Raw genomic sequence first — 72,089 nt, forward strand, 5'->3', positions numbered from 1 at the left:
ACACCTCTAGCTTTTCCCATTTTGTATAAAGATATTACTGGAAAGAAAAAAGGATCTGCAAAATTAAGGACACATCTAACAAAATAGACTGAGAAAATTATTTTATTTGAGAAGCATAGGCCAAAGACAACAATGTTCATGAGAACCCTTATATAACCTACATTTCAGTTAAGAAATTATATCAAAAACTATGTTCACATCCCAACTTCAGCAATTAAGTAGACTTCTTGAAGCTTGAGTAGTAGTAATATGATATTGAAGAGAGTGATTATATAAATATTGTGAAAGACCCAACAAAATGAACCTTTTTTCCACAAACAAATAGATTTTAACGCTCAACCGATTAAATATATATGAAGACAAAGATAAAATAAGAGAAATTTTGTACGTTAACTATTGCAAAATTAGCAACAAATGGATTTGAGATGAGAGAGTGTTGGGTGTGTTACCCTAAACTCGTAGTTTGTATTTATGTAAAAATAAATGTATATTCAATAAATTTGTTGTTGAATTCATAGTATTGCATTGTCCAAAATCCAATAAACTAAACATCCAAGGTTATTTTCATGTAACCAGGACAGTATATATACTGGGTATATATTTGATATACTAGGTATATATTTGATATACCCCTAATATACGAGGTATATATTTGATATACCCCTGATATACGAGTGGATAATATCCTGTGAATAATCTAAAGGGTCGATAGTATATGGATAAGGTTGGGTATCTTATCCTGGCAACACTATGGATACGGCTCACTTTGTAAATGTTACAAACGATTCGATCCAAGTCATTCGTATGGAGACATGCAAGTGGGGGTATCCTATATAATGAGTTTGTATAAGACCGGACTACGAAATAGACAATCTTTAGATGTAACACCATTGACTAACAGATTGCTATTTCATAGGATGACCAGACAACTCATTCTCAATCCTGAGTGAGTTATTGACTCCTACCCATGAGGGCTCGTCCTTTGATCTATATGGGTGAGAGTGACCCGAGTTGCCGACTCAATATTCCTACCATTTTGGAGACGAGACTGAGTGGGGAGCTAGGAACATAACTTCACAAGATGGCATTCACCCATCTCCGACTTTAGGAGTAGATGAGTGTTCTCTCGATTACTAACTCTAGGACTTGAACCAGGGGCCCCACCCTCTCACTGGCCCGAGAGGGACTTCCGATTATTGGTCGGGCCAGAACTGGGTTGTTCATTAGAGGAGTAGTGGTATTTAAGGAGCAAGATGTAATACAGGGGTAAAACGGTAATTTGACCCATCTATGATTACGAACACTCGTGAAGGACTGACTTTGTTGGGTGTGTTGCCATAAACTCGTAGTTTGTATTTGTGTAAAAACAAATGTATATTCAATAAAGTTTTTTCAATAAATTTGTTGTTGAATTCATAGCATTGCATTGTCCAAAATCCAATAAACTAAACATCCGAGGTTATTTTAGTATAATTGGGACAGTATATGTACTGGGTATATATTTGATATACCCTGATATACAAGTGGATAATGTCCCGTGAATAACCTAAAGGGTCCTATAGTATATGGATAAGGCTGGGTACCTTATCCTGGCAACACTATGGATACGGTTCACTCTGTAAAGGTTACAGACGACTCGATCCAAGTCGTTCGTGTGGAGACATGCGAGTGGGGGTATCCTATACAATGAGTTTGTATAAGACCGAACCACGAAATAGCCAATCTTTAGATGTAACACTGTTAACTAATAGATTGCTGTTTCTTAGGATGACCAGGCAACTTATTCTCAATCCTGGGTGAGTTATAGACTCCTTCCCGTGAGGGCTCATCCTTTGATCTGTATGGGTGAGAGTGCCCAAGTTGCCGACTCAACATTCCTACCATTTTGGGGACGAGACCGAGTGGGGAGCTGGGAACATAACTTCACAAGATGGAATTCACTTCTCTCCGACTTTAGGGGAGTAGATGAGTGTTCCCTTAAATGCTGACTCCGGGACTTGAACAAGGGGCTCCACCCTCTCATTGGCCCGAGAGAGACTTCCGGTTATTGGTCGGACCATAACCAGGTTGTTCATTAGAGAAGCAGTGGTATTTAAGGAGTAAGATGTAACTCAGGGGTAAAACGGTAATTTGACCCAACTTGAGTTACGAGCACTCGTGAAGGACTGACTCGTCATTAATGGTCGTATATCCGTGGACACGAAAACATTCTGCAGTGAGAAGAGTGCAACTGCGGGTCTTTAGTGGAATGACCCGTAGTTAACGAATCTTGATTAACTCAGTCAATGAGTTTGATCGATTAATCTTGCATCGTTGGAACTTTTGATGTGTAGGTTCATTAGGTCCCCTTATTAGCTCATAACGGGTAAAATGAGGATCAAGTTTTTGGAAGAATTTGAATTGTTCAAATTACTTAAGGGATTATATATATATTGATACATTATAATATATAGTTAATTATAAATTAAAACTCTATATTATGAGAGAAATTATTTGAATGGGATTCAAATAAAATTAATATGAATAAAATTCATATTAAAACTATAGGTTAAAAATAATGTGCATAATATGTACATTAGAACTATAGGTTATACGAGAGAAATGTTTTAGAATATGATTCTATTCATGTGATAAATAATTAAGGGTTAATTATTTATTTGATATATATATATATATATATATATTAATTAATTAACATTTATTAATTAATATGATTAATTAATATGATTAATTAATTAATTAATTTTATATTAATTATTATATATATATATTATATATATATATTAATTATTAATATTAATATTAATATTAATATACAACTCCCCTGCATTATTGCAGGTGAGTGGGGGAGTTATGTGACGTGGGGTAACTCCCCACGTCACTGGTTTTCTGCAAAATTCTGCAATTTTTACAGAACGAAAAAAAAAAAGAAAACAAAAACAGAACTCCCATTCTCTCTCACTCAAGCTCTCAATCAAACTCTCCCTCTCCTTCCAAAGAAACGCTCCCACAAGCGTGTTCTCGAAACCCAAGAGGATAGCAAAGAAGGTCGTTTGGTGGTGTTCGTTGGGAAATCTTTGAAGAAACGTTCTTCAAAGGTAATGGTTTTCCTCTGTATTTTCATCTTTAACGGTTTTGATTTTGTTTCCCAAATGTCACGAACAACGGTCCGCTTCCGCTCCGGGATTCACATCCCTTCAGACTTGTCATTTATGGTCGTATATCCGTGGACATGAAAACATTCTGTAGTGAGAATAGTGCAACTGTGGGTCTTTAGTGGAGTGACCCGTAGTTAACAAATATTGATTAACTCGGTCAATGAGTTTGACCGATTAATCTCATATCGTTGGAGCTTCTTATCTGTATGTCCATTATGTCCCCTTGCTAGCTGATAACGGGTAAAACGAGGATGAAGTTTTTAGAAAAATTTGAAATGTTCAAATTACTCAAGGGATTATATGTATATTGATACATTATAATATATAGTTAATTTTAAATTGAAACTATATATTATGAGAGAAATTATTTGAATGAGATTCAAATAAAGTTAATATGAATCATATTCATATTAAAACTATAGGTTAAAAATAATGTATATAAGATGTACATTACAACTATAGTTTCTATGAGAGAAATGTTTTAGAATATGATTCTATTTTGATAATAAATAATTAAGTGTTAATTATTTATATAGTTAATATATATATATATATATATATATATATATATATATATATTTAAGTAATTATTAATTAGATTAATAATTAATTAACTAATATTAATTAATAAGATTAATTACTTAAATATAATATATATATATATTAGTTATTATTAATTAATAATAGTATTTTATAATATTATTATATTAATAATAAAACATTCCCTTGCAAAAATGCAAGAGGGTGGGAAGTTACTTATGACATGGGGTAATTAATTATATTATTTTCTGGCTTTTTGCAGTTTGTTCTGCAATACAGAAAAGTGATTCCCAGCATCTCTCTCAAGCTCTCACTTTGATCACTCCCTTTCATTCCAAACGAATTGCTCCCACAAGCCCTGTAACGCCCTGCGTTACTCAGGTAAGTTTAGCCTCAAGTCTCGAGGTTTTTATTTTTGTCGAAATATATATATATATATATATATATATATATATGTATATATTTAATTAAATTGTTCCACCTTATTTTATTTTGGGATGTTGTGGTGTTATTGTTGAGCTTTTATGTTTCTATTAATGAAATATTTGTTTTCCGTTTTGTTCTGGGCTGTCGGACTTGTTTGGTTATTTTTGTTAACTGGGACGCGTGAGCTTAGTATTGTCGGGAACCTAAAAAAAAATCTAACTTTTAACCCATGGGCCCTCTTTAAAAAAAAAAAGAAATAAAAAATTTTGGTGAGTGGCCTTTTAGTTCAAAACCTAGAAAAATAATAAAATAAGCCCTAGGGACCCTTTCTCCTCCATTACACGTGAGTCACCAGCCCCCCCCCCCCCCCCCCCCCCCCCGTCTACTTCTTCTCCTCATCACCCAGCCGCACCATGTCTCCATCAATGACCGGCATTCTCTCCCACTGCAGAGCATCCCAGTTTCCGGCAGCAGCGTCAGTCGGCGGCGTTTCGGCTTGTGGCGGCGGCGAGCGGTGTCCTTGCGGCGTTTTTCGACATCCAGCGGCATCGCTCCAACAGAACGGTCCTTAACAGTGGCGTTCGGCATTCACGGCGGCCGACGACCTCAGGTACGATTTCCCCCAACGCGCACATCATCCTCGTTTTCGGCTGGTGTAAATCCCTTATTGCAGAAACGCTTACAACAGTTTTTTGTGGCATTCGGCACTTACCCATTGCAGTTTGAAGCCCAATTTACACGACCCACACCCATTCGAGCGTTATCCAAGTTACCCGCACCTAAACGAAGTTGATTTTGTGGTAAAGGGCCTTTCAAACCCTCTTAGAACCGATTTCTATTGTTGAGATCTTGTTTTAATTTGCTGTCTTTTATCTCTTGATGCCTAGGTGTTGAATCGATGCAAGGTTAAAGAGTGTAGTAGTGAGTAAGTAGCACCAAGGGGCGGGTGTGTATGTTAATAGGTGTATTTGACATGGTTTCTTATCGAATTATCTTATTCTTGCATCTCTCATGTATATAAAAATTGTTGGTCATGGTTAAGGTTTTTGTTTTTATGCTATTGATGTGTTACGTTCTTGTTGAAAGTTTGTTTTGAGAATAAATGTGTGTTTTCCCATGATATTAGGTGCTGGAAAATAATTGTTATGTGATGTTGAGATACTCTTGAAGTGGCTTTTCATGTTGTTATGTGTTGGAAAATTCTATTGTTATATGTTTGAACCCTCATGACGTAGTCCTTCAGGATATAAAGTGCTGGAACTTATTTTTCAGATATGTTTGACACTCATTGTGATCGTATATACTAGAAGGTGTGGGAATAATTTGTACGGATTAGTTGGTCGTTATTTTCATAGTTTCTAAGTATAAGAACATCCTAAATCACGAGAATTATTACCATTGTATTGCATATGGTGTAGAAAATGCTAAGATCTTGTTGTTGCAACTTGTGACTATGTAACTCATGTTATCTCTTGGCTTGGACGATTTTCTTGGAGTACTTATTGTGGAAATGAGCTGAACGAGGTCAAATTGTGTGTCATTGTGTTCTGTAATGCATTACTATCCTGTTGGATGACTTTGATGCAGAAACATGCTATGTGGGAATTGGAATGGTATGATAGGAATTTAACAGAGGACCATGACTCGACTGTAGGGGTCTGTCGTGTAATGAGGGGTGGATACACATGAGTGGACCAGCTTTGGGGCAAGTGGTCGAGAATGTTACGTCACTATTGGGTGTCGAGGCCCGGGTACAAAAGGTCGAGAGTCGACAAGAAGGAGGCTTGACCGAGGAATGACCATTTAGGCTGAGTTAACCTTACCTAGGATCATTGAATTGTAGATCGATTGATGTGGCGTTGGTATTTATTGTTAGTAGTGGATTCGTTATTGTTGTTTCTGACGCACTAAAGAATTTTGTTCCTTTCCGTTGAACCTATGTTGTCACTTGTTTGGATTTTCCCATTTATCCTAGATTTATTGGTCAAATAGAATTTACTTATCTTTTTAATAGATTAGCCCACGGAGGGCAAACTTTTTACGTATGAGGTTGAATTGAAATATGGGTCTTCCCTGTGGTTTATCTTTTACTTTTTGGCTTATGCATTCCTTCTAGGAGGGGTTGAACTGAGAAATTTGTTAAGGTTACCTCGGGAGTATCGTTGAAATTTGGGGGTGTTATAAGCTCGATCTCGGTACCCAGAGGATAGCACGGAAGACCATTTGGTGTTGTTCGGAAGATTGAACCATTGAAGAAGAGTTCTTCAAAGGTAAAAGAAAAGTTATTTCCCCTGTATTTTCGTTATTAGATGTTTGATTTTGTTTTCTCAAAAATTGATGAACAAAGATCCGCTTCCGCTCTGTGATTCACATCCCATCAGAGAGACCTTTTGAGGGTGAGTGAGAAACCTTCCAACAGCGCTAGCGAACAAACCTCCGGCTAAGGTATTTGAAAGGAGAAAGACCTTTGAAAGCTGGTAAAGAAACCTTTGGATGCAGCAATATCAAATCTTCGACAAAGCCAGAGGTGGAGAGCAAGAGTAAAGCGTAAACCTTCAGACAAAGTTGTGGAAGAAAGTCGTGAATCTTCGTCGAAGACGGTGCCACCACCACCAATAGTAGATCTAATCTCACGTCATATGAAGGTTCATGGGTCGCCGGAGTCGTGCCACCGGTGGAGAAACTAGGGAACATGATTGGGTTGCCCTTGGATCAGTTGCCAACCGTCGTTGTGGGTCCGTTAATGGGCCACCATGCTCCCTACTCGTTGTTTTGTACACGGTTCTACTTTTTTGTTGGATTCGTTTGCACTCATCGGAGAAGAAATAGATGTGGGAAGGGGTCAGCGGCTAGAGAGGAAAAACACGAATTGAATGACTTATGAGAGAGGGAGAGGGAAACCAATGGAAGAACTGATTTTGGGAGAATTCCATATGTGAGAGAGTTTGGGGAAACCTAAATCTCTTTCTGTAATGAAGCAGGCTCCCAATTTTTAGTTCCTGCATTTTTTTTAAGTAGCTCCGCTTTTCTTTTTTTTTTTTATAGCGTATTTAACCCTTATGCTATAATTAAATGCTATGAAAAGTATTATTTGTTGTAGTGTCAGAGGCTCTAGGCTGAGTTTACCTTAGATATCTTCTCAAATTTGTAACTTGGATGATGATGTAGATGAGAAAACCATTGCTAGATTCGCTCATGCCTATACTATGCAGCTTATCGGTGGTAGCCTCTTCGCCGATAAGTCTAACAACTTGGTGCACACTTGATGTTCCTCCCACTACTATCAGATTTGAGGTAGCTAGACGTTTTAGTTGAGGTGGAGCATGCTTAGCATGATTGTATCGAAATTTGTGCAAAGTGTATCGCTCTGATTCATGTGATATTGTTGGTCAAATTATACTTCTTCAAGTATGAGCTTGGGATCAATTTCCAACAATGGCTCCACAACGTGGCTAAGCTGGTGGGTCGACCATTAGCTATGTAGTATGTCGATATAACTATTGAATTGTTTTACATAATTAATTATTGTGCTGACATCATAAACCATACATTGTTAACCTATAAGATGGAGGATCAATTTTATGTCACAAAAGTATATACAAATATTTTGATTCAATATAGATACATGTTGGACCTCTTGTCACCAAACTCAGTACGTGATATGACAGTCATATAATAAGGAATTTGCAAGCCTACCTGACTACTGTACCAATAGACATGACATATGGTGTACAGTAAGTCCACTTATATGCTTTCATGTAGTTGAGTAACGTCAGCTAGATAAAGTTACAAGACAATTTGGTATGAACCACACAATTCCAAAAGTGCCCAACTAGGAACCAATGATACATGATCTAGACATTCTGGATAACACATGACAGGACCAGATTGCACCTTATGTGGCGAGGTGCCGCATGCGTAGAGATTTTATTATTGTCAATCCTCGAGTGGACAATGATGGTGCTTGCGATCCCGAATACATGAGTTGATATTTATCAATTACTAGGCAATATATCACTAAAAAATGAGCAACGTTTGGTGCTATGGTACGATTATTAATTTGGTTACAGACTATTTGAATTTACATATATATATTTAGTTAATTATTTTTTGCATGTATGATACGTGTTTCGAACAAATAAGTATTCCCTCATCATTAGAAGATATTAATAAGTTGTGAAACAGTAGTGAGAGACATCTTCAAATGCTTTATTATATGTATAGAGTGCCTACGTCTGCTGACGGTCCTCGGCATAGAGGATGTCATCAAGTAGAACATGATGCTCCAATCGAGCTTGACGTTCCTGTACGAACTCCTGGTTCAAACCAGTTTCACACACCACCTTTATCACCATAGTATGGTTATGGAGCCAGCCATAGACATGGACATAGAGCATGGATAATACCTCAACCTTACATAACATGGTTTAATTTTATTTAAACTAACGTTATTTGAAAATAAGTTAAAAAAAAGCATTATTTAAAAAAAGGCCTAAATAATTTCAAAACTACTTGTTTTTTTTTTCTTCTAATTTTTTTTTTAAAATACTCTACTAAAAAAAATTCTCAATTATACGTGATGATGTGGATGGATTACGGCGGGTCCCACGCAGAGAAGAAAGTAGAGTGAGGGTGTATGAGAAAACCCGTGGGGTGCGAAGCATAGGGCAGCCGTAGCAGCCGATCTCAGTCTCTGATTCCCTCTTCTTCCATTTTCCGGCTTTGTTTCTCTATCCTCCCCTGTTTCCTCTCTCTCTAAGGTAAGCTTCTCTCTGATTTTTTATCATTTTTCTTCCTACTTTCAACATACTTGGAGCAGAACAACCAAGTGTTTCTTTTCATCCACTTTTTTGTTCTCTGTGATTGCCTCAGCAGATACTCAGTCTAGGGTTTTTTGACCTTTTGATGCTCCTTTTTTGGAAATTCGTTTTCTTTTTCATTGGTCGAATTATGAGCTCTTGTGGTACTCTAATTTTGAGCTTTAATTTGGGTGTTTTGGGCCTTCTGGTTCTCGATTGGTCGATTTTTTCTATTTTAAGCGTGCATTGCGGCAGAATATGCACTGTTTTTGCTTCAGTTAAATCTCAGTTAATTCTTTTCTTTGAAATACTGGGAATGCCGATCCTCGTTGTCATTCAAGTTTAAATTCTTTGGGTTTTTTTTTTTCCTTGCATTTAGAATGGCAAGAAGTTTCGGGCGAGTTGCTCTTTTAAGTCTCTGGAAATGTTGACTTGAATTATATATATATTTATTTGGGTTATTTTGCTGCAAGCAGTGTAGAATGACAGAACCATCAAAAGTTATCCACGTCCGAAATGTTGGCCATGAAGTATCGGAGGTCCATTCTGTCTCTCTCTCTCTCTCTCTCTCTCTCTCTCAAGCTGGAATTCAATTGATAACTTTGTAATTCAGAATAAACTCTGCAAATGTATATTGGTAATTGAGCTATTGCCACAAACATGTTATTCTGTATGGTTTAAGAATATTTATTTGCATTTTAGTGGGTGAGAGAGTAGTGATAACAAAGAAAATGGCTGGTCCATGCGACAAAATTATGCTGTTGATGTAATTAACACCCATTTGCGGAGGGAATCAAATTATTAGTCTCCATTTTGTCCAACCATCACCATATCAACTATTTGATCATTGTCTGTTTGTTTTTTCTAGCTATCTCTGATGATAAGATTAACGAATATGTATGATTTGGCTTTCCCTCTATAAGTTCCAAAGAAAAGCTCTGATCAGTTGTACCCAACGGATTTCTTCCTCCTTAAAAGGGTGCCCCGACAACAGAGAATGAAGAAATAAATTTAAGTTGGGGCTAGTGTGAAGTGGGGTTTGCCAACCAGAAGTTGAGAGGGCCTTGTTCCAAAAACTAGTAGCATATTTGCAGGAGATGAAAAGATTGCCTTGAGTTTGAGCTTCCTTTAAATAAATATGGTAGCAGCTAGGGAAAAGAGGAATGTGAAGAAGCTTTTTTTGCAGCCAGTCTTGTGTCAATGGCATTGTGATTGAGATGCTAGCAAAAAAAAATTCAATCTTTTTAGGATATTTATCCTTCCAGATTCTGTTGTAGGGAGGTAGTAGCTGTTGGTTATCACTTGTGGTCAGATTGGTGAACACAGATTTGATAGTGTAACCTTTGGATAACCACCTATCCGCTATGGGAAGGAGCGACACTTTGGGGAGCTTTTGTGACTGAAGCAACCAATATTTGATTTCAACATCCATTAAGGGCCTCCTGAAGCTGTAACCCCAAGAGTGACTAAATTTGGACCAAAAATCTGATATTTTGGAGGATTTGTTGGTGGATAGTGTATATATTAAAGAAGAGAGCTGCAAAGGTGTTGGACTCATGCCACTTGTCGTGCCAGAAGATGATGACATTGGCTTTGATAATGTTGATCTGGGAAAGGGTTGATAAATAAGGCTGATTTTTTGTTTTTTTGCTAAGCAAAGCCTTTGACTGGCTTTGGGTCTCAACATCAACTACAACAAATTTGAAGTCTTAGGGATTCTTCTCGACACATATACCATGACCATCATCGCCAAAGCTTGGGGAATAAAATTGGCTCTTGGCCATCCACTTATTTGGAGATTCCTCGAAATGATAACTAAAGAAAAGAGGTTTTTGGCTGCCCATCACTTGAAATATTGGAGAACAAACTTCCAAATGGAGCAATCTCTTCATTAGACTCACCATCATCCAATCCATTCTCTCTAACCTCTCAACGTACTAATTATCCATCTTTCATCTCTCGGGGAAGGCAGCAAAAAGAATCGCAAAGATCCATCTCGACTTTCTCTGGTAAGGCCTAAGCGCAAAAGGTAAGCAACATCTCGTCAAAAGCTTCCCATTCTCTAATGGGGTCTCGATATTGGAAATATTAAGAAGAAAAGTTAGCTCTGTAATCCAAGTGGATTTGTAAGTGATTGACCTTAATAGAGCCATACCTAGAAGAGTATCCGATTACGAGGCCTTTGTTATTCCTTGTAAAAGCAGCCAACTTAGGACATTGATGATCATGATGAAAAGAAAAGAAAAGTTTTTTAATAGATTTATCGAGGACTGTAATAAAAAAAGGGCATACAAAAACAACCCAATAAAAGGAGGAAAAAAAAACTAGCTAACAGAAAGGGCCCAATCAGAATCAAATCTGAAGGATAGTTTCAAAATTCTTTAAAAACATAGATTTAGGTCTGTCGCTTCAATTCGTTCCATATATATATATATATATGATTTATTTGAACAAAGTATCCATTGGAGTATTGGTATGGCTAATGAACTTTTGCCAAACACGAATGGCACAAACCCAATTATTCACGGGAAGCTAATGGCCATGGGAAACTTCTATCTACATTTATAGCAATGTAGTATTGTTACAACCTAGGATGATTCACGAATATATTGTCATTCTTACAAAACAAATGTTCCCTCAATATATATATATATATATATATATATATATTTTGTATCTTTAATTCGTCGACTAGATGGAGTATTTCAAAAGATGCTATTTATTGGAGGGTGGCATTCTTTTGTGATGTTTGCAGTTCCAGTGTTCCAACATTTATTTGTATTATTAACTAGTTAATTTGTATCTTTGTACGTTCTCTCATCTCCCCTAATTTTTAAAAATCTGTATACTTCTTTTACATAATTGCAGAATGATTTACTTCAGCTATTCCAGCCATTTGGTGTCATAACTAAGCTTGTGATGCTTCGTGCTAAAAATCAGGTTCAATTTTACTACGATACAATGACTTGTCTAAGTTTGTCCTATATTTGAGCTAAAGTGGAATCTTCATTGTTTTGTCTTTGTATCATGAATTCAGGCTCTTATGCAGCTGCAAGATGTTCCCTCAGCAGTTAATGCTTTGCAGTTCTTTGCAAATGTTCAGCCAAGCATTAGGTACTATTATGCTATTCAAATTTATCCTTGCATATCTGATTGGTCTTCTTTTTGTAACAGTATAACCTGCAGTGGTATGAAATAATGAAAGTGTATAGTAGGAAGAGTGGAGGGTGCATCTGTTAACTAATTAGGATGCTGTAATATGTGGAGCCCATTGTACTTGACAGTGCTCAAGTAATAGTGTGATCTCAACTAGTACTTGGGGAGGGGGACTATGGGAGGGAGAGGAGTTACTAACTTGTTATTACAATCCCTAAATAGGATTTGTTCTATACGTTGTACTATGGTGGCCTTGAGTTCCAACTTCTAAAGGAGTTAGAGGAGTTGCCTAAATTGTGAGTTAGGAGAGGGGTGAATCATTGCTTGGCTGTGCATCTTTCTTGCTTTGGTAAATAAAGAAAGTTCAATATTGTGGTAATAGAGTTGTACAAGCCTAGGAAATGGTTGGAATTAAAAAGATTGAAGCGAGACTAGATGCACTCAAGGAAAAGATAGTAGGTGTACAAGAATCAATGGAAAAGGAGTTTGTGCATGTTGGAGGAATGAACAAGTTGTTTAAAAAGAAGAGGTGTTGGCTCATTGTAGGAACAGGGTAATAGGGGAAGGCACTTATGCAGCAGTAGCACTTATGTAATTGAAGTGGTGTTGCACTTATGTAGTCTTTCTCTTTCATTTTTTCCTCGATGAAAGTTGGTTTTTCATTAAAAAGAGGGGAAGGCACAGTTTGAAGTGTGCAGACGAAAATGGTGGATGTTGAACTACCAAAGTTTTGTTGCCAAATGATGTGAAATTGAAGAAACTTGAGGTGCTTAAATTTAAAAGGGAATATCTTTAGTATTTGGCTACTTATGAGAATTGAACTAAGGACCTAGAGGCTGGATAGGGCTTACCGGTGTATGCCTACACCAACAGAGCTAAGGATCCATTCTTTGGTGGTTCCATGATGAGAGGGAGAGTCTTTAGTAATAAGGAAAGTTCTTGGGAGGAGGTTTGGGACTTGGCTAAGTTCAATGCCTCCCTTTGGCCTTCTGTCACCCAATTTTAAACCAAAAGTTGCGTTTTACACCGATAATTGAATTGAGTTTTTCAATAAATTTTTTGCTGATTTTTTTGGAAGAAAAATGTATTATTCATCAGTCTACTTGTCTGGATACTTCTAAATAGAATGAGATTGTTGAAAGAAAAAAATAGGCATTTACTTGAAATATCACGTGCTATATAATATTTTCCATGCATGATATGGAATATTTATAGAGGGAAGTTAAAAACTAAGGATAGAGACACCAGAGAGACATACACGAGAAAAGAGAGAAGAAATAAATTCTCAAATTGATTGATCAAAGATGAGGAATAGAGGCACTATTTATAGGTTACAAGAGGAAACAAAATCTAGGAATAACCTCCTAACTTCCCTAACAAAAAAGGAGATTTATTTGCTAAATTTAAACAAAAAATCTAAACAACTTTAAAACAACTTCTAACTAAGTCCACATAATCTTAACTTCTAACTAATTCAACACTCCCCCTCTAGCTGGACTATACAGATTGAACAGTTTCAGCTTGATCAACAACCTTTCAAATACGGGTCTCAAGAGTCCTTTTGTTAGGATATCTGCAACTTGATCTGATGATGGAACATACATCAGATTTATAATTTTCTCTTCAATCTTCTCTTTGATAAAATGCCTGTCAACCTCAACATGTTTAGTACGATCATGATGCACTGGATTGTGTGCAATAGCAATTGCAGCCTTGTTGTCACAATAGACTTCCATTGAACTATCAAACCTGATCTTGAGTTCTTCGAGGAGGAGTTTCAGCCACATTATCTCACAAATACCATGAGATAATGCCCTGAATTCAGCCTCAGCACTACTTCTTGCAACAACTGATTGTTTCTTACTCCTCCATGTAACAAGATTGCCCCATACGAAGGTACAATATCCTGTCGTAGATCTCCTATCTTGAATAGAACCTGCCCAATCAGCATCTGTAAACACCTTAATCTTTCTGTCATCATCCTTTCCGAAAAATAATCCAAGCCCTGGAGTTCCTTTAAGATATCTAAGAATATGGTACACGGCTTCCATGTGTTCTTCAGTAGGAGCATGCATGTATTGACTTACAACACTCACTGCAAATGCAATATCCGACCTAGTGTGGGATAAATAGATTAATCTTCCAACAAGACGCTAATATCTCCCTTTATCAACGGGTACCCCATCTAGGCTCTCTCCCAACTTATGATTGGGATTTATTGGAGTATCAGATGGTTTACATCCAAGCATTCCGGTTTCCTTCAAGAGGTCTAGTACATATTTTCTTTGACACACAGATATACCAGTTCTGCTCCTAGCAACTTCCATCCCTAGAAAATACCGAAGTGTTCCCAGGTCCTTTATTTCGAACTCCTTTCCAAGTGCCTGTTTTAGTCTCTCTATTTCTTCATGATGGTCACCTGTGACAATAATATCATCGACATAAACAATGAGGATGGTGATCTTACCTTGAGAGTGCCTATAGAACATTGTATGGTCAGTTTGAGCTTGGGTATATCCTTGTTTACAAACAGCCTTTGAAAATCGCCCGAACCATGCACGTGGGGATTGTTTTAAACCATAGAGAGATTTCTTCAGCTTACACACCATTCCATCATACTTATCAATGTCAAATCCAGGAGGAAGGTCCATGTACACCTCTTCTTCCAAATCTCCATTGAGGAATGCATTCTTGACATCCAGTTGTTGTAGTTTCCAATCCAGATTTGCAGCAAGAGACAAGAGGACACGGATTGTGTTTAATTTTGCAACGGGTGCAAATGTCTCCTGATAGTCTACCCAAAAAGTCTGAGAGTATCCTTTGGCCACCAATCTTGCTTTATACCTTTCAATGGACCCATCAGCCTAAATGACAGTAAAGATCCATCGGCATCCTACCGTTGGTTTATCTTGAGGACGATCAACTACTGTCCACGTATCATTAAGCTTCAAAGCCTTCATTTCATCATCTACCGCAGTTTTCCACTGTGGATTGCTCATAGCCTCTTGAATGGATTTTTGGTACCTTATTGGCTTCCAGATTGAGAGCCAAGGTCTGAACTGCTGAAGATAAATGACTATAACCAATACATCGAGCAATTGGATGTTGAGTACACGATCTCACACCCTTCCTAAGTGCAATAGGAAGATCAAGATCATTAGCATTGTCTTGAGGCACAAGGGTAGATTGTTCAGTACCTAAGGACGAGATGGATTCATGACTTTGCTGTTGAGGCTGTGGTGGCTCCACTCCTCTTTGAACCGTTTGTCGCCGAGAATAAACAAGAGTCTCAGGTTGCTTGTCACTTCGATTTGGGTTGACTTGATCATCTTCATTATTAGAGGAAATAATAGGAACTGACTCTTCTATCTGAGTAATTGGGACGATCGGGATAGGTATTTTTGGCTGAGGTGACTCGGTATTTAGACCATCAATCTCAGGTATTTTTGACTGAGGGGACTCAATTCTGGTATTTAGATCGTCAATCTCCCAAATATTTCCATCAAGACTACTTGTAATAGGCTCAGTCTCCCCCTGAGGGGAATTTAGGGAGAAAAAAGATTGAGACTCAAAAAATGTGACATCCATGGTAGTGTAAAATTTATTGGTGAATGGACAATAGCATTTATAGCCTTTTTGAGTAGGAGAGTAACCAAGGAAGACACTTTCTGGCTTTTGGCTCCAATTTGTGACGTTCATGATCATAAACATGAGTGAATGCAGTACATCCAAATATTCTGAGGGGAATTGTGAGGACAGATCGGATTTGCGGATAGATAGTGAGTAAGATTTCTAGTAGAGTGTTAAATTTCAGAACACGAGAGGGCATCCGATTAATGAGATAACAAGCAGTAAGGACAACATCACCCCAAAAACAGTTAGGAACAGAATTGGTGAACATGAGAGCACGAGCAGTTTCTAAAAGATGCCTATTTTTCCTTTCAGCTATACCATTTTGTTGGGGGGTAATGACACAGGAACTTTGGTGAATGATTCCATTTTGAGACAGGAAAGTTCCCAATATTTGATTAAAATATTCTGTCCCCTTATCTGTGCGAAGAATTTTGATTCTCGTATTAAATTGATTATGAATGAGAGAATGAAACTGTTGAAAGATTGATGCAGTTTCTGATTTTTCTTTAAGTAAATAGACCCAACAAACCCTAGTGTGGTCATCAGTGAAGGTAAGGAACCAACGTTTACCGGACATAGTTTTGATGCGAGACGGCCCCCATAAATCACTATGAATCATTGTGAATGGACTGGATGGTATATACTCAACAGAAGGATAAGATGTACGAGAGTGTTTTGCAAGTTGACACACTTCGCAAGTAAAAAGGTCATCTTTATGAAAAAGTGAAGGGTACAAATGTTTAAGATACTGAAAACTCGGGTGCCCTAAACGGCGATGTAAAAGTAGAATTTGTTGTTCCCTAGAATTCGACTCACTACCAACCTGGAGAACTTGTTTATTTCTTAGACTTGGTCCTCCGAAGTAGTAGAGCCCTTCAAAGCCAATCGTCGTTCTCGTTATCAAGTCCTGAAACAAACACTTAGAGTCAGTGAACAGGGCTTGACACTTTAAATCATGAGTCAACTTCTGAACAGAAATTAGATTGCAACATAATTTAGGCACATGGAGCACTGAGTGCAATGTAATGTTTGGGCTAAGAATAACAGAACCAAAGCCCTTAATAATGGCCGATGACCCATCTGCAAGCTTGACATGTGTCTGAATTAGGTTGGGTGAGTACATGGTAAACATATCATGAAAAGCGGTCATATGATCAGTTGCACCCGAATCTAAGATCCACTGATCGGAATGCTGCTGACTTGTTAAAGCTGCATTAAAAATACCTCGTTGTGCCACAAAACTTGACGAAGGAGTAGACTCAACCGGCGGTGTTAAGAGGCGATAGAGCTGTTCAAGTTGTGCCTTCGAAAATGGAGGGAGAGAGATGGCCAAATCTTGGGAGTTTGACACACTAGGGCCCACTTGATAGTCGGAGGAGCTGGTTCGAGAAGATGAAGTATTTGTAGGTGGAGGTGGCTGATAATCCCCTGATAAATTCTTCCGTTGAGGACGACCATGGAGTTCCCAACACCGATCTTTTGTATGGTTTGTGCGCTTACAATGATCACACCATAGGTTGTTCCGACGAGTAGATCGGGATGAAGGTGGTGGTGGACCTCGTGCCGCCAGAGCTGATGATTCCAGTGAGAGGGACAGAGGTTTTTTGTGTGTATCACCCATCATCACACGTTTACGGCTTGACTCCCAGCGAACTTCTGCGAAGATTTCGTCAATGGCTGGGATTGGCTTTGTGGCAAGTAAGCGGCCACGCACATCATCTAATTCCGGACGAAGACCTGCAAGAAAATCATAAATTCGTTCCTTCTCGACGTGTTTGCGGAAGCGTTCAGCATCCTTCGAGTTCTCCCATTCGAGATTGAGACATAAATCAAGTTCAGCCCACAACCTACGTAATGAGCTGTAGTATTGGGTGACATCGGATTCACCTTGTCGTAAGGAACGTGCCTTATTGCGTAATTCAAACAATTGAGCCGAGTTATCAAAATCAGAAAAAGCCATAGTGAGCGCATTCCAAAGATCCTTTGCTGTTGAGTAGAAGATGAAGGATTCTTTAATGTCCTCCTCCATCGAGTTAATGAGCCATGCCATGACCATTGAGTTTTGTGCATCCCACACGGAAAAAGAAGGGTCAGCTTCATCTGGTTCTGCTATCGTGCCATTGATGTACCCGAGTCGACTGCGGCCACAAATAACTAGGAGGGCCGATTGAGACCATTGCAGAAAATTTTTTCCGTTGAGTTTTGGAGAGGTAATTTGGAGCGAAGTGTTTTCAGAGATAGAGATGTGAGGTGTCGTGGATGTGCTTTTAGGGAGAGAAATTGAGGTCGTATTCGATCCGTCGGTACTCTCATCCTTGCGCACATCAGTCATCATGGCTGTTTTAATCATTCTGGTGTCAATCTAAACCTAGCTCTGATACCATAAAAACTAAGGATAGAGACACCAGAGAGACATACACGAGAAAAGAGAGAAGAAATAAATTCTCAAATTGATTGATCAAAGATGAGGAATAGAGGCACTATTTATAGGTTACAAGAGGAAACAAAATCTAGGAATAACCTCCTAACTTCCCTGACAAAAAAAGATTTATTTGCTAAATTTAAACACAAAATCTAAACAACTTTAAAACAACTTCTAACTAAGTCCACATAATCTTAACTTCTAACTAATTCAACAGAAGTCATTCTCATTGCTGCCTACCTAATAAATAGGATGCTTTAAATTTCAAAACTCCCCTTTGAGTAACACCCTCCCCAATGTTCTCTCCGTACTCTCCTCCCTCCCAAATCACCAACCGGCCTGCCACCTTCCTCCTCCCCTCCTCTGCTGTCGGTAGAGATGGTCCTTTCTCCTTCTAACCGCCTTCTCCCTTCCCCTACTCACCCTTCCCAACACCCTTCCCAACCCCCTACTGTACATGATGTGCACCTGGAACTACCCTGCTCGCAAAGCTAGGATCGAGCGAAAAACCTTGATCAAAGTCGATGAACACTTTAGAGGGAGTCGCGCCCGGTTATCTGAGGTTGGAAAGGATGTCACCTACTCCCTTTCCCTTACCTGGTCGTCCATCAATCTGATGTTGGACACTCCACTTACCCACAAATTCTTTAAAGAGCACCGAAGTGATGACTACACCCTATGGATCGAAAAGTTAAGCAATAAGAAAGGATACTGGCTTGAGATAAACAAGCTTGACTGCAATGGTGGTAAAGATAGACTTATGCTTCCTTCTGGTGTAGGCAAGGAAGGATTCTTTTTTTTTTTTTGATAAGAAACTAAGAGGGAATTAATAAATCGAAGCCCAAAGGAGCAAAAACAACCTAAAGGCGAAGGGTAGAGAAAACCCTCCCCAAAGATCTATGTAGGCAAGGAAGGATGGAAGGCTTTTTACAACCTCATCCTTAACTATCCCACGACCGACAAACCAAAGACATCCAGCCTTTTTGCTAGGGATCTATCAGACCACTCCCCCCCTCAACGAGACTCTATCTTGGCTAAGCAGTCACCCACCCATTACTACCAAATCACAGACTCGATCCCAAAAACCTTTGCTTGGAGCCGTTGGATGATAGTACAACGTCAATGATTCCATGATGACTGGTACTCCATCCTTCGGGCCATACAAGAGACAGTGAGTGATTTATGCTCCATCAACCCTTTTCACCCTGATAAAGCTCTCCTCAGATGCAAAGATGACAAACAAGCAACCACACACCAACACTGGTGGATGGCAACCCATAGGCTCATTCAAACTACGTTTTCTTAAATGGAGCACGAAGAATATTAACTCAAACCATAAGGTTCCTTCCTACGGTTGCTGGATCATAATCCGAGACCTTCCCCTTCATCTATGGAATGATTCCATCATCCCCTACATTGGAGACAAGTGCAGGGGGTTCTTAGAAATCTCGAAGGCAGCTGTGAATCTCCGAGATATTATGGAGCTGGAGATTAAGATTATGAATAATGACTGTGGTTTCATCCTGACTACTGTGGTGGAGATCCCATCAGACATTACCCAAGAAGATGATCTCCTCATCCTTATTGATCCTTTCTTCAATGCCAGCAACCTGATTGAAAATCGCAGGCCTGACGATAAAGTCCCGCGACAACCATACACGACCACAGTCAGAACTGGCATTCCAAGACGTCGGAACCCAATCGACGCCGCCCCTTCACGGGCCGTTGAGAAAGGATCCGAAAACCAAGAAGCTGGGCAAGATGTCTCTACAACAAATGAGGTTCTGACAGGTGATATTGACCCTACACGAAAATCCTTGTCCTCGACAAAAGGAAAAGCAAAAGTCATTGACCAACCTGCAGCCTCTGTCTCGCATCCCACTGTCATGGTACAAAAGCCATTCATTATCTATGAAGGTAGAGAACACGTGACTGTATGGGTGAAGCACCACCCACCCTCTCTCTTCGAAAAACAAAAACCTCGGTTTATCCAAGACAGTCCCATCCCTGATGATCCCCACGACTTGGATTACTTTTCTAGCCCTCTTTCCGAGGATAGCCTAATCCTACCATTATGCAATAGCCCAAACACACCTATTATACCCACCACCCTCTTTGGCGATTTGCCATCCCCCGAGGCCACTGACACTCAACCTGTTACCAAACCCACATCTGCTCTAGCCACCACCCCAAACTTTCCCTTGCCAAACATAGCCATCACAGAAACTACTATCCTACAACCACTGACTGTAGAACCTATCAGCCTATCAGCATCGATTATGAGGATAAGGCATTGGAAAAAGGCTTATTTTCACCAAATAGGTGCCATCTGGAAAATTACCTAAAGGAATTGGGCCTTTGCATAATGGAGATTCCACAAACAAGTTCCAAAACAAAGAAGCCATCCAAAACGGGTAAAACAAAAACAGGAACCCGTGAGCTCAAGAACCTCTCCTCATCTATCAACTATGAGAAACGGAAGCTTCTCCAGGGGGGGCCATCATGCGTTAAATGAAATTCCTATCATGGAATGTAAGAGGATTGGGCTCTTGGAAGAAAAGAGCCCTCATAAAGCAATCTATTTCTCGACTAAATCCAAATGTGGTGATTCTTCAAGAAACTAAGCTCTCGATTATGGACTCTCTCATCGTAAAGTCCCTGTGGAGTGCTCATAGGATTACTTGGGCTGCTCTTGATGCATCTGGTACAGCTGGTAGAGTCCTCATCCTCTGGAATAACCCAGATTTCACTGCCACATAAATTTTAGGTGTTTTCTCCTTCACTATAAATTTTTGTCTTTCTGATGGCTTCTCCTTTTGGGTCTCAGGCATCTATGGCCCCTCTACTACAAAATTTCGCCACCTTTTTATGGCAGGAACTCCGTGATCTTTCTTATCTGTGCGAGAACCATTGGATTCTAGCCGGAGACTTCAATGTTTCAAGATGGTCTTGGGAGAAATCACATGGCAGACCTCTGACAAGGAGTATGCGGCTTTTCAACTCTTTTATTAAGGAGTCCAGCCTTATCGATATACCCCTTTGTAACGGGCAGCACACGTGGTCTCGCAACTTAGGGGTGAGCATAGAAGACCGAAAAACCGATCCGACCGATCAAAACCGACCGAACCGACGTCGGTCGGTCGGTTTAAAAGATGAATCGGTCGGTGTCGGTTTTTCACTATGAAAAACCGACAAGTCGGTCGGTCGGCTCTTCCAATATCAAAGGAATCGACCGACCGACCGATTTATTAAAAAAAAAGAAAAAAATATAATAAAATTTCATTCCAACCTTCCACGAGAGAGATGCAGGAGAGGAATTAGAGAAAAAATGATAACTGAGAGCAGATGGAATGAAAAAAAAAAGAAGGGCTAAGAGTTGACGAGAAGAAACGAGAGAAACTGAGAAAGAGAAGGTTGGAGAAAGAAAAAGAGAGGGAAAAAAGAGGGGGAAAAAAGAATTGAAAAGAAAGAGGGAATGGCTAATAAAAAGCCACGTGGGTGAAAAATGTAAAAGAAAAAAAATGCTATTTCACACGATTCAGGTGGAATATATAATTATATATTAATATTTACCTTTATTTGTTTATTATTATATTTTACTTTTTAACCCATTTTTCTTCTCCAACCTACGTGGCTCTTTTACTGTCATTCCTTCTTTTTCAATCTCTCTTTCTTTTCTCATTTCTTCTTTTCATTCATGTTTTCTCTCTCCACCTATCTTCTCTTTCTTTCTCACCATTCTTCTTCTTCCTCTCTTCGACTCTTCCCTTTCTTCTCTTTTTTCTTCCTCTCTTCCCTTTCTTATCTTTCTTCCCTGCATTCCAATCACACAGCACTGAACAACTCTTATTTCTTTTAAGAACCGACCAAACCGACCGACCGAACGGTTGGTTAAACGGTCGGTTTGTACAGAGAGGTAAAAAAAAAAAAGTTTCCGACCGACCGAAACCGACTATGTCGGTTTTCGGTGTCGGGGTTAGCCAAAAACCGACCCCGACCGACCAATGCTCACCCCTATCGCAACTCTTCGTTTTCCCTTATCAATCGGTTTCTCCTCGCAAGTGGTTGCATAGACAAGCTGGGGATGCCTATAGCTAAAAGGATGATCAGAACCATCTCTGATCACTTTCATATTTTACTTGACTTTGGTCAGAATAATTGGGGGCCATCTCCTTTCAGGTTCGAAAATATGTGGTTGACACATAAATCTTTCCTCCCTTTCCTTGAAACATGGTGGAGAAACAATCCTATCCTAGGTTGGCCAGGTCACGACTTGATGATGAAACTCAAATCCCTTAAGCTTGCCATCAAACAGTGGAACACCCAGACTTTTGGATGTATCCACTCACAGAAGGATGACCTCACCAACCACATAAATTATTTGGACAAGCTTGAGGGATCCCATCACCTTACACCGGTTCAAATCCAAGCCAGAAATCAAGCTAGAGAGGACCTTTTATCCATCACCGCCAAGGAGGAAATCTTTTGGAGGCAAAAGTGCAAACAGAAATGGCTTTGCAAGGGGGATGAAAATACCAAATTCTTCCATAGATTTCTTGCTAACAAGAGGAGGAGTACTGTCACTGAAATTCTCTCACGGAAGGGGACTAGCTTGACACAAATCAAATACATTGAAGAGGAATTCATTGATTTTTACAAGACACTCTACACTCGGAAGGATGGCCAAAGATGCTACCCCACAAACCTATCTTGGGATCCAATTTCCACAGATGAATCTACCTTGCTAGAACAGCCTTTTTCGGAGGAAGAAATCATCAAGGCAGTACATAATCTTCGCATAGATAAGGCACCGGGCTCGGACGGATTTACAGCTGAATTTTATAAAAAGTCATGGAAACATTATTAAAGATGACATAATGATAATGTTCCAAGACTTTTTCAAAAATGGAATTATCAATGCTGCCCTAAATGAGACCTACATTTGTCTCATCCCTAAATGGAAAGCAGCCAAAATCGTGCATGATTACAGACCCATCAGCCTCATCCCATGTGCCTACAAAATTCTTGCAAGGGTTCTCTCCGAACGCCTAAAAAAGGTACTGCCTTTTACTATTACTGACCAACAATCGGCGTCTGTAGAAGGAAGACAAATTCTGGACTCCGCTCTTATTGCCAATGAAATTATCAATGATTGGAAATTTGGAAAGCACGAAAATCTGATGCGGTGGTGATCCAACTCGTCCTTGAGAAGGCCTTTGACATGGTTGATTGGGATTTTCTGGATATGGTCCTGTAACACAAAGGCTTCGGGAAGGAACGGAGGGAATGGATAAGGGCATGTATCTCCACTACAAGTTTCTCCATCATCATGAATGGGAAGCGGAGAGGAAAATTCACTGCCACTAGGGGATTGAGACAAGGGGACCCCCTTTCCCCTTTTCTTTTCATCCTCATTACAGATGTTCTCAGCCGGTTGCTTCACCATGGACAACAACATGACCAACTCCAAGGTTATGCCTCTAGATATAGTTTAATTAAGATTAACCATCTCCTTTATGCAGATGATACCCTCCTCTTCTCCAACAAGGTTCCATTCTACATCAAAAACCTACACAAGATCATTAAGTTTTTTGAGATAGCATCGGGTCTCAACATCAACTACAACAAATCTAGTGTCTTTGGCACCTCTATCGATACACAGACCATCAACAAAATTGCCAGAACATGGGGTTGTTAATCAGGGACTTGGCCGAGCATTTATTTGGGATTACCCCTCAACGGTAACCCAATAAAGGAATCATTCTGACTGCCTATCATCGAGAAACTTCAAAGTCGCCTTTGTAATTGGAGCAGTTTCTACATCTCGGGGGGGGGGGGGGGGGGGGGGGGGGGGACATACCATCCTTCAATCCGTCCTCACCCATCTTCCCACCTACTACCTATCACTCTTCAAATTATCGGGCCAAACAGTAGAGAAGTTGGAAAATATCTTTAGGGATTTTTTATGGGAAGGCCCAAACAACAATGGCATCTCATTAATTGGAAAAGCACACAGCTTCCAATCAATGAGGGAGGCCTCAACACTGGAAACATAAAGACTGAGAAATTGTGCTCTCCTATCCAAATGGGCGTGGCGTTACATAACTGAACCTAACCATCTTTGGAGAAGACTCATTTCAGCAAAATACTATGGATCCCGCTCCATTTTTTGGCCTACCGGCTACCATCCTAATCATAAAGGACCTTGGACTGCGATCACCCTACAAACAAACTTTATAAAGGACAACGTCGTCTGCAGGGTGGGGGATAGGAGCAGAATCAGTTTTTGGAAAGATAAATGGTTAGCACAGGGGACCTTAGCCTCTCTCTTCCTGAATCTATATACACTAGCGACAAATAAGGAAGCCACTATTGGTGATCAATGGTCAAGAACCACTTCCTCATGGAATCACAACTTTCGCAGACCTCTCAAGGAGGAGGAGATTGATGAATGGATGAGATTGACAACTTTGATAAACCCGATTGCGCCCCCCCGAAGATCTTTGGAGTTGGCTCCCTGAACCTTTGGGTACATACACTATTAAATCTACTTTCAAACTCCTCAGCTCTCAAATCGATTATCCAACCTCCACCCTTTACCCTAGCCTGTGGCATGGGAAATGCCCCAAGAAAATCAAGTTCTTTTGCTGGGAGCTTAGTCACGGGGCCTTGAACACACATGACAGGATACAGAGAAAGCTCTCATACATGTCCCTCTCCCCACACTGCTGCCATCTATGTTTGGAAGCATCAGAAACTCAAAGTCATCTCTTTATTCATTGTCACGTTGCCACATGCTTTTGGAACAATATGCTCTTGGAATTTGGATGGAAAATGGCTCTCCACTCACAACCAGCTACCTTGCTTGATTGCATCTTGGTGGGTCATCCCTTCAGCAACGGCAAAGCTATTCTTTGGGTTCAAATAGTCCGGGCATTCTTACGATCTTTGTGGTTAGAAAGGAACCATCAGGTTTTCAATGATAAAGCCCTCTCTTTTGAAAACTTTTTTGATAGAGTTATTGTTCTAGCTTTGAGTTGGTGTCAATGTTCCTACCCCCTTCAACAATTACTCTCTAAATGATCTTATTACAAGTTGGAGAGCTTTCTTGTAATCGCCTATGAGGCATTTTGTATATTTCATACCATCAATGGTGTAAATGTTTCCTTTTTCTCTTAGTGGTGGATATTCTTAGTAGGTTAATCTTCGTTGGAGTGAAGAAAGGGGCTCTGGAAGCTTGGGAAGAGGGAAGGGAGAAAGTGTGCCTCTCTCATCTTCAATTTGCAGATGACACCATCTTTTTCTGCTCTGGTAAGGATAGGGCTTTCAATAACCTTAACTACCTCCTAGGTTTTTTCGAAGTGATATCGGGTCTTAAGATCAATAGAGGCAAAAGTTCTCTTTTGGGGTCAATTGTGACACGAGTAAGCTTAGCGAATGGGCGACCTTGGTTGGGTGTGAAATGGGTGAGTTCCCTCCCTCTTATCTTGGTCTTCCTTTAGGTCATAAACCTAGAACTGTCTTTTTGGACACCGGTTTTTGAAAAATTTTAGAAGCGCCTTTCCTCTTGGAAGAAAGCCTTTTTCTCTAAAGGAGGGAGAGTCGCTTTAATCCAGGCTGTTCTAAGGGGTATTCCGACTTACTTTCTCTCCCTCTTCAAGATCCCGGTGGCTGTCAGCAAGGGGTTTGAAAAGATTACGAGGGACTTTCTTTGGGAAGGTGTGGAGAGGGGGGTGGTGCTCATTTAGTTAGTTGGAAAGAGGTTACCAAACCCTTGGAAGTGAGGGGCTTGGGGATTGGGAACTTGAGGCTTAGGAACGAGGCTTCTTTGGCTAAGTGGTTGTGGAGGTTCTTCCATGCACCTAGCGCCCTGTGGCGAAGGATTATTGTGAGCAAGTATGGGCCGCACCCGTTCGATTGGCTCTCGACAGGTGGGTGTAAGGTGAACAATAAAAATTCTTGGAAGGCTATTGCTTTGTGTCTCCCCATTTTTTCTCAATCTCTTCGTTCTATTGTGGGGGATGGTCGTAACACTTATTTCTAGGAGGATTCTTGGGTAGGAGATAAACCTATATGCTTAGCGTTTCCTCGGCTCTATCATCTTTCTGATAAAAGACTTTTTTCAGTGGCTGAAGTTTTAAATAATAGGGGGTGGGTCCTTCCGTTTCCTTGGGTCCTTCTCGTTCTTTGATGGATTGAGAAGCTTTAGAGGTTTCTGCTTTACTTGCTTTGTTGTCTGAGGCCCCCTCCTATTCTGAGAGGGAGGATGTGAGGGTGTGGACCCCCAACCCTTCAAAAGGTTTTTCTTGTAGTTCCTTTTTTCATGTCTTGAATTCCTCGTCCTCTTTTTCCCTGTCGTCCCCTTGGTAAACCTCCCTTTGGAAGGTTAAAATTTCAAAGAAGATTAAGTTTTTCGGGTTGCAAGTCTTACTTGGTAAAGGCAATACCTTGGATCGTATCCAGAGGGTGTCTTCCTCTTGTCTGGGCCCGCAATGGTGTATTCTCTGCAGGAGTGCCTCGGAAGACCTTGAGCATTTGTTGTGGACTTGCCAGTTTGCTCAAGAACTTTGGCTTCGTTTCTTTAGGTGTTTTGGGATGACATGGGTCCGCGCGAGGGATTGTAGGTCGATGATGGAGGATGTGCTGTTACACCCTCCTTTTCGGGATAGGGGCGTTTCTTGTGGCAAGCTTGTTTTTTGGCTACTCTTTGGGGCATTTGGCTGGAGAGGAATCACAGATTGTTTAGGGAGTGGAGAAATCTGTGGATTATGTTTAGGAGTTCATTAGATTTAATACTCCGTTATGGGGCTCTGTTTCCAAGGCCTTTTGTAATTATCCGTTAGGATTCATTCTTTTGGATTGTAGCCCTTTTCTTTAGAGGGTCCCTTCTTTTGGGTTGTCTTTTTGTAGGCCCTTTTTGTATTTCTTGTTCCTTGTTTCATTTTTCTGTCAAAAAAAAAAAAAAATTTAATACCATCGATGAAATATTTGTTTCATATAAAAAAAAAACCTCCCCTTTGAGTGCTTTATATTTTGATCTACCTCTCAAAGCTGTTAGGTATACCACATTTTTTTAATAGTATGCCTAATAACGTTTTAAATTTCAAAACTCCCCTTAGGTGCTTTATATTTTGGTACACTCAAAAAAGTCAAAATTTTCTTATGGATTTTTTGTTAGAGAGGATTCAGTCAGGATCCAGACGTGCAGCAGACTTCAGAGAATTAGTCTGAATTAATGCTTATCCCCAAATTGGTGCTGCCTGTGCAAAAATAGTGGAGGGGATTAAATGCACCTCTTTTTCAAATGTCCTTTCAGTGAGGTTTGCTAGAGGAATCTCTTGAAAATTTTCAAACTTAGTTGGGTCTTTCCAAAAAGTGCCTCGGAAGCTCTAATACAGATATCTTTGGGGACTTCTTTCAAAGGCCAAGTGCTTATTTTGTGGTCGAATACGGTGGTGGGTACCTACCCTTTGGCGCCTACCATAAGGTCTTTCATGACAAAGCGACCGATCTACCTATTTTATGGGATCTAATCAAAATTTTTCTTCTTCATGGACTCGTTATCTAAACCATTTTGTAACAATGGAGTAACTCATATTTTCACCAATTGAGAGGTTTTTTTGTAACTTTCTTTGGCCTGTGGTGGGGATATCTCATACACTTTCTATTGTACATCCCTCTTTTGATAATGAAAGTTAAGTTTCATATGAAAAAGAAAAAAAAATTGTGAGTTTCCAGGCCAGTTTGTGCCTACCTCGACTAATCTCATGGGATAACAGTTTGATCTTACTACATTTAGTTGCTAGGGAATCTCGTAGGATATTAAATCCTAGGCAAGTGGCCACCCACAGTTTGAGCCCATTCCCTCTAAGCCCTCTACTCTTTGCATTGGCCCTTATTGATTACTGAGTCAATCCATGATGGTTTGTTGAGTGTACCACATATGTTCACATAACTAGTTAATTTCGGTCCAAACTTGATTTTAGAGTTGTTAATGTATATTCTTTGGGTTAGTCTTCAAGTCAAAAGAGTTATAAATGTTTTGATCTTTGGACCAAAAATTTTTTTTGTGACTTTGGATGTGTCTTTTTTACAAAATCAGCCATATTTGACCCAAAATTTCATTTAACGGGAGAAACTAAATTTGGAAGATAATTTTTAGGATATCTATGTTCCTCTTCCTAGAACCTATTTGTCTTGATTTTACTAGTCCTTTGATGCCCAAGGTAGAAACTTCTCATTTAGGGGGAGAGAAATACTATGTAATGATTCTACCAATCAAGTTTCTTAGTTTAAGTTTTATACTAGAAGGAAATTCAATTTAGGGGGAGAGAAATACTATGTAATGATTCTACCAATCAAGTTTCTTAGTTTAAGTTTTATACTAGAAGGAAATTCAATTTGAAGCCAAGACGCGTATTGTTGATCCTTCACATGGCCAGATTGGTAACTAAGGACTTCACTCAAAACTTATGGAATTGATATTAGGAATCGTTTACTCCTTGCTAAAATTAACTCTATTAGAGTTCTTTTGTCTCTGGTAGTTAATTAAAATTGGCATCAATATCAGCTTGATGTGAAAAATGCATTTCTTAATGACGATCTTGAGGAAGAGGTTTTTATAAACTTACCAGTGAACTTGGATGTAATAAATTCTGCAAATTAATAAAATCACTCTATGGCCTCCGACAGTTTGAAAAAATCTATCTAGGTATGAATTTCTTTAAAGTCAAGCTAACCATACTATATTTAATACACTTTGAGAATAATAAAATCTCAATTTTGATTGTTTAAGTAGATGATATTATTCTCAGATCACCATGTCTAACAAATCTCAAGAAAAATCTTGCAAGTGAGTTTCTAATCAAGGACATGGGGACATTGAAATATTTCACAGCAATGGAGTTTGCAAGATTGAAGAAAGAGATCTTTGTTAATCAAAGCATATTTTCTTACTTAGAGAAACAAGACTACTTGGTTGCAAGGTTGCAGAAACTCCTACTGAACCTAACCTAAAATTACAAGCAGCAAATGTAGAAGAAATAAAAGACAAGGAACGATACTAGAGATTTGGGGGAAGATTAATCTACCTGTCTCATATGTGACCTAATATTGCAGTTTCTATAAGTATGACAAGTCAATTTATGCCTGCACTAGGATCGATTCATTTTGAAACTGCTCATAGAATCTTGAGATATTTGAAAGGAACTATTGGAAAAGGTATTTTATTCAAAAGGAATAGTTACTTCAAAGTAGAAGTTTATACTGATCCAGACTGGGTTGAACTTGAAGTGCTATCGATAGAAGATCTATTTTTGGTTACTGTTCCTTTATTGGAGGAAATCTGGTTACACGACGAAGCAAAAAACAAAATGTGGTGGCCAGGGGTGGTGATGAAGTAGAGTTTAGAGCTTTAGTCCATGGAATTTGTGAAGGTATATGGATCAAAAAGATACTTGAAGAATTGAAGTTTCCTTGAGCAACACCTATACAAATTTATTGTGACAATAAGGTTGTCGTATCTATAGGTCATGACTCAGTTTTACATGACGGAACAAAACATATTGAGGTTAACAAACATTTTATTAAAGAGAAATATATAGGTGCAATATGTATTCTAACGACGGAATAAGTTTTTGATATACTAAGGACTTATTTATACATATTCATGTAAATATTAGTTTTCAATATTTAGCCTTTTTGGTCTTTATTTCTCTCTTTTTTGTAGTAGGTATTTCTCCTACATAAGAAGATTTAAGTTGCACATATTTGAGCATATAAAAATAATTTTACTCTCTCAAAATTTAAGAATAACTTTTACCTTCACAACAAGGTGGCTGTTTAGGGCAGGATAGTGATAGGCCTTGATTGGAAGGGGAAGAGGGAAGGGGTGCATCAATTAAGTAGTTAAGATGCTGATGTATGTGGGGCTCATTGTAACTAAGAGTGCTCGAGTAAGAGCTTGATCTCAGATAAAGCTTGGGGGACTACGCAGGAGTGAGGGTGTACTGTTTTGGTAGACTGTTTTGTCTTTAGGGGGTGTACTTCCTTGGAAATGTCTATTTCGCACTAATATATATAGTGAGTTCTGTAATATTTCTTTTTCCAAACTAGTTTTATATCAAGCATGTGATGTTTGAATGCTTTTCTGTTTTTTCTTTAGGGGAAGGAATGTTTATGTCCAGTTTTCATCACATCAAGAGCTAACTACAGCTGATCAGAATGCCCAAGGACGAGGAGACGAGGTTTGTAACTTTTTACCCGGCTTAAAAAGGAAAATGCTTAAATATCTTGATCGAAACTCAGAAATAACTGGGGCAGAAATGGACCTCTATAAATATGTAATGAGTAGCATAGTTTTTGTATTGAATGACTTGGACACGAAATGCTATAAAAGTTTGCAGATTTGTTAAAGCATGACGGATAACCTCCCTTGCTTCTAAGTATGGCATGCTGAATCTATTTTAGGACCATGCTTTTGCCTTTTTTTCCCTTCCCTACTGTAATTGATTGTTAACGTGTAGGATGTGGTGAGGATTTTGTTTTGATGAATTGAGATTTGACTTGCACCAACTATTCTCTATCCTTGATCTGAGATACGTGATATTCTAATGATTTTTATTTTACCATTGAAATATTCTAAATATCTTTTTCTTTTCTTTTTTTTTTCAAAAAAAACCTTTGAATTAATTGTCAACATGTTAGGCTAGTTAATAAGCCCACGTGTGGAAATAGTGGAAATGGTGGGCTAGTTAATAAGCCCACGTGTGGAAATAGTGGAAATAGTGGGCTAGTTAATAAGCCCACGTGTGGAAATAGTGGAAATAGTGGGCTAGTTAATAAGCCCACGTGTGGAAATAGTGGAATAAAGGAATGAATTGATTAAGTTAATTATAATTAAACAGCTAAAGCTTTTGGTATCAGTGGTAATATATTTGCTATACTACTAATCAGTAATCTTTACCCAACACCTAGAAGCTCTTCATCTTAGCAAGATTGCCGATACTCTATAATTTTACGAAAACATATATATAATATTTTTGGATTTTTTTCTTCTCAATTTATTTCCTTCTCTCTCATCCTTCTTCATGTGATTACACTCTTGGTCACTCTCTGGAGCAGCCAAATCGAATACTCTTAGTCACAATCCATCACATGCTATATCCCATAACAGTGGAAGTGCTGCATCAAGTATTTTTTCCACATGGATTTGTGGAGAAGATCGTCACATTTCAGAAGTCAGCTGGTTAGATTGAGTTCTCTCTTCTTCCCCCTCTCATATCATCTCTTAATGCATGGATTTATTAAAATTCTATTCTATTGGAATTGTTCTTTCTTTCCTTTTCCCCTTAGGTGTTTTTTCGCACAAGCAGGAGTGGGTCCTCAAATAAAAATTGAGCCTTTCATCTAGAACTTGTTGCTAAATCTGTTGTTGCTTTCTACTGGTATTTTTGCTTTTTAAGTGAATCTTCAGAGTTGTGCATGAACATATTAATTGCATGTTTGTAGGGTTTCAGGCTCTCATTCAGTATCAATCACGCCAGTGTGCTGTTTCTGCTAGGACTGCACTACAAGTAATACCAGTTTTTTGTTGGACCCATCATTTCGACTTTGATCCTTTCTTTAAGAGGTTTTCATCTTGGTCTATTTACATAAAGGATGGACACTTGTGCCACTCTTGTAGGGACGCAATATATATGATGGTTGCTGTCAACTAGACATTCAGTTCTCCAAGTAGGTTTCATAACTAATCATGAAATGCTCGTGATTTTTCCATCTTGACTTGATGAATTACAGATTTATCGGTTTTATTGTGCAGTCTTGACGAGTTACAGGTGAACTACAATAACGAACGTTCAAGGTTTGTTGCATAACTTATCCTCACTTAATTTACTCATTTGCATCATGTATTGTATCAATATGGATATTTCCTCTCGATATTGTTTCAGGGATTTCACAAATCCTAGCCTGCCTTCTGAACCAAAAGGCCGGTCGTCCCAAGTATGTACCACCACATTTTAAATTTCTTATAACATTTGTCACTTTGGGTTGAAGCTTTCTGTTTTGTTTTCATTCTTCTCAACGAAAAGTTCGGTTTCTTAACAAAAAAAATTAAAAAAAAATTAATAATTAAAAAAAAATTCTTATAACATTTGTCACTTTCCTTCTGAAATCTTTTTTTCTCTCTTTTTGTATGGATGTGCAACAGCCTGGATATGGGGATGCAGGAGGCATGTATGCACTTCAAGCATCTGGTGCAAGACCAGGTGCTGGAGTTTTCTATCCAATAATGAATATTTTTGTCATACACTGATGCTCTATCATGATATTTGAATTTTTTTTCTCCTCGGAAAAATCATATACTTACCATCGTCTCTTTTTTTTTGCTTTTTGGTCCCAGTTGCATTTCCACAGGTGTGTATTGCTCCTGTCAAATCATGGTTGAGATGGTTGAAGAATATTAGCAACTATTTGATCATTCATTAATTATGAGGGGTTTTCTTCCCTTTTATAATAATATATCAATCCTACTCTATAATGATTGTACTTAACGTGCAATTCTTTAGTTTTGAATTAGTGACATTCTTTGAAAGATAAGTTTTACAGGTTTTTCATAAGATGAATATGGTTGACCATATCACGAACTCTTGAATAATTTAAGATCTAAAGATGTGTACAAAATTGGCTGTTACTATTGATGTCCATTAATGTGTCTTTTTTTACTTGTTTAGATGGCCAATGCAGCTGCTGTTGCTGCTGCATTTGGTGGAGGTCTGCCACCTGGTGTCAGTGGGACGAACGACAGGTGTACGGTCCTTGTTTCCAATCTGAATCCTGATGTGAGTAATATTTTATTCTTCTTTGTTAGAATCCTTCCGCTCAAGCTTTTGTTTTGCTGGTTGACACCACCATTAATTTGTTACAGAGAATAGATGAAGACAAGCTTTTTAACCTTTTCTCCATCTACGGTAACATTGTAAGAATTAAGCTTCTCCGGAATAAACCCGATCATGCACTAGTTCAGATGGGAGATGGATTCCAGGCAGAATTAGCTGTGCACTTTTTGAAGGTTTGTTGATTTAAATTTCTTTATATGCATGGGGGTTTATTTTCTATGTCTTGTACGAGTTGTTTTTATCTATTTCTTTTAACAAAAAGCGTTGTAACAATGTTTAAATTACTATATTTAGTTATGATTTCTTTTGCAAAAGGTGTTTGGATTAAGAGAAACAAATGTGTCTTCGAAGGTGTCGAGAGGTATTAAGAGGCTTTAGAAGGTTCGTTTCTTGTCAGGTTTAATGTCTGTTAGGATTTTTGTAATTATCTTCTGGGCCTTATTTTTCTGGATTGAAGTTTTTTCTTTCCCCTTCTTTTTGTGTCTATGTTTTTGTTTGACTCCTCCTTGGGCTTCTATTTCTATAGGTTCTTTTGTATTCTTTAACGGTTGACAATAGCTCAGTTTTTCTATCAAAAGAAAAATTAGCTTAACAGATAAGCAGAAATAGGTGTATTGTTTATTGTGTTGCATTTTTATTATTGTACAGGTATTATTAAATTTCAATTTCGTGGCAGAAGGATATCTATGGCTCCAGATTTTCAATAATATCTCATTATTTGTTTGTATTGAAGCTTTAATTTTGTTAGAAGTTTTTGGTTTCATGGGTGTAAATGTTCTCACATTACTTTTGAATTTTGTATAGGGAGCGATGTTGTTTGACAAGAGATTGGAGGTGAACTTCTCAAAGCATCCTAATATTACACAAGGGGCTGACACTCATGAATATGCTAACTCAAATCTTAATCGTTTTAACCGAAATGCTGCGAAAAACTACCGCTACTGCTGCTCCCCAACAAAGATGATCCACATTTCATCTCTATCTCAGGAAGTAACTGAAGAAGAAATCGTGACTCTCCTCGAGGAACATGGGCCGATTGTCAACACCAAGCTCTTTGAGATGAATGGGAAAAAGCAGGCACTCGTCATGTTCGACACTGAGGAGCAGGCCACTGAAGCTCTTGTTTGCAAGCATGCTATTTCTCTTGGCGGGTCGATCATTCGAATTTCATTTTCCCAGTTGCAGACAATATGATGAAGTTAACAAGGGCGTTAAACAAGTAAGAAGTGATGGATTCTTAATGCTTAATTGGGGTTGAGGATTCATATTTTACAAGGATTTTTAAAAATGGAGATGATGGCGCATACTGTCCTAATTCTTGTAACAATTATTTCTCTTTGGATTTCTCTCGTGGGATTGTACTTCTGCTTTAGTGTTGTCTCAATTCTTCTCGTCTTCTCCTCTCGTCTCTTCTCGTCTTCTCTTCTCTTCTCTTATATTTTCTCCTCTTCGTGCTTATCGAAATCATTCGCAAGATTTGTCGACTGAGTTAGATTTTCTTTCATGTTATCAGTTTTGAAGAATAGGAAGAAAGAAGAAAAGCTAACTTTTTTCTTTTCTTTTTTGAGGGTCTCTTTGTTAGGTAGTTTGTACATGTCTTGTAATTTGAAGCTAATGGGGCCATTGGCTGTTGTAATTTCAGTTCATAATGCTCAACTCTCTTCTACCTCATTTATTGATGAGCATATCTTTTGGCAAAATTTCTCCTTAGCCTTCACAGATGAAAGATTAGCTGTTAAATGTATGCATTCTCTCTCTCCTCTCTCTCTCCTCTCTCTCTCCTTAGCCTTGCCAAATGAAAGATTAGCTGTTAAATGTATGCATTCTCTCTCTCCTCTCTCTCTCCTTAGCCTTGCCAAATGAAAGATTAGCTGTTAAATGTATGTATTCTCTCTCCTTAGCCTTGACAGATGAAAGATTAGCTGTTAAATGTATGTATTCTCTCTCTCCTCTCTCTCTCCTCTCTCTCTCCTTAGCCTTGACAAATGAAAGATTAGCTGTTAAATGTATGTATTCTCTCCCCCCCCCCCCCCTATTTCTCTCCTTTCTTCACGATGTGTATCATTGATTGATTCTCGTTTTTGGGTTTTTCGTTACCATTGATTTCGTTTGAGTTTTTTGTTCCTATTGAGTTTATTTGCATGCCCTTTCGTTCGCTTTTTTGTCATTCACTACCCTATGATTGATTTTGGTTTTTGGATGTTTCGTTCATTCTAAATCTAGCGGTACTTGTACTCTATTTTCATTGTTGTCACTAAGTTTATTTTAACCAAATTAAACCGATTGATTTTTGTTTTCGGGTTTTTCGTTTCTCCTAAATCTAGGTCGAGGTGTTCGTTATGTTATGATGATGTACGGTACATATCACCTTGGGCAAGAGAGATATATCACTTAGAACGAAAGTATTGTATCACCTAGAGCGAGAGTAAGAGTAAAATAAATTTCTTAGTATTACCATCTTCGAGAGAAAGATGCAAATGGCAAGCTAGTTGATCTTGGTACATTGAATGAACATCGTCCAATAAGAAAAAAAAATGAGGGCTCAAGATAAAATAAAAAAGTTTTATATCAATAAACGTATACTCGCATAAATATTGTTTTTATATGTATTTAAGATTTTATTTGTTTTAAAGTTTCTTTATAAATTTAATAAAATTGAAAATGATTTTGTGTTAAAGATTTAACCAGATATAATCTGTACAATTTGTAGTTATAATTTGATAACAATAATTTATGTAATTAATATGGATACAAGTTAATCTTACAACAATAAATAGTTATAGGTTAAAAATCACATTTGTATTTTTTGGTTCCTGCACTTTTAAAAGTATCGATTTAGTGCATATACTTTAAATTTGATTACAATTTAGTTCCTGTTATTAAAAATTAGGTTAGATTTAACGAAAATATGACTGGTGTATGTGTACAAATCAAAGGCCAACTATGCTCTTCTTCACCTGCATTCTGGACTCATTTGAAGCTCCGAATGGGTGTGTCCGCCATTCGTGTTCAAACAAACGGGAGGGGAGGATCGACCCGTTCAGTAGAATTCCGAAGAAAGACTGTTGGCAGCTGGTGGAGACATTTCTTTGGCCCCCTTCAAAAGGAAATGCGGGCTGGGTGAAGCTCGGCGGAGAGTTCGAGAATAGGGTAGGGTCCTGTCCTTAAGATGAAGATAAGATTCGAGTTCCAAACCTTTATGCATGCACCCCCGTACAAGTGCTGCGTACAAGTTCCGGCCAGGATAATTGGGAAAGATCAAACCAATTTGAACCGCTCTTCACAATGAGTTCTCAAACTCTCAAATCGTCGGGACCTGAAAACTCTCCGACCAATCGCCACCACATAGAGATACTCCACCTCCTCCTTCTCCTCCCACCTCGCCATGGTCGAATTGAAGCAAAGGATTCTGGCAAGTTTCTCCCTCGTCGCTGCCATGTTCCTGCTTTCATTTTATGTTTTTTGTAAGTCGATGAAGCCTAAAATCACAATGAAAGTTCCATTTCACTATTGTTATTTCATTTCCAATTTCCTTCAATTGCAGAGCATTACTGTTCCGATTTCATCACCGTCGCCACTAACCTGGCCTCTGTAAATTCCACTATGAAACTCACATTTTGGAACACCGATCATTCTTCAGCGTCGATGTCACATCAATTCCCGTCGATTTGACATACTATGAAATCTCAGTCTCATCAGGAAGCCCACAAATTACTCGCAATTGCCCTCTTCTTCTACTCTGGCCGAGAAAGCCAACCGAAGGATCCTCTGCTCAGTTCGACCATGGCGAGGAGAGATGATGTGCAAGATCTCAATGTCGGTGGCGATTTGGTTGGGGGAACAACACTAATGGCGGACACACCCAGCTTCAAATGGGTCAAGAACAAGAATGCATGGGAAGAAGATGACCATTCATTTTTCTTTTTTATGCCCTAATCCGGACTAAGATTCAACCAATATGAAGTTGTACACATAGATCAGCCATGTCATACTTCCGTTAAATTGTACATGTAGTTACTTTTGAAAGCACAAGGATCAAATCGTTACTTTAAGGGACCCAATGTGATTTTTAACCATTATTATATTAAATGATAGTTTATGTAAACACATTAAATACTTGGACAAAATTAAACAACAAAAATAAATAACATCAAATAAAATATAATAGATATAAATTAAAAACATGACTTGTAGGGTTGTCCAGACCTTCCAAAATAATTACTGATGTAGTGAGACCAAGTCGAATTTCAATAGAAAGTAAAAGGAAAACAAAAGTTAATCCTTACCAAACTTCCAATTCCAATCAAAATGTGTGATTTTTATCCAATTGTAATCTTGATCATAGGCTATTGATTTCTTAATTCAAGAACTTAGTCTACCTACTCGGAACCATGGTAAGTTTTAGTTCTCTTAATTTAATTAATTTAGACCAAGCATCAAAATTAAATCTTATTAATTAATCAATTGGGCGTGATAGCATTTCATATTAATCAAATAATAGCATCAAGATAATAGGAATGTCTAAACCAAAATTAATTAATTTGAGATAGCCGCAAGTTAATTAATTTTTTCCCTTTGTTTTCCTAGATTATATTATGCAAACTATGTAACATGGAAAAGTCATAAATACACACGCATAAGTCAAGTCCTTATTACTTATTTGATCACAAACTCATGGGTTGAGTAACAGTAGAACAATTAATATGAGTTAAGGAGTCAATTTAATTAATATAAACTATTCATAAACAATAAGAACAAGAAACAAAGATTTTATTTTTATTTTTATTTTGTACTAAAAAACAAACAAACAAACAAAAAATACTTAAAAAAGAAGAAATCTCAATCTAACTCGAGCCTCCCAAACTTACAATCGAACTTGAATCACCCTTGAATTTGAAGAATTAAATCCTAGCCAATCATGGTAGATGAAGAAGCTTTGAGTTTACGAGAAAAACTTTTGTTGTAACTGGGATGATATATGTTCCAACAAGGCTCCTCTAGATATTAATTTTGTCCTCTTTTAAAAAAAATTATCTGTAATTCCTAATTAATTGGAAAAATTATATTTAAAAGAAAATAAATTAAATAAAAAAGTTTCTAGTCAATTTAGGATTATATTTCCTAATTTGATTATATCTATTTATTTACAAAATATCCTAAAATTCCATTATTCTCAATTTGAGCGTCTCGCCATAATAATTACGTCTATTTTTTATCTGTTGAGCTCTCCCAAATTTTGTGAAACACACATTATCCTCTAAAATTGCACTTTTAAATTCTTATTTTTGAATATCTTCAATTTGTCATAAAATGTAAAATTATAATTAAATTCAAATATTTAAACATAATAAATTAATAAAATGTAAAATAATTATATAAAACATGAGTGTATTTTTCATCTTATCAATAACAAATTAAACAACAATCAAATATACCCTCCCTCTCGGGTCCACAAAAATATTATGTCCACCAACTTTTCGAGTGATCCTATTATTGCAACCAACTATGATACACTTTTCGACAAAATCTGACCCTAAGAAGCAGAAACAAGCAGTGAAAGATGATCTTGTCTCTTCCCTTTCGATATTGGCAAAGGCTGCTCAACAGTCTCGTCAGGAGCCATGAAAACACTATGTTGGAATGTCGTGGATTGAGGGATCCCAGGACACGTGTTAGCTGTAGGAAGTATGGTTCCGAAAGTGACTTCGATTCGCCACCTCCATTCCTAGAGGAGCCGTATGAGGCGGAAGCTCCACGTACTGTTTTGAAGCCGAGCCTTTTAGCAATGGGGCCTAGGGACCGATATGATGATTGACTTAGGTAGGGCGGTAGATCCGCCCCTGACTATTAAAAGCTCGAGGGCGAACTCGACCTCCGATCGAGCTACGAGCACGAGTAGGTAGGTGGCTAGGAGGATGAGACATTTAGAGTTATATGTGACTTTATTCGTCACAAAAACCTCAAATTGTTTTTCTTGTTGAAACGAAATGTAATAGTTGGCAAACTAATAAATTGAAGTTCTCTCTAAATTTCAGCGGTTGTTTTTGTTGGGTTTTATGCCCTAAACTCGTGGTTTGTAAACATAAAACAAATATCATTCAATAAAGTTGTTATTGATAAAATTGCATTAACCCAAATGCAATAAACTAACATCCGAGGTTATGTCATGTAACTGGAATAGTATATAACAGATATACAGTATATATTTAATATACAGCATATATATTTGATATACAGTGTGTATATATACAGTATATATTTGATATACAGGTGAATAATGTTCCAATAGTAATCTAAAGGGTCTATAGTATATGGATAAGGTCGGATACCTTATCCTGGTAACACTATGGATTCGACCCACTTTGTAATAGTTACAAATGACTTGATCCAGGTCGTTCGAGTGGAGACATGCGAGTGGGGGTATCCTATACAATGAGTTTGTATAAGACCGGACCATGAAATAGGCAATCTTTAAATAGGTCACATAAATCTCAATAGGATTGAGAGATTGATTAAGAGTGGACTTCTAAGTGAGTTAGAAGATCACTCCTTACCTCCATGTGATTTTGTCTTGAAGGCAAGATGACTAAAAGACCTTTTACTGGAAAAGGTTATAGAGCCAAAGAACCCTTAGAGCTTGTACATTCAGACCTTTGTGGTCCGATGAATGTTAAAACCAGGGGAGGATATGAATATTTCATCTCTTTCATAGATGATTATTCAAGGTATGAATATCTCGACCTAATGCAACATAAGTTTGAAGCTCTTGAAAAGTTTAAGGAGTACAAGACTGAAGTTGAGAACCAATTAGGTAAGACGATAAAGACACTTCGATCTGATCGGGGTGGACAGTATATGGACTTAAAATTCCAGGACTATATGATATAATATGAAATTATATCCTAACTCTCATCACCTGGTACACCTCAACAGAACGGTGTATCGGAAAGGAGAAATAGAACCCTGTTAGACATGGTTTGATCTATGATGAGTTATGCTCAATTGCCTGCCTCATTTTCGGGTTATGCAGTGGATGTTGGGTGTGTTGCCCTAAACTCGTAGTTTGTATTTTGTAAAAACAAATGTCTATTTAATAAAGTTTTATTCAATAAAGTTGTTGTTGAATCATAGCTTTGCATTGTCCAAAATCCAATAAACTAAACATTCAACGTTATTTTTGATGTAATCGGGACAGTATATATACTGGGTATATAGTTGATATACGATGTATATATTTGATATACCCTTGATATATGAATGGATAATGTCCCGTGAATAACTTAAAGGGTCTATAATATATTGATAAGGCTGGGTACCTTATCCTGGCAACACTATGGATACGACCCGCTCTGTAAAGGTTACAGACGACTCGATCCAGGTCGTTCATGTGGAAACATGAGAGTGGGGGTATCCTATACAATGAGCTTGTATAAGACCGGACCGCGAAATAGGCAATCTTTAGATGTAACACTGTTAACTAATAAATTGCCATTTCTTAGGATGACCAGACAACTCATTCTCAATCCTGAGTGAGTTATGGACTCCTGCCCGTGAGGGCTCGTTCTTTGATCTGTATGGGTGAGAGTGGCCTGAGTCGCCGACTCAACATTCCTACCATTTTGGGGACGAGACCGAGTGGGGAGCTGGGAACATAACTTCACAAGATGGAATTCACTCCTCCCCGACTTTAGGGAAGTAGGTGAGTGTTCCCTTAAATGCTGACTCCGGGACTTGAACAAGGGGCCCCACCCTCTCATTAGCCGAGAGGGACTTCCGGTTATTGGTTGGACCATAACCGGGTTACGAACTTGAGTTACGAACACTCGTGAAGGATTGACTCGTCATCAATGGTCTTATATCCATGGACACGAAAACATTTTGCAGTGAGAAGAGTGCAACTGCGGGTCTGTAGTGGAATGACCCGTAGTTAACGAATCTAGATTAACTCGGTCAATGAGTTTGACCGATTAATCTTGCATCGTTGGAGCTTCGGATCTGTAGGTCCATTAGGTCCCCTTGCTAGCTCATAACAGGTAATACGAGGATCAAGTTTTTGGAAGAATTTGAATTGTTCAAATTATTTAAGGGATTATATGTATATTGATACATTATAATATATAGTTAATTGTGAATTAAAACTATATATTATGAGAGAGATTATTTGAATGAAATTCAAATAAAATTAATATGAATAAGATTCATATTAAAACTATAGGTTAAAAATAATGTGCATAAGAAGTACATTAAAACTATAGCTTATACGAGAGTAATGTTTTAGAATATGATTCTAATTTTATAATAAATAATTAAGTGTTAATTATTTATGTATATATATATTTATTAATTATTAATTGGATTAATAATTAATTATATTAATTAATTTGATTAATTAATTTTGTATATATATTAATTATTATATATATATTATTATATATATATTTTAATTATTATTATATATTATAAAAATATATATATATATATATATTAATATTAATATTAATATTCTTATTAATAACTCCCCTGCAAAATTGCAGGGGAGTGGGGGGGTTGTTGTGACGTGGGGAGTTACCCCACGTCATTGTTCTTCTTCTTCAATGGTTGAAGAAAACAGAACACAACAGTGAGAAAAAAAAAAGAATCCCCAGATCTCTCTCAAGAAGCTCAATCTCTCCCTCTCGTTCCAAAGGATTGCTCCCACCAGCACGATCCCGAGACCCAAGAGGATAGCGAGGAAGACATAGTGGTGGTGTTCGAGGAAAACTCGTTGAAGAAACGTTCTTCAAAGGTAAAGTTTCCTCTGTATTTTCCTACTTTGTAATTCGATTTTGTATCCCGAAAATCAGCAACGAAAATCCGTTTCTGCTCCGGGAATCACATCCCTTCAGTGGAGACTGCTGTATACATTTTGAACGCAGTTCCATCAAAAAGTGTTTTTGAAACATCTTTTGAACTATGAAGAGGACGTAAATCTAGTTTACGTCACTTTAGAATTTGGGGATGTCCAACACGTGTTAGTGACAAACCCGAAGAAGCTGGAATCTCGTTCAAAAGTGTGCCTATTCGTAGGGTACCCCAAAGAAACGAGAGGTGGACTCTTCTTCGACTCATAAGAAAACAAAGTGTTTGTATCGACAAATGCTACATTCTTGGAAGAAGACAACATTGGAGATCATAAACCACGAAGCAAGGTTGTGTTAAATGAGATTTCTGATGAAGCTACAAATACATCAACATTAGTTGTTGATAAAGCTAGCACTTCAACAATAGTTGTTGATGGCGCTAGTAAATCATGTCGGTCACATCCATCTCAAGAGTTGAGAGTGCCTCGACGTAGTGGAAGGATTTTGACACAACCTGGTCGTTACGTGGGTTTAATAGAAATCCAGGTCGTCATACCTGATGATGGCGTTGAAGATCCATTGACCTACAAAAAGGCAATGGAAGATGTTGATAAGGACAAATGGGTCAAAGTTATGCACCTTGAAATGATGTTTATGTACTTCAATTCTGTCTGGGACCTTGTAGATCAACCTGATGGGGTCAAACCTATAGGTTGTAAGTGGATCTACAAGAGAAAACGAGACGCCGAAGGAAAGGTACAGACCTTTAAGGCTAGATTCGTGGCAAAAGGTTACACCCAAGGAAAGGGGTGGACTATGAGGAAACATTCTCTCCCGTTGCCATGCTAAAGTCTATAAGAATACTTTTGTCCATTGCCACGTTTTATGACTATGAAATTTAGCAAATGGATGTCAAGACTGCTTTTTTGAATGGCAATCTTGAATAGAGTATTTATATGTCTCAACCAGAAGGGTTCATTAAGCAAGGTCAAGAGCAAAATGTTTGCAAGCTTAAATGATCCATTTATGGATAAAAACAAGCATCTCGATCTTGGAATATAAGATTTGATACTGCAATCAAGTCTTATGGTGCTGACCAGAATGTTAATGAGCCTTGTGTATACAAAAAGGTCATCAACAATATTGTAGCTTTCTTGGTGTTGATGTGGATGATATCATACCCATTAGGAATGATGTAGGTTTCCTAACTGACATTAAGAAGTGGCTATTAACTGAATTCCAAATGAAAGATTTGGGAGACGCTCAGTTTGTTATGGGGATTCAAATCATAAGTAATTGAAATAACAGATCGCTAGCCCTGTCTCGGGAAACTTATATCGACAAAATGCTTGTCAGATATTCGATCCAGAATTCCAAGAAAGGTTTACTACCTTTCAGACACGGAATCTCTCTGTCTAAGGAACAATGTCCTAAGACACCTCAAGAAGTTGAGGATATGAGACGCATTCACTATGCTTCAGTAGTGGGCAGCTTGATGTATTCCATGTTGTGTACTAGGCCTGACATTTGCTATGCAGTAGGGATTGTCAGTAGGTATCAATCAAATCCAGGATATGATCAGTGGACTGCCGTTAAGGGTATCCTCAAGTATCTTAGGAGAACGAGGAACTATATGCTTGTGTATGGCGCTAAGGATTTGATCCTTACAAGATACACTAACTCTGACTTCCAAAGTGATAAGGATTCAAGAAAATCCACTTCGGGTTCAGCGTTCACTCTTAATGGAGGAGCTGTAGTATGGCGGAGCAACAAACAAGGATGCATCGCAGACTCCACAATGGAGGCCAAATATGTTGTAGCTTGTGAAGCAGTAAAAGAGGCGGTGTAGCTTAGAAAGTTCTTAACTGATTTGGAAGTTGTTCCAAACATGACTTTGTCCATCACACTCTATTGTGATAACAGTGGTGCAGTGGCAAATTCTAAAGAACCTCGAAGTCATAAAAGAAGCAAGCACATCGAGAGGAAGTATCACTTGATACGAGAAATAGTGCAACGAGGGGATGTGATCGTCACGAAGATCGCTTTAGAGCATAACATTGCTGATCCGTTTACAAAGGCTCAGGGCCATCTAGATAGTCTAGGCCTACGAGATATGTACAATATAGTCTAGAGCAAGTGGGAGACTTGTAAAGGGTATAGTGTATGATTGATCATAATTGGTCTCAAGTCCTTAGAATCAAGTCAAGCCAAGAGAAGAGCTCGACCGCACGCACAATACCCACAACGCGCACGCCTACGGCACCAACGATGGGCTAACCTCACAAGACGCTGCCACGCGCGCACCCGCCAGCGTCTAACTCGCGCGCGCCTACGCTTGCACCCCCATCTGTCGATACCGCCCACGCGCGCCCTTGTCCCGCCAGCGCCCGAGCGCTCCTATCGTGCTAACCTCACAAGAGGCCAGTGGCCTCGCCAGCATGCGCGTCTGCCTGATGCCAGCGGCCAACGCCCTAGTGCGCGCACCAACCACCCATGGGGCTACCCGCTTGCAGCGCTAACCTCGTAAGCGCGCGCTTCTACCGCGCTAACCTCACAGCGCCCCACCGTGCGCCAACCTTTGCGCACACCGCCTGCCCATGCGTACCCCACTTACCGCCTACGCCTGCACACCACGACCTGTCGCCTGCACGCGCCGCACGCCTGCCAGCACCCCTGTCGCCATGCCGCTCGCCCTGCCGCCCTCTGCACGCCCAGGTGCCTGCATGCCTTGCCGCCACAAGCGCCCATGCGCGCCCCACGCCCGCCAGCGCCTTGCCGCCACGCCCCTACCGCTCGTGCCATGCCACCCACCAAGCGCCTTGCGTGCATGCCCAGCATGCCGCCCAGCCCCGCGCGCCCCGCTTGTCCGCCTAGCCCATTCCGTGGCATGCTCTACCTTGCCGCCCACTCCTCCCAACTAAGGAAAATATTTCCTTAACAATTTGGTTTATTCTTGGGAGATTGTTTCAGATTTTATCTTTGATTTCTTTGTTTTATTAATCATTTTTAAAATTCACTTTTAGGCAAGTTTTAGACTTTTTAGGAATTTATCATTTTTAATTTTCCTTTTAAAGTTGTTATTTTCCTTAAAAGGCCAAAGGCCTTGGCCTATAAATAGGCTTGTTCCCCTCCATTGTAAGGGACCCTTAGATTATTGAAGTTGAATAGAATTGAGAGTGTTCTCACCCCTTGCCTCGTGCAAACCTTTCTCAAATTTCAAATCCCTTTGTGTGGTTAAACTTAGGCCTTCGTATTGGAACCCCTCGGAGCATGTTTGTTTGATTGGTCATCAAACTCGTGGAGTGTTTCCGGCCTCGAGCATAGTGAGTAATCTGTCTGCTCAAGGTAACGACTGCAAAGGTAATCCCTCTAATTCTGGCCTTTCGGGTTGAACCATCTCTACTATTGTTTTCAAGTGACGTGTGGCTCGAGTAGCTCAATACGCTTGGGCTGTCGCGTATCAGTGTATGCCCTAGTTTATTGTATCTATACTTTATTGTACAACCCACTGTTGCTTTTAGCTTTTGTACACCTCACTATAGTTTAGTTCAAGTGGGAGTTTGTTTGGTTTTATGCCCTAAACTCGTGGTTTGTAAACATAAGAGAAATATTCATTCAATAAAGTTGTTATTGATATAATTGCATTAACCCAAATCCAATAAACTAATATCCGAGGTTATGTCATGTAACTGGAATAGTATATAACAGATATACAATATATATTTAATATACAGTGTATATCTTTGATATACAGTGTATATATATACAATATATATTTAATATACAGGTGGATAATATTCCAGTAGTAACATAAAAGGTCTATAGTATATGGATAAGGTTGGGTACCTTATCCTGGTAACACTATGGATATGGCTCATATTGTAATAGTTACAAATGACTTGATCCAGGTCGTTCGTGTGGAGACATGCGATTGGAGGTATCCTATACAATGAGTTTGTATAAGACCGGACCATGAAATAATTAATCTTTAGCTATAACACCGTTAGCTAATAGATTATATTTCAATAGGATGACCAGGTAACTCGATCTCAATCCTGAGTGAGTTATGAACTCCTGCCTGTTAGGACTCGTCCTTTGATTGGTATGGATGAGAGTGGCTCAAGTCGCCGATTCAATATGCCTACCATTTTGGGGACGAGACCGAGTGGGTACCTGGAAACATAACTACACAAGATGAAATTCACTCATTCCCGACTTTAGGGTAAATAGATGAGTGTTCTCTTGAGTGCTAACTCTGGGACTTGAACAAGGGGCCCCACCCTCTCACTGGCCCGAGAGGGACTTCCGGTTATTGATTGGACCATAACCGGGATGTTCATTAGATGATCAACGGTACTTCAGGTACAAGATGTAACACAAGGGTAAAACGGTAATTTGACCCAACTGTGGTTACGAACACTCGTGAATGATTGATTTACCGTTAATGGTAAAAATCCATGGACGCAAAATATTCTACAGTGAGAAGAGTGCAACTGTGGGTCTTTAGTGGAGTGACCGACAGCTAACAAATGTTGATTAATATGGTTAATGGGTTTAATCAATTAATCTCATACCGTTGGAGCTTCCGATCTATAGGTCCATTAGGTTCCCTTGCTAGCTCGTAAAGGATAGTTAAGAACATTTAATCTTGAAAAGAATTTGAATTGTTCAGATTTGTTAACGGGAATTAAAGTTAATTGTATGAGATGCAATTAATATAATGTATATTGATATATTAGAATATAAAGTTAATTTTTGAATTTGATTCAAAATTATGAGAGAGATGGATATTGGAATTTGATTCTAATATGGTTAATTAATTTAAGTTTAATTTGATTAAATATGATTTAATTAAATTAATTAAATTAATGGGATATGTTGATTAATTTAATTAAATATGATTTAATTAAATTAATGACTTAGATTAATTTGGTTAAGTTAAATTTGATTTAATTTAATTAAATTAATAATTCTTTTTTTGTAATTAATTAAATATGATTTAATTAATTATTAATTTAATTAAAATAGTTTTAATTAAATAAAAATACAAAGAAAAAAATGGAAAATGAAAATGGGAGGAAAAAGCTCCCACTTTTGCACCATTAATGGTGGAAAGTGGAGAGGTTTTCCCACTCCCCACGAAGTCGGGAAGTGGTGAGTGGGGAACTTGTGACTTCCCACCACTCTTCCTCTCTTATAAAAGGGAGGCTCTCCCCTTCCGTTTTGGCCCACAGTTCCCGAGAAAATCTTTCTCGCTCTCTCGATTTCCCTTGCAATTATAAGACAGTTCCCAGAAACCGAGTTCTTAACGTCCACAGGATAGCGAGGAAGACTTTGTGGTGGCGTTGATATCTACATTGAAGAGGTGTCTTCAAAGGTATGTATCACTAACTTATTGTTATTCATGATTATGTGTCTTTTCTTTGTTGCAATTCTAAAACAAGATCGAAGCACACGCGTTCGCGTGCTTCGCTACGGGATTCGATCCCTTCAGTTTTACTGTCAATAGCACAGAGCTTTATGGTGGGCTTTGTCTACTTTGGAAGAACTCGATTCATATTACAATTCGATCATTTATTCCCATCACATTGACTCGAGGTGGTCAACTTTCAATTGGCTCTTTCCGTGCTTTATGGACACTCTATTACTCACAAAAGAGTACAAACTTGGGAACTTCTAAAGCAAATATATAATATGGATGACACACTGTGGCTAGTTGGAGGCGATCTGAATGCGATTCTCTGACATCATGAGAAATCTAGCCCTCGCCACACAAATGATTATTTGATCTCTAATTTTCAAGCGGCTATGGATTATTCATCACTTTTGACATGGGCTATATGGGGGACAAGTACACTTGGTACAATAATAGATATGTAGATGCTTAACAGTGGAAACGACTTGATAGATTCCTTTGTAATAACTCCTTCTCCACAGCTTTTCAGCATGCGATGGTTAAAAGCCTTCCAAAGTCAAAATCTAACCACATAGCTATCTCTTTTGTTGTATCTGATCCCAAAAGAAATGCTTCTATAGGTGGTCTTTCAAATTTTAAGAATGTTGGACCCATCACGAAAATTTCAGGAACATCATGCAGTCAAGCATTGGGCTTCTAAGGCTCTTATAAGGTAGGGTTCTTCTACAATTAAAGCCTTATTTTTTCCAAATCAAGAAGACAACGACTTTCCTTGTTGATGCATACAACCAACCCCTCCAATTGATTCTAACATTATTCATACTCTGGAAAATGATTGGGTGGGGTTGTTAGAGCAAGAATAGATACCGAAAGGTTTTGAAATTAATGACTCATCTCTTCTGGGGACCACTACTCACTCCCAGTCTTCTTATTTATGTAAGAGCCTTCTATAGGGTTGTGACCTCCTTGTTCATGGAATTCAAAAACTAGTGGGAAATGAAGATACTATCAAGGTATTTAAGACCCTTGGCTACCCACGGAGAGGTCTTTTAAGCCTCTCTCTCTCTTCCCCTTGCAAATGGGGATATCTAGATCTCCCATTTAATTGATCCCCTAGGCGTTTGGAACATTCAAAGGTTGTCTAAGCTCTTTATGCCAATATGATATAGATTTGATTCTAAGAATTCCTTTAACTTCTGCTAATTTATCAGATTACTGGTTGTGGCATTATGATAAGAAATGATTTTTCAGTGTCAAAAGTGCTTATAAGCTTTACATGAATATCAAGAACATTTCAGAAACCAGTAGTTGAATTATCATAGGTAAGTTTTTGTAGGATATTTGGAAGCTTAGTGTATAAACAAAAATTCCGACTTTCTTTGAAAATCAATACATAGTTTTCTATCTACAACGTACAATCTACGAAGAAAGGGATGAATATTTCACCTTTCTGGCCTTGTTGTAAATCCAAGGTGGAAACCACAACTCATGCTCTATTGAGTTGTTCGCGAGCGTAGAAAATTTGGCACACCATTCTCCCCTTTGAATCCAAGTGTGTCTCCTTTCCTAACTATTGGGAGTAGTTGCAAAATTTTCTATGCAGATTTGAGATGGAAATAACAGCAATCACATGCTGGGCTATTTGGAATGATCAAAATCAGTTCAATCAGCAGATGCCAATTCTTTATGTTCACATAAAGAGATAATGGATTACCTCTTATTGGACTTCATTTCGAAATGCCAATGATCTTCCTCGGCTCAACCTCCCTCGGCGTACATCGGCGACCTCTTGTATTTCACCTGTTGGGTGTGTTGCCCTAAACTCGTAGTTTGTATTTTTGTAAAAACAAATGTCTATTTAATAAAGTTTTATTCAATAAATTTGTTGTTGAATCATAGCTTTGCATTGTCCAAAATCCAATAAACTAAACATCCAAGGTTATTTTTGATGTAATCGGGCAGTATATATACTGGGTATATAGTTGATATACGAGGTATATATTTGATATACCCCTGATATATGAATGGATAATATCCCGTGAATAACCTAAACGGTCTATAGTATATGGATAAGGCTGGGTACCTTATCCTGGCAACACTATGGATACGACCCACTATGTAAAGGTTATAGACGACTCTATCCAGGTCGTTTGTGTGGAGACATGCGAGTGGGGGTATCCTGTACAATGAGTTTGTATAAGACCGGACCGCGAAATAGGCAATCTTTAGGTGTAACACCATTAACTAATAGATTGCTATTTCTTAGGATGACTAGGCAACTCATTCTCAATCCTGAGTGAGTTATGGACTCCTGCCCATGTGGGCTCGTCCTTTGATCTGTATGGGTGAGAGTGGCCCGAGTCGCCGACTCAACATTCCTACCATTTTGGGGACGAGACCGAGTGGGGAGCTGGGAACATAACTTCACAAGATGGAATTCACTCCTCCCCGACTTTAGGGGAGTAGATGAGTGTTCCCTTAAATGCTGACTCCGGGACTTGAACAAGGGGCCCCACCCTCTCATTAGCCGAGAGGGACTTCCGGTTATTGGTTGGACCATAACCGGGTTGTTCATTAGAGGAGCAGTGGTGTTTAAGGAGTAAGATGTAACTCAGGGGTAAAACGGTAATTTGACCCAACTTGAGTTACGAACACTCGTGAAGGATTGACTCGTCACCAATGTTCTTATATCCATGGTCACGAAAACATTTTGCAGTGAGAAGAGTGCAACTGCGGGTCTGTAGTGGAATGACCCGTAGTTAATGAATCTAGATTAACTCGGTCAATGAGTTTGACCGATTAATCTTGCATCGTTGGAGCTTCGGATCTGTAGGTCCATTAGGTCCCCTTGCTAGCTCATAACAGGTAATACGAGGATCAAGTTTTTGGAAGAATTTGAATTGTTCAAATTATTTAAGGGATTATATGTATATTGATACATTATAATATATAGTTAATTGTGAATTAAAACTATATATTATGAGAGATATTATTTGAATGATATTCAAATAAAATTAATATAAATAAGATTCATACTAAAACTATAGGTTAAAAATAATGTGCATAAGATGTACATTAAAACTATAGTTTATACGAGAGTAATGTTTTAGAATATGATTCTAATTTTATAATAAATAATTAAGTGTTGATTATTTATGTATATATATATTTATTAATTATTAATTGGATTAATAATTAATTATATTAATTAATTTGATTAATTAATTTTATATATATATTAATTATTATATATATATATTATTATTAATATTAACTCCCCTGCAAAATTGCAAGGGAGTGGGGGGGTTGCTATGACGTGGGGAGTTACCCCACGTCATTGTTCTTATTCTTCAATGGTTGAAGAAAACAGAACATAACAGTGAAAAAAAATAGAATCCTCAGATCTCTCAAGAAGCTCAATCTCTCCCTCTCGTTCCAAAGGATTGCTCCCACCAGCACGATCCCGAGACCTAAGAGGATAGCGAGGAAGACATAGTGGTGGTGTTCGAGGAAAACTCGTTGAAGAAACGTTCATCAAAGGTAAAGTTTCCTCTGTATTTTCCTACTTTGTAATTCGATTTTGTATCCCGAAAATCAGCAACAAAAATCCGTTTCCGCTCCGGGGAATCACATCCCTTCATCACCTAGGGATGGTTTGAAACTGAATACAAATGTAGCTTGTGGTGGGCGAAATCATTCAATCGGTTTTGGCATCCTCCTTCGTGATTGTTCAGGTGCAATTTCCGCAACTCGATGTCAGTTGCTCCCAATTTCTCACCCGTCCTTGTTCGTTGAGCTCTTAGCCATCCGTGAAGGTCTTCAATTTGCAATTTCTCTTGGCTCTTCTCGGCTAGCTGTGGAATCTGACTCTCTTTCGACTATTTCTCTCATTAAAGGAGAAATGGAAACTCTTGGGACTGAACGTGTTTGGCTCAACGACATACAATCAGTAGCCCTAAATCTTCAAGCATGCTCTTTCCTGCATGTTCATAGAGAGAATAATAGATCTGCAGATCTCTCGGTAAAACATGATCTCCGTTTCTGTAATTTATCTTCTTCGACTAACAACTTTCCCATCTGGCTTTTGCGAAATGCTGAAGGGGAAAGTTCCTCATCTATTGCCCCTATGGTAGTTTCCTCATAATAAAAGTTATTTTCTCAATATATATATATATATATATATATATATATATATATATATATATACCCTTCCTCTCCAGCGACATATATGGCGATGCGGCAACTCCTAGACAAGAAAATTCGAGCGACATTCCTCTATTTATAGCAGACACACGATTATGACATAGAAGTATGACGTTCGACGAGTCCTTGTAGTGATGCAACCACGGATGGGTCACTCTTGACGATGACTTGAGCAAATAGTAGCCCCGCTGCTCGCGACGCATTCTGGTGACGGTGTGCATGATGAGCAGATCTGTGGCGGGTTTCCTTCTTATACGATAGTTCATGAGCGGCTTAAGGAAAAAAAGAGAGAGAAATTTCAATTTTGCGTTAAAAAAGGGGTTGGAAATAGGTGTATGTGTGTGAGATGTGTAAGAGGACACGTGGTGAGGAAAATAAAAGAATAGGAAAATAAAGAAAAGAAAGGAAACGAAAATGAAGGAAAAGAAAGGAAAAGAAAGGGGATTCATGACAGAGGAAGAGGAAGAAACCGAAGGTGTTGGGCAAAGAAGGAAGGGAAGAATTTACGAAAAGTTTGGGAAATTGATTTTGGTAAGTTTTGAAGTTTTAAACCAAGAGTTTCTAGGATATAGACTCCTCAGTAAATTTAATTTGTGGGTTTTGTTAATCACAAGTTTATTTGAGGTTATGAGTATTTTAGGATTTTAAAAATTGAGAATAATCGTGACCTTTGTTGGAGTTGGTGAATGGCGCCTTGTGTTAATGGTGGATTTGTGAATCTATACCTTGGATTCTTGTAAAGAAAAAGAGTGTAATGTTAGCAAATTAAAGGAGGTTGGAACTACAGTAGAAAGGAGGCAAAGAAATTATATGCGTTCTCGCTGTGATCGCTGAAAAAAAAAAAGATTTGTTTGGGTAGCACAGTGAAGGTTTTTGTGGGGTGATGAGGAAAAGATGAATGGGTTGAGGAAGAAGATGATGAATAGTTTTGGGGGAGAGAGAAATTGATATGTTAAATTAAATAAGAAAGAAAAAAAGAAATTGTTGGGAAATTGGGCCAATTACGTGAGAGAGAGGATTTGAAAAATAAAGAAATTGAGTTGTGGGTCACACTTGTAAGGAAGATGAGAGAGAAAGAAATATAATTGGATTGTAGAGAGAGAATGAGGTTGTTGATTATTTCTGCTGAGAAACTGAGTTTTTTGAGAATTTAGAAATGCTTTACGATTTTAGAGAAATGTTTGAAATGATTTTAGAATTTCATGAAATGTCCGTAGATAGAAGAATATGAGAAATTTAGAAAAGTTCTTAGAAGGAAGAATTTTAGAACTAATTTCGAGATTGAGAATAGTTTTCAAGCCACCATGTTATTGTATCCAGGTGATTACATGTATGCCATGTGAATGTGTTTCTATAGTATACCCAGAAATAGAATATCTTTGGGACCATTTTACTCTGCGAATTGAGAGAATTATTCTACTGTATGTATTGAGAATACTCTATGCCAGTAGACCAGAAATAGAATTATTCTGTTGTGCGTATTAAGATTACTCTGTGCCAGTAGACCAGAACAATAACAGAATATGGATATATATGTGGTGTTGAGTTTTCTCAACCTATTTATTGTTTGAAATGAGATATTTTATATGTGTTTAGAAAGTGATTTTAGAAATTGTGTGTTGTTGCTAATTATTATTTGGAATCTCTTTGAGTTTTAGTTGCTCAAGTTTTATGAAGTTTTTATGAGAAAATTTATTACTTCTGTTCCATAATGTTCGAAATATTGAGAATTTCAGTTGTTTATAAAGAAGTTTTACGAAACTATTTTCTTATTAAATTGTCACTCACTAAGCTTCACAGCTTACCGTTTATCATTGTTTTCTCCACCAAGCTGTACTTGAGTTTCAAAGAGATAGCTGACCAGTTTCTGCTACTCAGCGTCTCAGAACTTGCATATCATTTTGTATGTACATTTAGAATGAACTCTAATAGATTAGTTGCACATTTTGTAGTTGTACAACATGTTTAGAAATCGTGAGAGAATAGTTATTTCGAAATTAAATTATGTTACACTTTGTGTTGTATATATTAAAGAATAATCTTAATTAGTTTTAGAAATTTAGAAAGAAATTGACTATAGATAATATAGTTGGTTGAGGTCTGTGGTCGGCGCGGCTTGTCCTAGAATTAGTAGGTGTTTTGGGGAGGGTCGTGTCAATGTTGATGCCAAAATCAGCCCAGGTGTTATAGATCGACGTGTGTTGGAGCTAGTGAGTTGTTAGTGATTGAGCTCGGAAACGAGAGGCCTGCAAAAACAGGTAGAACACTCTAATGCTCAAGTTAGCTCTAGGTATGAGCTAGACAGATAAGTTTCAGACATATTTTTATATATGATTGAGTGGATTGAAGGTGTATTTTGGGGATTGAATCCCCAGTGGAAGCGCGTGAACTCGTTGCTTGAATTTTCCGATTGAATTAAATCACATAGAGAACTAAAAAATAAAGGACAAATGGTTACCTTTGAAGAACCTTTCCTTCACAGTAGACAAATCGAACATCGACACCACTACAAGGACTTCCTCGCTATCCTCGCTATCCTCGAGATAGAGCTAAAATGCTCTATCTTGTGCTTTGCACAAAATTTATTGAACTTGGAGTTGTCGAACTACTTCCAATTGTCCGATATGATGGCGTGGCGTATGCCGAACTGGTAGATGAGATTGGTCCACAAAAAGTTCGTGATCTTAGCTTTAGTGATCGTGGCTAACGGCTCGACCTCTACCCACTTAGTGAAATAATCAACAACACTGCAAACTTGGCCTGTCCTTTCTCGGTCGGCATAGCTCGACATTAATAATGTAGAATTAATTTAGACTAGCTCAGAAGGCGGACGTGTGTACTCGGACGCATGCACACGTCCGAATGGTGCCACGTGGGCGACCAGACTCAGGGCAACCTTGGAACTTTGAGTGTTCCTAAGAAGGCAGGAATACAACCGAGTGTGAGGCCTATTCAGATCCTCTACTCGGTGAGAGACCTTGGAACATCAGTTCTCCAGAGGCTTGCACACGTCCGAGTGGTGCCACATAGACAATTCGGACTCGGGGACAACCTTGGAACTTTGAGTGTTCCTGAGAAGGTAGGAATACGTCCGAGTGGGAGCCCTATTCGGATCCTCCACTCGACGTTTCAATGCTAGTTGGAGGTCCACATTGGTCGCTATGTGCCTGGAGCGACTTCCATTGAGCTTATCCCGAAGGTCCTTTGACTCTTCAGGGAGCTCAAGCGACCCAAAAGCATCTTCATTTCTGAGCCGTCCATGGGTCGGGCACCGAGGCTCCCCTTCAGTCACTCCCCCTTCGACCGCGCTCCCATTGGGGAGGGGAAGGTTCCGTGGGTTTGGTCGCTTAGGACCACCTCGATCAGTCTTCCCATTTGGGAGGCCATTTGGGAATTAGCTACCCGCATCTCGCTGCGAAACCCAGCACTTCCCACCTTCCACTTGTCTAGATGGCCGATTGGGCGAAAGGTGTTGATAGCGTCCCAGGTTCCCCTTGCTTTTCGTGGCATAGGGAGAGTCGGGGAGGCTTATCAACGACCTTGTTACGCCAACACTCCTCATTGATGGTATTCTCATAGGATGACTCCTTGTCGGAGGTCATTCCGATGATATCTTAGTGCGGAGAACTAGTTTTTGTTCTAGCTTGAAAACATCGTTCCCACAGACGGCGTCAACTATTGACGGCGAATTCTGGTCGAGTGCCACATGTCCCTCGAACGAACAGCCCGACCGAAGAACAAAGGAACCTGCAACCAAAGAACTCGATGCTGGTGCAGTGTTCCGCCTAAAACACTCCGACAATGAAGTTAGTAATCAGAATAAAAATAGGAAAAATACACCTTAATTGTGAGTGACAGGTTTTTTCACTTACTTGGTGAAGGTAAGGGTCCTTTCTTTTATAGCCTTGGACGACCGACCAGGAAGGATGACGGTTAGAGTGTCAAGGACACGCTGCACAGTACGAGGAGCATCGTGGAGCACGTTCCTGACAGCCGCGGGGTGGCACCTCCTCCTGTAGCTGAGAGCTTGTCGCCTACAGCTGCGGGGCGTGCCCGCCGTACCGGTGATGTGTGACTCTTGCTACGGTTACATACAGTGTCTAGCTGTTCGTGGTCCTTCATCCCCTAATGAGCGGGCATGTGTCCTGCTCGGCACTACTAGCTTGCGGGGGGCATCCGTATGTGGTCCTATGCTTCGTAGGCAGACACGCGTCTTGCTCGGGTTTTTACCCCCAACAGTATATATATATGTATTGACCGTCGATATCAACATACTTTAATACTTGTATTGAGTTGCATTTTGATTATTGAGTTGCATTTTGGTATATACATGTATTGACCTCTTAATACAAAGATTCTCCCTCTTAATGTAAAACGATGAGCTGGTAGACTCAAAACATACCTTTTAATTTTGATAATTCTTCAATTGGTATATACATGTAATGACCTTTTAATTTTAGTAATTGAGCTACATAGTGATATATCATGTATTTGCCCTTCTAATTTAATTAGAAAATCACACAAATGACACTAGAATCAGTGAGATGGGAGACGTTGACAAATCATTTAAATTAATTCAAATTTAAAACAAAATAATGTAATTGGTGGTAATATATTTAGGAAACAACTTAAAATCCTTGAATATAGGAAAAAAAATTGATTTCAAATCAAGTTTGTTAGATGGTTGAATATGAAGAGTAAAAAAAACATGGTCAAAGGTAAAGTTGGAAAATCACCTTATTTTTTTAATTTCTCAAATATGATTTAGCTATTTGTGCAAAATTAATAACGAATTACCATTTTTTAGAATGAGCGTTAAAATTTAGCCACCCATCAAATTGTCATTGGAAATATATATGTGGATTTGTACATGGTAATACACCAATATTATTTTATAAAATTATGACAATCATTCAAATTTTTCTAATAGTTATTTATTCACGTATTTAATCACCTTTTATTATTATTATTATTATTTAATATTTTTCTTTAAGGATCCCCAGTATAGTTTTTTCAATGAAATTTCAGAAACGTTTCTTAAGGATGAGAAACGTGAAATAAAAATAGTTATCAAAAGTTTATATTTCTCAAAAAAACAAAAAAATCGGAACGGATCCTACAAAGATTGGAAAAATATCAATTTTATACTAGAACTTCGTAAGGTATATCGATTTTCATCTTATAATTGGATAATGTTGTAAAAATTGTTGAAAAAATAATTTAACATGTCAAATGAATTAGAAAACACATATGTTTTGATATAAAAATAATTGATATGATTTAGATAAAATCGACATTAGAGTTGTTCTAAGTTTGAAACTTTTGGTTGAATTATCTGATATTAGATTTTGTGCATTAATCAAACTTAATTTAAGAAACTTGATTTCTGTTAAATTAGAAAGTTTTTGTAAAGTTTTAAACTTAATTGATGAACTAATATAAATTTAACAAAGAGATGAAATTATAACATTTATCTAGCTTTTTGGTTATAAACTTAAATTTATTAAAAGAAATACAATCACGATGTAAATTTAACTATTTGGTCAAAAAAAATTTTAAGTACTTTTTGTGAAATGAAAAGGATTAAATATATTTTGTAGAAAAAATATACTTATTATAAAAAATGCAAACGGTAGGATTCGATCACAGTACTTCAGGTAAAGTTAAGATATATTTTGTCAAGAAATAGAAAAGAAAGAAAAAAAAAAAGCTGACCGGAACTGTCAGAAAACAAAAGGAAAAAAACGAAAAATGAAAACAAGAAACAGAAGGAAAAAAGAAAAAAGGAAAAAAAACAAAAAAAAAAAAACAAAGGGCTGACCGGAACTGCCAGAAAACAAAAGGAAAAAAAAAAGGAACAGAAGAAAAAAAGGAGAAAAAAATAAAGGCGCGACGGAAACAAAAAAAGATTTTTTTTAAATAATATTTTTTAAAAATAAATGACACAAGTAATATAGGTTTAAAAGTATTTTAAAAAATAGGATAGTGAAATTGTAATTATTATGTACCAGGTGAAATCATAATTTTATATTGTAAAGGTTAACAATCAAACATATTGCCACTGTGCCAACACTTAAAGATGTAACTTAAGTTTCCATCCTAAAATAAAACCTTTTAGTTTTAAACTTTGTTTAAAGAAAAAACTTCTTTATTTTTTTAAAATTTATCTTGATTTATCAAATAAAATATTTTGTTTTAAACCAATTATATTTATTAAAACATTTTATTTTCTTTTCAAAATCTTATTTAAAACAATTTGTTTCTTTTAAAATCTTCATTTTTATTTGCTTTCACTTTTAAAACAAACCCTTTTATTTTAAAAAACAAGTTTATTTTAAAAAAAAATTATATATATATCATTTTATTTTTTAAACAAAATTTAATACTTTCCAAAAATTTAAAAAAAAACCCTGAACTAAAATGTTTCCTTTTTATTTAATAAAAAAAAATCCCTTTTAAAAAGATAAAGTTTTTCTTTTTTATTAAAAGAAAATTTTTTTTTTCTCGTAAACTCACCCACCTATGGCTTTAATGGTATGAATGAGAGAGCTTGTCGGAGTTCGTGTTACCATTGCCGGCCTACTATCCATTGGAGTGGTGGTCGCCGGAGATGTCGTGGAGGTCGAATATGCACCGTTCGTCGAAGTGGTGGTTGCCAGAGCTCATGGGTTATCCCAAATCTGAGTCCTTGTCGCTGCCTGATCAGTTGGAGCTACAGTGCTACTGGTTCGTGAAGGTCGTCGGAGGTGAGTCTACCATGCCGCCGTCGGCTTACTGCCCATCGGAGTGGTGGTTGTCGAAGCTCGTGTGTAATACCATATTCGAGTCCTTGCCTCTGTCAGAGTGCTCGTCGGAGTTGATCGTGGTCGCTGGAGGTCGGAGGATGCTACTGGTGGTCGCCTTCGGAGTTGTGGGAGCCACCGGAAATCGCCACTGCACTTACGTGGTTGTGTTGGATGTTGGTCTCAAAGTTTGTGAGGTAGTCACCGAAGGTCGCCAGAATGTTGTGCCGGAACTCTGGCCGTCGTCGCCCGCGTGTCGTCGAAGGTCTATGGCCATCGGAGGTGTGTGAATATTGTAAGTGAGTTTGCTTGGAAGTGAGAAGGGAGAAGGAGAAAAGATGGAAGAAGAAGATGGATTGTGTTTGGGGGTAAAAATACCCAGGACACGTGGAGGACCCTTATTGGTGTTTGAAGAATTGAATAAAAGAAATTGCCTAGGTCCACCTCGGCCCTGCCGAGGAGACTGGGTTCGCCCATTATAAAAGGCTAAGTATAGACGTCAAGGTTCGACCTGGCTGGGGCCCGATCTGCTTGGAACCCGACAGGTTAGACATGAGAAAAGACATATAACCGCCGGTCGTGAGTACTGTCGGATTCGCCACCTATTAATAGAGGGACTCATTTCACGCTCAGGTACCGAATCTCACCTCGAACTAAATATGGAGTCCGACCTATACTGACTTGAGCGTCGGAGTGTTTACCCTCTTGTCCAGGTCCACTCTAAGTGTTCAGGTCGAGACCCGAGACCGGGTTCGAGCTTTGTTCGTGAAGAACCGTTGTGCAAACTCCTGCATAAACATTTGGCGTCGTCTGTGGGAAAAGGACGATCTAAGTCGTCCTGATTTAAGAACGCGAACAAAAATGGTTCAGCCAGCAAACTCAACCAATACGCCGACCGAAGAGCTCTAGTGGCCAATGATGGCCACCAGAGGGAGGCCGGAGCAGAGGAGGTAGAGGGACAGGTTCGTGAAGGCCTGGGGACAGAGCCTCTCCGCAGGTCGGCACGTATCACCACGCCCGTTCTGCCACCAGCACATCCAAAGCCATCCAAGGCCAATCGCGGCTGAGGTGGGACTTCGAAGAGAACCACTCGAGGACCAGCCCCAGCTCCTACTAGGGAAAATTTTGACGCGCTCCAGAAAGAAATAGAGGCAATGCGCACTCAGATGTGCACCATGGAAAAGATGTATAGCGAGATGGTGCAAGCTGCAGGCGCTAGATCTCGGTCTGAAAACCGGGTGGCACGCAATGACATGCACGAGCAAAGGGGTCATCACCTCGGTCCAGTCAAGAAAGGGCACCCTGAGGGAGGTGAGGACGAGGAGTACACTCACCAGAGGGGTGACCTTCGCGAGCATCTCAACAGAAAGAGAAGCTCGTCCCTCCGAAAGGGACAGTCTCCGTCCTGCTCGCATAGAAACTCCAATCAACAGGCAGAGTCCTCCTACAATCCAATAACTCCCGAAGGAGTGATCACAAGGGAGGAGTTCGATCAGCTAAAGAGCAAGTTTGATGCCCAGGTTGAGGCCTTGAAGGCTAAGTGCGAGAAAAAGGAAAGTTCGTTTGATGATGGCGACCTGGGAGAATCACCATTCACCTCGGACATCCTAGAAGCTCTGATCCCTCTAAAATTCAAGACTCCCACCATGAAGCCTTATGACGGGTCCAAGGACCCAAAAGACTATGTTGAGGTCTTCGAAGGCCTCATGGACTTTCAAGCGGCAACAGATGCAATCAAGTGCCGCGATTTCCAGATCGCGCTCACCGGCAGCGCACGCTTGTGGTACCGAAGACTCCCGGCCAGGTCGATCTCGACCTACTCCCAGCTGAGGAAAGAATTCATTATCCAATTCTCTTCTCGGCATTATGATAGAAAGACAGCGACTCACCTCACCACCATCAGACAGAAGGAAGGTGAGACGCTGAGAGAATATGTCACAAGGTTCCAGGAGGAGCAGCTGAAGGTCGCACACTGCTCCGATCACTCGGCCATGTGCTACTTCCTCACCACCCTGGCCGACGAGACCCTCACTGTGAAGCTCGAGGAAGAAGCCCCAGCCACTTTCGTCGAGGTCCTGCAAAAGGCAAAGAAGATTATTGATGGGCAAGAGCTCCTCCGAACCAAAACTGACCGACCAGAAAAGAAGATCGACCAGGGGAGAGCTAGCAAGGACAAAGGAAAAACTGATTCCAAGACCAGGGACAAGGGACCATCCTCCTTTAGTAGCCGAGTTAATTATCGAAGGTCGGATAACAGCCGCAGAAGCCGACCTTATGAGCGTTACACTCCGACCACCATCCCAATCTCCGAAATACTTACCAACATTGAAAAGACTGGGATGGAAAAGCTCCTCAAGCGACCTGAGAAGTTCTGAGGGGACCCAGAAAAGCGTAATAAAGACAAATATTGTCGTTTCCATCGCGATCACGGCCATAATACATCAAACTGCTGGGAATTGAAGCGCCAAATTGAAGACCTCATTAAAGATGGCTACTTCAAAAAATTTGTAGGCAAACCAAGGTCCAACTCGGTAGAGAAGAAAGAAGAGAGGAAACGTTCAAGGACGCCGCCTCGTCAAGATGACCGACCTGCGGTCATCAACACTATTTTCGGAGGCCCAAGTGGGGGCCAATCTGGAAATAAAAGAAAAGAGATAGCTCGCGAAGCCAGACGCGAGGTGTGCATCATCAGGGAGCAGAGACCGACCTGCTCCATTACTTTTGACTATACCGACCTGGAGGGAGTCCACTTGGCCCATAATGATGCACTTGTGATCGCCCCTCTTATCGATCACGTCCTGGTCAGAAGAGTATTGGTTGATGGAGGTGCTCGGCCAACATCTTGTCCCTCCCAACATATCTTGCCTTGGGGTGGACTAAGTCACAGTTGAAAAAGAGTCCAACACCCTTGGTTGGATTCTCTGGAGAATCGGTCTCCCCAGAAGGGTGTATTGACTTGTCGGTCACGATCGGACAGGATGCTACCCAAGTAACGCTATAAAGACCCATATTTCAAACATGTTTAACGAGGTAACGGCCCTATAATGCTTACTGAACCCTCCCATTTCAAGTAACGAAAATGTAATGTTCTCCTAATGCATCATACAAAATAGAGGTACACAATAATAGAATATTCAGGAGATAATACCCGCCTCAGTGGTCAGGAATCCAATCAAGAATATAATCATTTTGTCTCGTAATCCCAAATACATCAGTAGTTCGAATAGTAAAAACAAAATACCCATAAAGCAATAAAAGAAGGTGTCCTTGGAGTTAACCCAATGTCTAAATCCCTTTTTTATTTCATAGCTGTAAGATTTTAACGATGTCTGCATTGCACGACATCATTCCCTAGCCTAACCGACATAGCTAGTGATCCCGCCTCAGTCAGACCTCCTCCACGTCATCACCACGGTCGGCCCGGTTCACACCTGAAACAAAAAGGTAGAGGAGGGGTGAGTACATAAATACTCCGTAAGTAGCCCACCCTAACTACACACCACAACACGCTCGTAATCACAACCACATCAAAAGAACAATAGCAGAACAACAGATAGGCAGCACGGGATAGTAATAATAGTTTAACAATTCCATACAAGCAACCCAACACCTAGACTTCCGGGACCCCAACCACACTACCCACTAGCACTTGTCCATTCTTGAACTAACACCCACTCCCACTCTATGTTAGTACTCCAAGTCTAACTTTTCGAAGCGTAACGGCTCTTGACATTTATTCCCAAGATACCGACCTCCCTCTACAACGCTTGGTGTTCGACCCTGCCATTATTCCCAAGGTCTACAACTGTTACATCTTAAGTACCCCTTCACGTTTGTCCTTCGTACTTAACTCCTCGAATCGTTTTGGCCCTTGACATTTATTCCCAAGGCCCCAATACTTCTCTACAGAAACTTGAAGTTCGATCTTGCCATTTATTCCCAAGGTCTAGAACTGTGCACCAGTACTTGACATTTATTCCCAAGGCACCGATGACTACCCAGCGTATTGGTTCTTGACATTTATTCCCAAGACCCCAGTATTTCTCCATAGAAACCTGATGTTCGGCCTTGCCATTTATTCCCAAGGCACCCACTCAAAGCTTTGAATAACCATGCGACTAGTATGCATTTTCAATTCAGACACCCCACAGGTTAACGAACCACTAACCCGACCCATCGCTCGTGACAATTCCCACTAATCTTCCAAAGACAACCTGTAAATAAGTCTTCCACATTTCAACTCACAGCTCAATTTTACCAGCATGCTTTTCTTCGTACCAACAATGCACTAACTCAGCAGCTTCCAACAAAATAATATAAAACTATATGACAGGCTATCAACACATGCATTTCGTCACTGAGAGTTCCAACTACAAAAATCATAATGTCTAGCAATGAAACAACAACACGTAACACAACGATAATCACTGAAAGGGGAAGGGTTGTTGGGGGCTAAGGTTTCCTCTTACCTTCCTTTTGTTTTAACAAGAAGGGACCCACTTGGGCTAGGCCCTTTTCTCTTTCCCTCTTGTTTTAAAACAAGAAAGGCCCACTTACTTAGATACTTAATTTGGGTCCAACGGACCAGAACAATTATAGAGAAAACAATTTCCTCGTTACACAATAATTGGACACAAAAGTACACTTCAACACTCATAACAATTACCACAGCAGCTCGAAATAAAATGAAATTAAATAAAAAGAAATTTCTAAGAAAAGAGGCCCGGGGACTCGAGATAAACTAACCTGAGTAACGCGGGGCGTTACAGACTTCCCCTCTTTAGAAACTTTCGTCCTCGAAAGTTCGTCATTCGAATAATTCAGGGTACCGGGCTCTAATTTCGTCCTCCCTTTCCCAGGTGGCTTCCTCCAATAGGTGATTTCTCCACAAGACCTTCACCAAGTCAATTGCCCGATTCCGCAGCACCTTGGTCTCTCTTGCTACGATCTCAATGGGTACTTCCTTATAACACAAGGTTTCATCCACCTGCAGTGGTTCATAATCCAAGACGTGTGAAGGGTCATGGACATACTTCCTCAGCATGGACACATGGAACACGTTATGCACTGCACTCAACGACGATGGCAAGGCCAACCGGTAAGCGACTGGGCCAATGCGCTCCAAGATCTCAAAAGGACCAATAAATCTTGGACTGAGTTTTCCCATGTTGCATCAGAACGCAACCCAAACCTCTTCGCGAAGCATTACTGTACACCACTAGACCTCTCGTCCCATCTGGTACCGTTAGTACCGGGGCCGTGACCAAACGCTTCTTTAGTTCCTGAAAACTCTTCTCGCACCCATCGCTCCAAGCGAATGTGGCATTCTTACGGGTCAACTGAGTCAAGGGCGCTGCCAACCGGGAGAAATCTTGGACGAACCTCCTGTAATAGCCAGCTAGCCCGAGACAACTGCGGATTTCGGTCACTGTGCGAGGCCTTGGCCAACCACTGACCGCCTCTACTTTGGCCGGGTCCACGGCAATACCTTCCCTGGTGACTATGTGGCCAAGGAAGGCCACCTTATCCAACCAAAACTCGCATTTTGAGAACTTCGCATACAAGCTATTCCCCCTCAAGGCGGTAAGGACCCATCGCAGATGTCCTTCGTGCTGTTCTTCTGTCTTGGAGTAAATTAAAATATCGTCGATAAATACGATCACAAACAGGTCCAAAAATTCCTTAAAAACCCGATTCATAAGATCCATGAATGCCGCAGGGGCATTAGTGAGTTCGAAGGACATTACAGTAAACTCAAAATGCCCATACCTGGTCCTGAAGGCTGTCTTTGGTATGTCGGCGTCCTTAATTCTCAACTGGTGGTACCCTGATCGTAGGTCTATCTTCGAGAACACCATTGCTCCTTTTAGTTGGTCAAAGAGGTCGTCAATGCGAGGAAGGGGGTATCTATTCTTCGTTGTCACCTTGTTCAACTCTCGGTAATCGACGTAAAGTCGCATAGATCCGTCCTTCTTTTTCACAAAAAGCACTGGAGCACCCCAAGGAGATACGCTTGGGCGAATGAAGCCCTCGTCTAAGAGCTCTTCTAGCTGAGCCTTGAGCTCCTTAAGTTCCGCTGGAGCCATGCGGTACGGTGCCTTCGAGATAGGGGCTGTCCCGGGCAATAAATCGATGCAAAAGTCCAGTTCGTGGACAGGAGGTAGCCCCGGGAGGTCTTCAGGGAACACATCTAGAAACTCTTTGACCACGTGGACGGAGTCGATGCTCAGTGGAGTCACACTAATGTCGACGACACTGGCCAGATATCCCCAGGCACCATTCTGTAAAAGGCGCCTTGCCTTCAACGCTGAGACTGCCCTTGGAACTCCACCCGAAATTCCTTTAAACGTAAAGCTCCGACCCGAAGGTAGTTGGAAAGAGACTTCCCTCCTCGAGCAATTAATGTTGGCTTGGTTGGTAGCTAGCCAATCCATGCCCAAAATGACGTCAAAATCCTGCATGTCCAGTGGGATCAAACGTGCCTCTAGGGTCTGATTGTCAGAAGATAACTCACCTGCTCTCACCATTTGACTAGCAATCAAAACCGACCCTGAAGGTGTAGAAACTGACAACAGAAACCCTAACGGCTCTAGTTCGAGGGTTGCCTGACGAACAAACGCAGTAGAGATGAAGGTGTGACTCGATCCCGAGTCAAACAATACATAAGCAGGCACATTATGGACTAAGACCGTACCTGGGAGATAATGCAAAGGTAAAGATATAAACCCCGCACGCAAACACCCCAAATAAAACAAAAAGAAAACCCCAAGCGAGAAAGGAGTACTTGTGACAACGGTTTCGGCATCCGCCGCTTCCTTGCGAGTAAGTGCGAAGACACGAGCCCTCTGATTACCTCCCTGCGTCGAAACTGTTGGGGGAGCCCTCTGCCCTAGCCTCTGAGTATTCGCGGCCGTCATAGAACATTCCCTTGCAAAATGCCCTTCCCTTCCGCACCTAAAGCAACCCCTAGTTCCCGTCCAACACTGCCCCGCATGTCTTTTCTGGTAGGAGGGGCACACTGGTGGCAGGCCCTGCTGCTGAGCCGGGCGCTGGGGTGCTCTAAATGGCTGGTAGGCGTAAGCCGGAGAGACCTTCCTTTTCACACCTGAAGATGATCCGACTTCCACCAAAGGTTGGACCCTGTTGGAGACATCCTTATCCATGATTAAGGCGCCCCTAACTGCTTCAGCGTAGGTGGCGGGTCGCTGAAGGTCCACTGGTCCCCTTATTCCCTTGCGTAAGCCCTTAACAAACCTCTTGATCTTCATTGCTTCAGTGGGAATTAATTCCCGAGCAAAACAAGAGAGCTCCGTAAACTTCCTTTTATACTGTGCTACCGTTAAGGTTCCTTGGCTGAGATGGAGGAATCCTGCCTCTTTCATATCTTTCACGGTCTTCGGGTAATAGTAGTCGTACAACAAGTCCTTGAACCTTGCCCACGTAACTGGTACGTTAGCATGATCTTCAGCCGCTGCTACTGAGTCCCACCAATTCAGAGCCTCGCCCCTCAACATAAAGAACGCACCCTTAACCTTGAATTAGTCCTTGCAACCCAGGTACACGTAAAGGGCTTCCAACTCCCTGACCCACTCTTCTGCTGCTGTCGCTTTCTCGCTTCCCCCGTCAAAGGTAGGGGTCTGTAACGCTTGAAATCCTTGATGAATTGAGCTTCGCTCTGGGGAGTATGAAAGTGTCGAGGTGGCTGAGTTTGTGCACCGCCAACCCCTGCTGTGTTATTGACCAGTGCCTGCAACGCCTCCACAAGCAACGCCAACTGTGGGTTTCCCTAGGGAACTGCCGGGGGAACTGGGGGATTGACCCGCTCCTGATCTGCTGCTGGAGGAATTGGAGGAACTACCTCTGCCTGAACACCAGCAGGAGGGGGTGGTGGGTCCGCCACATTTTCACCTCCGGGAGCTGGGTCGACGCCTACACGCAGCCTCATACTACGACGGGGTGGCATTGTCTGGATGAAAGAGCACAACAATCAAGCACGACGTTAGTACGTTACTCTACGAAAAGACCAACAGTAGAATGGCAGTCGAAACTCCCACATAAGAGCAAGGTCAGCTACATTCTAGCTAGCATACTCAGTTACCGCACTAGGCCTAATGAAACTGAGCTACAACTTTAACTGACGAGAAAAGAATTAAACGCAGAGGCAATTCATGGGGAAAGTATAAGTTCACAAGAGCAAGTATGAGGCGTACCTGGTGATGACAAGGAGGCCGATCGGGATCACTACTCCTAAGTACCCTAGTTACTAGGTAAGTCTACAGGAACGTTTCGGCTCTGATACCAACTGTAAAGACCCAGATTTCTGACACGTTTAACGAGGTAACGGCCCTATAATGCTTAATGAACCCTCCCATTTAAAGTAACGAAAATGTAATGTTCTCCTAATGCATCATACAAAATGGAGGTACAAAATAATAGAATATTTAGGAGATAATACCCGCCTTAGTGGTCAGGAATCCAATCAAGAATATAATCATTTTGTCTCGTAATCCCAAATACATCAGTAGTTCGAATAGTAAAAACAAAATACCCATAAAGCAATAAAAGAAGGTGTCCTTGGAGTTAACCCAATGTCTAAATCCCTTTTTTATTTCATAGCAGTAAGATTTTAACGATGTCTGCATTGCACGACATCATTCCCTAGCCTAACCGACACAGCTAGTGATCCCGCCTCAGTCAGACCTCCTCTACATCATCACCACGGTCGGCCCGGTTCACACCTGAAACAAAAAGGTAGAGGGGGGTGAGTACATAAATACTTCGTAAGTAGCCCACCCTAACTACACACCACAACACGCTCGTAATCACAACCACATCAAAAGAACAATAGCAGAACAACAGATAGGCAGCATGGGATAGTAATAATAGTTTAACAATTCCATACAAGCAACCCAACACCTAGACTTCCGGGACCCCAACCACACTACCCACTAGCACTTATCAATTCTTGAACTAACACCCACTCCCACTCTATGTTAGTACTCCAAGTCTAACTTTTCGAGGCGTAACGGCTCTTGACATTTATTCCCAAGATACCGACCTCCCTCTACAACGCTTGGTGTTCGACCCTGCCATTTATTCCCAAGGTCTACAACTGTTACATCTTAAGCACCCTTTCACGTTTGTCCTCCGTACTTAACTCCTCGAATCGTTTTGGCCCTTGACATTTATTCCCAAGGCCCCAATACTTCTCTACAGAAACTTGAAGTTCGACCTTGCCATTTATTCCCAAGGTCTAGAACTGTGCACCAGTCCTTGACATTTATTCCCAAGGCACCGATGACTACTCGGCGTATTGGTTCTTGACATTTATTCCCAAAACCCCAATACTTCTCCATAGAAACCTGATGTTCGACCTTGCCATTTATTCCCAAGGCACCCACTCAAAGCTTTGAATAACCATGCGACTAGTATGCATTTTCAATTCAGACACCCCACAGGTTAACGAACCACTAACCCGACCCATCGCTCGTGACAATTCCCACTAATCTTCCAAAGTCAACCTGTACATAAGTCTTCCACATTTCAACTCACAGCTCAATTTTCCAGCATGCTTTTCTTCGTACCAACAATGCACTAACTCAGCAGCTTCCAACAAAATAATATAAAACTATATGACAGGCTATCAACACATGTATTTCGTCACTGAGAGTTCCAACTACAAATATCATAATGTCTAGCAATGAAACAACAACATGTAACACAACGATAATCACTGAGAGTTCACAAACCACGACTAACAATTTTCTAATGCACGAAATAAATTATTCCAAATTAAAAATCAGCACCCAAACCATTCAACTAATTAAAAATCAGCACCAAAACCATTCAACTAATTAACAATCAGCACCAAAACCATTCAACTAATTAAAAATCAGCACCAAAACCATTCAACTAATTACAAATCAGCACCAAAACCATTTCCGTTAACACTAAATAACGCACGCACTTGCCCCCTGGTGCTACTTACACACTGCTATGCTCCTATATCTTGCATCGACCCACCACCTAAACAGCAATAGACAACGGAATAATTAATACAAAATTTCCAGCCGTCTAAATTCATTCTAAGAGATATTGCAATGTCCATTACCGCAAAAATCGACTTCATCTAGGTTCGGGTAGCTCAGGCCTAACTCGAATGGTTGTGGGTTGCGTAAATCGAGCCTCTAATGGTTATGGGTAGGTGCCGGGATCGGAAACTGCTGCTGTCCGGACTATTTTAGCAGTAAAAATTCACCAAAACGATGCCCACGACGCTGTGTGCAGCAAGAACCCGCACCACGACCCGCTGCTATCGGAACCCACACACCACTGCTGCAGCCCGACGCGTCGTGCACCTCCGCCGCTGCCCGACACCCGCGCAAGGCTGCTGTCGACGCCCGCGCGCCGCTGCTGCCCGTTGTCCGCGAACTGCTGATGTCGTCACCCGCGCGTACCTGCCCGTTGCTGCTCGACGCAGCACACCGCCGCTGCCTGGAGTCGCCGCCGTCGTTGCCTGTCGCGCCACCTGCCGGGCCGTCGCCTGCTGCCGCTGCTATCAAATCGCCGGTGGTCGCTGTCCGTTGAGTGTTTCGGGGAGGGTTGAGGCGCCGGTAGAAGAAAGAAAACGAAAACTAAAACGGGGAGGGAAGAAGAGGTTCACGAAAGGGGAAAGGTTGTTAGGGGCTAGGGTTTCCTCTTACCTTCCTTTTGTTTTAACAAGAAGGGACCCAGTTGGGCTAGGCCCTTTTCTCTTTCCCTCTTGTTTTAAAACAAGAAAGGGCCACTTACTTAGATACTTAATTTGGGCCCAACGGACCAGAAAATTATAGAGAAAACAATTTCCTCGTTACACAATAATTGGACACGAAAGTACACTTCAACTCTCATAACAATTACCACAACAGCTCGAAATAAAATGAAATGAACAATGAAATTAAATAAAAAGAAATTTCTAAGAAAAGAGGCCCGGGGACTCGAGATAAACTAACCTGAGTAACGGGGGGCGTTACAAACGCAGATGGCCGAGTTCGTGGTGATCGACGGCAAGTCGACCTACAACGCCATCTTCGAGAGACCCGTCATCCACTCATTCCGGGCCGTCCCCTCCACACTGCATCAAGTCCTAAAGTACTCAACCCCTAATGGAGTGGGTACGGTGCGAGGTGAGCAAAAGACTTCAAGGGAGTGTTATGCATCCGCGCTTAAAGGGTCATCAGTATGTGCCCTGGAAAAGCAAACCAATCAAGACGACCTACCTAGGGAAGGCAAAAGGCAGTTCTCCCCACCAACAGAGGAGCTCGAGCTTGTTCCTTTATTTAGTCCTGAAAAACAAGTAAGCATAGGAACCAAGCTGGGGGCCACTGACAGAGAAGAGCTGATTAACTTCCTTAGGTCCAACTCAGACGTCTTTGCATGGTCCCACGAGGACATGCCAGGCATCGATCCAAAGATCATGGTGCATCGCCTCAACATAGACCCATCATTTCGACCTATAAAGCATAAAAGAAGACCTGTAAATAAGGAGAGGAGTGATGTAATTGTTGAAGAAGTGAACAAGCTATTGAAAGCTGAGTATATAAGAGAAATTATGTATCCCGAGTGGCTCTCTAATGTTGTATTAGTTAAAAAAGCGAACGGGAAGTGGAGAATGTGCGTAGACTTCACAAATCTAAATAAGGCATGCCCAAAAGACTACTTCCCCCTGCCAAGAATCGACCAGCTCGTGGACGCAACGGCCGGTCACGAGCTGCTCACCTTTATCGATGCCTACTCCGGATACAACCAAATCAAAATGCACTTGCAAGACCAAGATCATATCGCGTTCATAACAAACCAAGGTTTGTACTGCTACAAGGTAATGTCTTTTGGCCTAAAGAATGCAGGTGCGACCTACCAAAGGATTGTGAACAAAATGTTTGCCAAGCAGATCGGTTGGAATATGGAAGTATATGTGGACGACATGCTTGTCAAGAGCAAGCAGTCAAAGTCGCATCTTTTCGATCTGACCGAAGCCTTTGAAGTACTACGCAAGTACCAAATGAAGCTCAATCCGACCAAGTTTGCCTTTGGAGTCTCCTCAGGAAAGTTCCTTGGGTTCATGGTAAACAACCGAGGGATCGAAGCTAACCCAGAGAAGATAAAGGTCGTGCTCGAGATGGAAGCGCCCAAAACTTTGAAACAGCTTCAAAGCCTCAATGGAAGGATTGCAGCATTGAACAGGTTTGTTTCAAGGTCGACTGACAAGTGCCTTCCTTTATTCAAAGTTCTGAGGAAAAAGAGACCGTTCGAATGGACGGCAGAGTGCGAGCAAGCACTGGAGCAGTTGAAGAACTATCTCTGTTCGGCACCCCTACTCACCAAGCCCCTGCTAGGAGACAAGCTCCACTTGTACCTGGCAGTGTCAGATAGCGCCGTCAGTTTGGCCCTAATCAAGCAAGAAAGAGTACGCCAGAGTCCCATTTATTACACGAGCAAAGCTATGACAGAAGTCGAGACCAGATATCCTCAAATGGAAAAACTGGCCCTCGCTTTAGTCACCTCGGCCCGAAGGCTTAGGCCGTACTTCCAAGCACATACTGTCGTGGTACTTACCAACTTGCCCCTAAAGAACATCTTCCACAAGCCGAAAACATCGGGACGCCTGATAAAGTGGGCAATGGAGCTAAGCGAGTACGAAATCCAGTTCAAGCCAAGAACTGCGCTGAAAAGGCAAGCGGTGGCCGATTCGCAGAGCTCACCCCACCACCTCAGTTGGCCAGGTCCGACCTTCCATGGACGATCTACGTTGATGGATCCTCTAATGAGAAAGGGTGCGGGGCCGGAATCCTCTTACTCGCACCAGGCGGCGAGCGATTTGAGTATGCTCTACGGTTCAATTTTCGGACCTCAAACAACAAGGTCGAGTATGAAGCGCTTCTAGCAGGCCTGCGCGTTGCCAAAGGACTGGGGCCGTCCACATCAAGGTCTTCAGTGACTCCCAGTTAATCGTAAATTAGATTAAGGAGGAGTACCAAACAAAAGACCCCCGAATGGAAAAATATCTAAGCAAGGTCAGATCGCACCTCGCCCAGTTTGAGACCTACAAGGTGAGTCAAGTTCTAAGATCAGAAAATTCCAATGCTGATGCCTTGGCCAAATTGGCATCAGCATATGAGACCGGCCTGGCCAGGTCAGTCCCAATGGAGATCTTAGACAACCCTTAAATCTTGGATCCAGACGTGGTGGAGATTGACACTCCATCGCCCTCGTGGATGGATCCAATAATGGAGTTCATCAAAGGAAATCCGCCGCAAGACCTGAAGGAGCAAAAGAAGATGGCACGGAAAGCAGCTCGGTTCGTACTCCGAGACGGAGCGCTGTACAGACGTGGTTTCTTACTGCCTCTGCTTAAGTGTGTGACTCCCGAAGAAGACCTTTACGTTCTTAGGGAAATCCATGAAGAAGTGTGTGGAAACCACTCTGGCGCCAGGTCGTTGACGGCCAAGGTGGTTCGACAAGGGTACTATTGGCCCACTGTCGAGCAGGATGCAAAGCAATTTGTGAGAACATGTGACAACTGCCAGCGCTTCGCAAATATTATCCATCAACCTCCCGAACTGCTTACCCTCATCTCGGCCTCGTGGCCATTCGCGCAATGGGGAGTAGATATCATAGGTCATTTTCCTCTGGGAAAGGGCAAACCAAGTTTGTCGTTGTCGCTGTGCACTACTTTACCAAGTGGGCCGAGGCCGAGGCGCTCACTCACATTACGGAGCCCAAAGTCACGTCGTTCATATAGAAAAACATTGTGTGCCGGTTTGGTATACCAAACGCCA

At 40.1% G+C, this 72,089-nt stretch overlaps 1 protein-coding gene across 2 annotated transcripts; it reads left to right on the plus strand.

Moving 5' to 3' along the window:
• The first annotated feature begins 8,731 nt into the window (after nt 1–8,731).
• Nucleotides 8,732–34,435, plus strand: LOC111019618 (polypyrimidine tract-binding protein homolog 3). Of its 2 annotated transcripts, none has more exons than XM_088119356.1 (15): nt 8,732–8,884; nt 9,400–9,462; nt 11,792–11,863; nt 11,961–12,037; nt 30,298–30,379; nt 31,257–31,380; nt 31,644–31,708; nt 31,819–31,868; nt 31,954–31,995; nt 32,084–32,135; nt 32,344–32,365; nt 32,536–32,549; nt 32,867–32,974; nt 33,061–33,204; nt 33,836–34,435. In XM_088119356.1, exons 2-15 carry the CDS (start codon nt 9,406–9,408, stop codon nt 34,223–34,225), a joined length of 1,299 nt encoding a protein of 432 aa, XP_087975482.1. In that variant the 5' UTR covers nt 8,732–8,884; nt 9,400–9,405; the 3' UTR covers nt 34,226–34,435. The 2 variants fall into 2 exon arrangements, with proteins under 2 accessions (XP_087975482.1, XP_022151702.1); XM_022296010.2 differs by having other exon boundaries at nt 8,733–8,884; nt 32,344–32,401.
• Nucleotides 34,436–72,089: the final 37,654 nt, after the last annotated feature.

The sequence above is a fragment of the Momordica charantia genome, assembly GCF_013281855.1.
Source record: "Momordica charantia cultivar OHB3-1 chromosome 11 unlocalized genomic scaffold, Mcharantia_2.0 BLBB01000011.1, whole genome shotgun sequence".
NCBI classification, from domain to species: Eukaryota; Viridiplantae; Streptophyta; class Magnoliopsida; order Cucurbitales; family Cucurbitaceae; genus Momordica; species Momordica charantia.

Bases quoted from the DNA above. Each gene is read 5' to 3' on its own strand.
- LOC111019618 (XM_022296010.2), top strand. From the start codon at position 9,406: ATGACAGAACCATCAAAAGTTATCCACGTCCGAAATGTTGGCCATGAA. The intron at 31,709-31,818 runs GTAATACCAGTT...CCACTCTTGTAG, and splicing joins CTGCTAGGACTGCACTACAA to GGACGCAATATATATGATGG. The intron at 31,869-31,953 runs GTAGGTTTCATA...TTTATTGTGCAG, and splicing joins CTAGACATTCAGTTCTCCAA to TCTTGACGAGTTACAGGTGA.